The sequence below is a fragment of the Musca autumnalis genome, unplaced genomic scaffold, assembly GCF_047663935.1.
Source record: "Musca autumnalis isolate F117 unplaced genomic scaffold, ASM4766393v1 scaffold_3, whole genome shotgun sequence".
NCBI classification, from domain to species: domain Eukaryota; kingdom Metazoa; phylum Arthropoda; class Insecta; order Diptera; family Muscidae; genus Musca; species Musca autumnalis.
This window is the reverse complement of record NW_027411866.1, coordinates 74,212,247-74,284,335: the sequence shown is the minus strand read 5'-3', so window position 1 is coordinate 74,284,335 and position 72,089 is coordinate 74,212,247. Positions and strand designations below refer to the sequence as shown.

General features: G+C 37.7%; 3 protein-coding genes across 4 annotated transcripts; all 3 read right to left on the bottom strand.

Annotated features, from left to right (window-relative positions):
- Window positions 1-5,062: 5,062 nt before the first annotated feature.
- Window positions 5,063-6,600, bottom strand: scw (screw). The gene is made up of 2 exons (XM_073976426.1): window positions 6,140-6,600; window positions 5,063-6,059 (listed from the first exon to the last, which is right to left on the bottom strand). The coding sequence occupies exons 1-2, from the start codon at window positions 6,543-6,545 to the stop codon at window positions 5,128-5,130; spliced, it is 1,338 nt and encodes a 445-aa protein (XP_073832527.1). The 5' UTR covers window positions 6,546-6,600; the 3' UTR covers window positions 5,063-5,127.
- Window positions 6,601-19,362: 12,762 nt separating this feature from the next.
- CalpC (calpain C) lies at window positions 19,363-41,977 on the bottom strand. Of its 2 annotated transcripts, none has more exons than XM_073976423.1 (4): window positions 41,842-41,977; window positions 40,733-41,756; window positions 40,317-40,548; window positions 19,363-21,125 (listed from the first exon to the last, which is right to left on the bottom strand). In XM_073976423.1, exons 2-4 carry the CDS (start codon window positions 41,214-41,216, stop codon window positions 19,808-19,810), a joined length of 2,034 nt encoding a protein of 677 aa, XP_073832524.1. In that variant the 5' UTR covers window positions 41,217-41,756; window positions 41,842-41,977; the 3' UTR covers window positions 19,363-19,807. The 2 variants fall into 2 exon arrangements, with proteins under 2 accessions (XP_073832524.1, XP_073832525.1); XM_073976424.1 differs by having other exon boundaries at window positions 40,733-41,615; window positions 41,706-41,938.
- An 8,012-nt stretch (window positions 41,978-49,989) lies between these two features.
- Window positions 49,990-58,754, bottom strand: SWIP (strumpellin and WASH-interacting protein). Its single transcript, XM_073971737.1, has 7 exons — window positions 58,601-58,754; window positions 57,987-58,531; window positions 57,690-57,911; window positions 56,200-57,303; window positions 51,720-52,581; window positions 51,437-51,654; window positions 49,990-50,675 (listed from the first exon to the last, which is right to left on the bottom strand). Exons 1-7 carry the CDS (start codon window positions 58,617-58,619, stop codon window positions 50,190-50,192), a joined length of 3,456 nt encoding a protein of 1,151 aa, XP_073827838.1. The 5' UTR covers window positions 58,620-58,754; the 3' UTR covers window positions 49,990-50,189.
- Window positions 58,755-72,089: the final 13,335 nt, after the last annotated feature.

Sequence of the window (72,089 nt, the reverse complement as noted above, 5' to 3'; positions counted from 1 at the left end):
CCCGCCTTGCACGCAGAAGGTCGGGGGTTCGATTCCCCGGCCAGCCAACATCAAACATTTTTTCAACGATGGCAAAATACCCCTCAGTAATGTTGGCGACATTACCTGAGTATTTCAACCTTGAAAAACTTCTCTACAAGTGGTGTCTTAAGACACGCCGTTCGGACTCGGCGATAAACAGTAGGTCCCATATCATTGAGCTAAATATGAATCGGGGTGCACTCATTGATATGAGAGAAGTCTCCCTTGTCCCGTATGGGATGTTGTGGAACAACGTTTTTTTTTTTTGCTGAGAAATTGCTAAAAGTTGCTGAAAGAATTTTTCCCAGCAACATTTAGCAAGTTCGATCAGCTGTTTTTTAATCATCTGCTAATGGTCAGCTGCTCAATGTTTACCTTATTTTTGTGGAAAAATGCTATATATATATTACGATTCAGCTATTTTTATTGATTATTTTATTAATATATTAATATTTTTTATTTATTTTGCTCAAAATTGAAGAACTTTTTCATTGCTTTGGAATTAGTTTTTCTTTCATGCATTGGCGCCAATGTTTTTGTTTTGGTTATCAACTGTAATCTTGCTAAAGTTTACTAAATGCTGTCTTTTTACTTTTTTCTCTATTTTCGTATCAAAGAGTAAAATCTCTTTTACTCTCTGAAAAGAAGTTACTGAATAATTATTACTGAAAAAGTAAAAAGACACAACTATTATCGTGCCGGAATCAAACATGCATTTTGTTATCTTTACCCGTTACAACCTTAAGTTCGACAAGTTCTTAGTTTACTGTATTAATTCAAAAACGTATGAGTAATGTCATTCAAACTATCTGGTGATATTACGTATATGCAGTTTTTTCAGCTTAACTTACATTTGCACAACTATACATTTTACACAAAATATTTTTCAAATTTAAAGGTATCTTTACAACTTGGCCCGTACCTTGTATTATAGAACGTTTATATCGTCACCATAAATGCCGGACGACGTAACCGACATGGAAATCGAAATTTCTTTTTTTGATGGAATCTGATATATTAAGCTAAAATACATGCTATGGCAAAATTTCAAGCTTCTACGTTTAAAAATAACGATTCATTTCAAGAAATGCCAATAGACGTAACAGCATACTGTAATTTTCATAGAACACAAAAGGCGTAACCCACATTATTTCAAAACTAAACAGCAGTACAAACAATGTATTCTTTGATTTTTGCAGCAATTATATTGCCAGAGGGAGGGCTTATTGAGTTAATGTATAATTTCCACGAGGCGGATTCGGTTAACCGGTTATTTGACCCGAAAGTCCAGGTTCAAACCCGGGTTAGACCCGGTTCTACTGAACCGATTACTTATGAACGTATGAAAGCTTATGGAAATACCTATCACATGGTGTAGTTACTTTAGGGGTAGTTTACACTATATGTAAATGTCATATGACATGAAATTTTTCATCGTTAAATATTCACTAATATGTGGAATATTGGAGATTTTCCTTACGCCATTTATTCTGTGCGTCCACCCCAACAAAAATTTAATAAAATTATGCCTCCACAGTGCCTCCGTGGGTAGATCTGGAAAGTTTTTATTTCGTGTCATATGGCATTGATAGATAGTGTAAACTACCTCTTAATAGTTTTGTCTCTTACTCGGCTTATATCTCCATATGTGTAATTTGACTCTTAGGTGACGATATCTCAAGAATGGAAGCTTTTTTCAAAAATCACAAAGACCATTCTTTAAGTTAATTTTTAAAGCAATAACTTTGACTTTAGAAGGTTTTTACTGAAGATGATGACAGAAGACCTATGTCCTGATTTAAAGAACCATCTAAAACGCACATATGGAAAACAATATGTTAACCGGTATTGTTCATTTTTCCAAGAGAAAGAACGAACGGAAATATTCAAAATTTGAGGCGTTGATACGAAAACGTGTATATGCTAAAAATTCACGTCGTTCTAGTACAAAGATGTATTCTTTAAAGACCGATACGATTAGGCTGTAAGTTTGCAAAAGATGGTCTTGTCAACCAACCCATGGTTTAATAGAGATCAACTGATTGTAGTAATCAATAGGTCCAGAGAAAAACGCAAATTTTCTGTATTGGTTTACTTATACAAAAAGACAGGAGACCCTACAGTCACTGCGAGCATTGGCTTTTGATCCTAGCAGTATAATCTTTTTTAAAACTGTTATCAAAGACGACTACCAGATTCTACTCTTAGACTTAAAACGCTTAATTCCAAGTGATTGTCATTACTTTAATGACAACATTCCTTATGACAATTAAAAGTTACATTCAATTTATATGAACTATATTTTGTACATAAATTAACTTAAATACAACAATAAATATAATATTCCAGATTTAATATCGTCTAATACAATTGAAATTATAAGTAATTATAGAGATGGTTGGAATAGACAGTTCACCTAATTGTGGTCCATTGAAATATCAACGTCAAGACTGGAAATTGAATCCAACACTGTCAGATTGCTAGTTTAAAGTTCGCTTAACCGCGTAGGCCAATAAACCATTTCTAATTTGTTTATAATTTTTCATTTATACTAGTTTCTTCAAATGTACACTCAATAAATTGTGGGTTACGTCTTTTAGCATTTCAGAAAAATACAATACCAAAAGACGTAACCCACACAGCTTCTAACATTCTGGAAAAAAATAATTTTTTTCCAAAAATATATTTCTTCTCTGTCTTAAAACACGATACTAAAAAATTTCGGTATTTTATAATACCGATTTCATTTTATAACGTTTTTTGCTTCTCCTGTAAAGTTATATTTTTTGGGTTACGTCTTTCGGCATTTATGGTGACGATATATAACCGGATTTAACAAACCCACTGGGTTTCAAATGTCAATTCCTTTAAGTATACGTCAAGCCAATCCTCACTAAGAAGGTTATCCCTGCAAAAGGCCTTAGTTAAATTTAGTTTACTTTCAAGAATACAATTTCAATTTAATATTAAAAATATTACTATTTTTAAAACCGGTTAACCGACACAAAATAACCGTTTTTTCGGTTAACCGAAAATGACATTTTTGGCGAAAACTGGTTTCGGTTTTGTAACGCAAAACCGGTTAATCGGTTTCGGTTTTGGACACCCTAATGGTATGGGACAAAGTCAATTCAGATGAATATGATGATATTTATTTATCCTTCTAAAATTTGGTGGATTGCCGTAACAAATTTAACAAAAATTACAGATTTTCATATTATTGTACAATATTATGTAATTTTTAATTAAAAATATGTTCAAAAACTGCATAAAAGCATTGCCTCCATTATCCGAAAAAATCGATTATCCGTAATGCCTCCGGTCCCGACCATTACGGACAATCGAGGTGCGACTGTAATTATAGTGATGGTTGAAATAGACCGTTCACCTAAGACTGGGAATTGCACCCAACACATTCAGATAGCTAGTTTAAAGTTCGCGTAGGCCAATAAGTCAGTTCTAATTTAATTATAATTTTTCATTTATACTAGTTTCCTTAAATATATGCTCAATAAACTGTGGGTTACGTCTCTTGGCATTTCAGAAAAATACAATACCAAAAGACTTCAACCACACAGCTTCTGAAATTCTGAAAAAAACATTTTTTTTTCCAAAAATATATTTCGTCCCTGTTTTAAAACACGATACTAAAAATTTTCGATATTTTATAACACCGTTTTCATTTTATAACGTTTTTTGCTTCTCCTGTAAAGTATTATTTTTGTGGGTTACGTCTTCGGGCATTTAAGGTGACGATATACCCTCGTTAGTATAAATGCTGAGGGTATAAAAATGAGTTCCACATACACATTTTCCAATAAATATGGGAAGGGAAAAATGGCAGGAACGTCGTGCTAGCCAATTTGAAGCCCACAAACATATTGCACATGTTTGCTCACCAGAATTTGTCGTATAAAAAGTTTCTAAAGAGAATGCTATTCAGCGAATGCGGTTTTTGTGGAAGCTGTGCAATGATTAGATATGTGAAAACTGTTTTGTTCTGGAACACAACTAATAGGTCTGTTCGATAACCCTAAAGTTTGTACAAACTTTTACAAAATGCTATTCGATAACAGTCTTGTTCAGTAAAAAAGAAATGAGAAGTAGTTGCAAGTAATTGCAAATATTTTTTACTTGCGAAGTTATCGAACAGATAGGTCTGTACGATAACTTTCCCAGCAAGAATTACTCAGCAGGCTCCAGCAACTTTTCTCAGTGAAATTAACTCTCAAGCAAGAAAAAATGCAGAAATTTATCGAACAACATGTTTTAAGAACTTGCAAGAAAGTCAACTGTTTCTGAAAATGTATGAAATTTGTTTTTTTTCTTTTGATATTTTAAACCAAATGGAACAAAAACATAAATTTAAAAATTGCATTTTACTTATTTAAAGCAATAATCGTATCCACAACGCTTTAGAATCTAAAAAATTTGAAGTTGTGAAATTTTCTTGGTCAAATATGTTTAACATTTCAAGTTGTTTACATTGAACATATGATTAAAAGTCAGCTGGCCAAACTTATAAATTTTTACGGGACAAATTTTCCCAGCAAAAATTTGCAAGTTCTCAGTCTCAAAAAATCTCTCTCAACTCTCTCTCTTTTACTGGGGAATTTTGTTATCGAACAGCATTCAGTAAAAATTTGTTCCAATTTTTGGGTTATCGTACAGACCTAATGTTTAACATTTCACGTTGTTTACATTGAACAGCATATTAAAAGTCAGCTGGCCAAACTTAAACACTTTTTACATTTAACATTTTTTATACATAAACATAAGTTGCCAATTCCATACAATATCTGTCAAATAAATGACGTAAACTCCCAAAACACCTGTTTTAATTGCAAGTGTAAAATGCATTTTACAAATTTTTACGGGACAAATTTTCCTAGCAAAAATTGTGGTGAGATGCCAACAAGTCCATTTTTGTAATTGAAAAATTAGAAAAAAACATTTTAGTTGCATTAAGTATTTTTTTGTTTTATTTTGTACATCTCTAGGGTATATATAATTAAATTACATATTAACAAATTATAGTAAATTTCTTGGAAAATTAAAAAAATAATATTATTTTATACACAAAAATACATTTTTAAACTCTAACGGTCAATGACAACCACATTCTTTGGCAACACTTTGGGGATATTTACTTAAATTCACACTATCTTCATTCAAATAATGCAAAATGGAGATGGAACCCAATACGGTGGGTACACAGCAAGGCTTCGGCAAGTTTGGCTGTTTCAAATGCATCAGTGTCTGAACTATTGCATGATTTGTGGCGTTCATTTTCGAACCCAAGGGGAAATTGCATTCGCCACCACAAAAGAACGCTTCAAATTTCTTCGGCGCAATAACCCAGTCATGCATTTGTAAATCATTGAAATCCAAAGTGAAATTTAAACGTTCACAGGATGTGGGCAATTTGTAGATTTCCTGGACTGGTGGAGGTGGTGGCCTATAATAATCGGCAGCTTTGCGTTTACGTTTGATGACTTCACGTTTGAAACGTAGTTTTTGAATTTTAGTCATCAACTCGGGGCCATTGAAATAGCCAATGATAAAAGGTTGCAGATCGATCAGGTCATCACTAACATTTGGTTGCACTAAACCCAAATCACTTGGCAGTATTTCAATGGATTTTGATTCATGGGCGGGATTTTCCATTTCGAGTGTAACCCCCACCAATAGCTCATTTAGGCGTCCAACTTGTAATGACTTGTGCTGCAGCCAACGTGATAATATACGTGTCGTATTAAATTCCAACCAACCTTTGTATGTGGTTGTTGTATTTACAGAGGCCAATATTCTCAATGCCCCTGTGTATTGTTTCCTCACCATAACGCGTTGATAAATTGAAATTATTGCCCTTTGGACATCGGTGTTTTGTACAAATTTCCCTAGGCTAGGCTGTTGATACATACGCAGGGCTGAATGGGCTAATTGCAAGTCTCGTGGTACATCATTGGTGTTAAAACCAATCTGCATATCTGTGGCAATGGGTATATCGGCAATAAGATTTGAGTTTTTCCTCATTTCTGTATAGGGGAGGAGAATAAAATTGAAAGTTAATAAAAAGTTATTCCAAAGAAAATTCTTCGTTTTGTTTTGTACTTACGTTTACTGGAAAAGGTAATAATATTGTTGCACTTTTCAATTTCCATACGATCATATTTGGTTATGAAACGTTCTTCCCGCAAAGCTCTTCTTTGGCGGCCACGTGTCAAATGCTCACGAACATGATCCAATTCCTGTTCATTTTCCGTTATATCATTGTAGACTTCCAGGAGAAATTTCGATGCGGAATTTTTTAAAGACAGTTTTGGTTGGCCGTGGTTTTCAGGTCCCAAACCCAATATATCCACTATTTCAAATTCATAACCCGTCAACTCTGGCATTTCTCTTTGTAATGGTAGCCGATGTTCAATGGTTTCCATGGTGTAATCAATTTTCAGATTTTGTGCGTCTATATGACAAAATCTGGTTGTTGCTATTAAAATGGAAATAATCACTGATTTCAACATTTTTCCTTTATGTGCCTGTATCTATATGATGTTGACCGTTTGCCTAATATTTTCCAATTGTCTGACTAATTGTCGGTGTTTTTCCATTTTATACTTGGGTTTCCTTTAAATGTGTTTTACCATTAAGCTAATCGTCTACCTGGCGCCATTTAGGCAAGGTGACAATTCTTATCTGATTTACCGGTGTTCATCATAGTTTTATTATCTCATTATTACCTGCGGTGATTTGTTCTTGAAAAGGTTTTATGACACTTACAAGTAGGATTGCAAAATCATCAACGGATTTTATAGTTTACGATTGGAATTTCTTAGAATTGCCTACCCTTTTTGAATTCATCGTTAAAGAGACACGTGTTCAAAGTATGACATAACCTCTATGCATGTTATTTTAAGGACAAAGTTACCAAGAAGTATTTTTAAGGGCTTAGTCGGAAATTAGCACGTCTTGTATTCTATTTGTTCCAATCTATACATTTGTGGCGTCTTATTATTTCATATGTTTCTGGAGTGAACCATCGAGCCCTAATGATGTTCAAAATGTCTTTTGAAAACTATATTATTCAAAACGGTCCGGAATCTTCTCGGTAATGTGAAAGCAGCTGGATGAGCCATTGATATCCGCCACATATCAAATGTTCGATACCATCAACCACGCTACACGTCGACGTCGAACGGTGTCATCGATGCTTGCCTATAGGAAGTCAGACGGCTGCACCATCCTGAGCGTAGTTGAGCTAAAACTAATCTGGTTTGTCGTGGCAGCTGACGCTCTTCCCCTGCGATAGATAGGGGATGTTCTCCGAGGACTGCATTCACACGATAATTGTTCATGGCATCAGCTACTGCATCCATGTAAATGCTATTTAAACCTTCTTGATAGGCTTGTTGATCTAGAGGTTATCTCTTGTAACGTTGGACCTCTCTTTCTAGATCATGAACATCCCTCCTGACATGCCGGTGTGGGATTCCTATCCACCATATTGATGGCTCTCGCGGTAAAACCGAACAATTACTGCAGCGAAAGCTGCCATTGTGTTGCCGTACCGGATGAATTTTTGTCTCCTCATGTAGATGGTCCACTGAAGACATGAGGAGGCACCCTGTATCAGTTCTCAAGGCAGCATTCTGACATGCTTGAATATTTTTCTATCGCGTTGCACTTATATTCGTGACCATATTGGCGCCGCATATTTTACCACAGACCTATTTGGTTATATATGGTCAACAAGGTTTCTTTATCAGCACCCAAAGTGCTGCCGGCTAGGGACTTGAGGACCTTGTTCCTACAGCTTGTCGTAGATAGCTGTGACATGCGCGGACGACATAAATATTCTGTCGAATGTGACCCCTAGAATTTTGGGGTAGTTTGTGGTCGGAATTCTGCTATCATCGACCATGGCACCCAACTTCTGTTCAACTCGCTGCCGTCCATATGGTGAACGGAGTAGCCGTAGATTTAGTGGCGGATATTTGTATATTCCTCACGTGGAAAATGGTGCTAAAATCAGTCAAATAAGAGTTCATCCTTTCTCAAATGACATCAGGGAAAGTACCTGATGCCAGGATTGTACAATCATTCTTTACGATAGAGGGGCGGAATACAATAAAACTTAAACAGTTCCCGAGATATCACCCCTGGACTTTTTGTTCCTGAATACCACGTATGACTGACGTCCACACATATAATTGATTATCCAACACTTAGCCTGAGGGTTGTTTGCTCGATGCCCTCAAACAGCGCGGAGTGCTTGACAGTATCAAAGGCTTTTGGTAAGTCAAGCGCCATCATCACTGTTCTAATCAGACGGCTTGCTCTGGTTGAGTCCTCGACTAATATGTATGGAGATGACGTGCAGCGCTATTGTCGTGACGTGCTGCTTACGGAACCCATGCTGACGATAGCCAACTGGATAGCTATTTCTGATGCTGGGGAAGACCAAAAGCTTCAAGGGTCTTTGCTACGGGGTACAAAACGAAATCGGTCTCGGGAACGATGTGGGTGTCTAGCGACAGGTTAAGAACTTTAGTGAGATACTCGACTCCCGGCGGGTCCAGCAGTTTCATCGTTACCATGGAGATTTTATTAGGGCTCAGCGCTTTAGAAGATTTAGCCTTCCTGATGATATTCGCAACATCATCCATTGTAAATTGTGGTGGTTTATCCTCGGTAGAAAGAGATCTTATGCGATGTAGTACTCTTCTCTTTGCCCTGTCCATCGCGGGGTGCTCGACAAACTGCCCAGCTTGCGACATAGGCCCGCATGGAACACTGGCCTTTTCAAATGTAAATCTGTGGTTACATTCCATCGAAACAGCCACATTCCTAGAACTGGAGATAGAACGAGAGCCACATTAAGTAGAATTATAACATACAAATGTATAAAATACTGTTACAACAACAACGATGTCGTAGCTCTAGTTTGAAACTTTGGGATAGTTCCTCAATCAATCGACTGCACTTGGGGTACAGACAAAAAAACCTTGTTGACCTCATATAACCCGATCGCGTGGTCTGTTGTATGCTATATGGCGCCGATGTTACCCTTAAGCGATGGAAGAGTATTGATACCTGGAAGCGATGGAAGAGTATTCATACCTGTACGAACTGTAACGGTATGACCCCAGTGGAAAAGAAGATTTCACCAGTACGCCAGATGAATAAGCTTCGTTATAGGAACTAATTGGGCGCTAAGAATCATCCTAACTGTCTGTCATATATGCCAATATAACGCCGAGAACAGCATACCAAACTACTTGCTGTTAATCGAACGGCGACAGGTTCTGCGACACCGGATTGACCCGTAAGCACCTTCCGGTAAGCGGCTGCCATCTCAGTGTGCATATGTTTGTATTTGTATTGTTTTTCTGTGTTGAGAGCGGCATATTTCGAAATACCTGCTCTGGTGTCTTTTGGTCAGTGCCGGGACGAAAGAAAATACAGGACAAATTTGGATGTGCTTGGTTTGTCACATCCGTATCTATCACACTCAAACTTGTGTGAGATGTAATAAATTTCGCGAGTGGGAACATCTCAGGGATTGCTCTGGATGTACCAAGAACACAGCCCCATCGAGTCGTCATCAGAATACGAGATTCCCCCGCAGTTCACACAACAGCAACCGTACATGCAGCACTTAACACCACTCGTTGCTGTTCCAATTCCTAAAAATACATTCTTGCTTCAATTTAATTGCAATGGACTCCAAGGTAAGATCGAAGGAATAGTGGCATTTATGAGTCGGAAGAATATCATGGTCGCGGCGGTGCAGAAAACCAAGCTCAATAACTACACGCAGTTACAGCGTTGTGATGGTTACCTCGTACTGAGACCTGTCACGCTTGAGTTTGGCTCTAATGACCCATACATGGAATAAAAGTCAGGTGAGGAAATACAGAGGTAGAGTTGCACAACGCCGATAAATAGCCGTACTCCAGGTTATAGGCTCAATATTAGACCACTTATGTAAGCTCATAACCGTCTGGTCTTGGGGGACTTTATGAGTTGTGGCATTCGGTTATCGGAAACGACCAATGAGGTATATCGCTGGCTGAGCAGATTAATAGCTCTACATTCCGCACGACTAATGAAGACGTCTCTATCAGAAATAGCGGATAGTGCCATAGTTCGCCAGACATAACCTTCGTTGTTTGACAAATGACGTCAGCTGACAACCAGTCGTTTCTCGTAGGTCTCCTTATAATCGTCTCCATCAGTAAACCGCCTGACTTCAATCATGGGAAATCTAATTGGCCTAGTTTCAGAGAGTTCACTAATCACCGCATCATAGACCTGACCGACTCTTCTGTTGTTCGGGCGTCTGAAAGGGATTTACTGAACATTATCACAGATGCAGCCTTTCGCTATATAGCAGCAGAGGCGATGCGACAAGCATATGATCGTGATGAGCTATTTCGAGCCAATCCTAGTGACCCCAGAGTTAGGGAGTTGACACTAGATGTTAATAGGTTACTAGATCATCTGAAGGGTTGAAACATTTGAGCCGGAATTAGAGAATTGTGGGCAATGGTTAATTCACGCTCAAACTCTGGAAAGAAGGAAGGCAGGACCTCTGTCACGTTAGTGACGCTACGCTGACTGATCCGAAGTATTGCGCAAGTTGTTGATTAAAATAACAATTTGGGAGTGGCAGTACGAAGATAAGAATTCTTCGTCGCATTAGATATCTTCCAACCGAGGAGGAACCACCACAATTTACTCTAAATAATCCAAAGCGTTGGGCTGAAACAGCTGGATGAACAGGGAGTTGAGTATCTCACGTAAGTTTTCAATCAGCCGCTAGTCATCCATATCGTGGAAATGGATCAATCCTAGCAAAAATGAATCTTACAGACCGATTTCGCTTTTGTCGTCCGTAGCAAAGACTCTTGAGACTTTACTTCTCCCCAGCATCAGAAATAGCTGTCCAGTTGCCGATCAGTAGCATGGGTTCCGTAAGCAGGACAACACTACAACAGAGTTGCATGCCATCTCCACACATACTAGTCGAGGATTCGAAGAGAACAAGCTGTGCGATATGACAATGTTGGTGGCGCCCACTTATCAAAAGCCTATGGTACCAGTACGAGGGCAGTTCGGAAACTTCTTAGCCTAGCACAAAAAGCGCGGTATAAACAGAAAAAAGTTAAGTGTTTTGGAAACTTCCATCTCTGTTATGAACACATGCTAAAGTTTGTTTCGATCTGGCAACTCCTTCATATAGAAACAGGTGTTCAAATAATATAAATATTTACATAAAGAAGGTTTATCGGGACAAGATATTCATAATGATATGGTGAATGTGTTAGGTGAAAGTGCCCCTTCATATGCAACAGTAAAAAATTGAGTTGCTGAATTTAAACGTGGTCGTACAAGCATTGAAGATGAACCACGTAGTGGACGTCCAAAAACAGCAACAACAACAGAAATTGTAGTCAAAGTGCATGATATGGTATTAAATGATCGACGAATAAAAGTGCGTGAAATTGCTAATATCATGGGCATCTCAAATGATCGAGTCCATTTAATTTTGCATGAAGAACTACAGATGAAAAAGGTTTCTGCAAGATGGGTGCCGCATTTGTTAACAGTCGGTCAAAAACGCATAAGAATGAACATTTCTCAAGCTTGTTTGGATCGTTTTAAGCGAAATAAAATGGATTTTAAGCGTCGTTTCATAACTGTTGATGAGACATGAATCCACCACTATACTCCAGAGACAAAAAAACAATCTAAACAATGGACTGAAGTTGGAGGAAGTGCCCCAAAGAAGGCAAAAACAATTCAATCGGCTGGTAAGGTTATGGAAAGGGTTTTTTGGGACTTCAAAGGTATTTTATTGATTGACTATCTGCAAAAGGGTAAAACAATAAATTCAGAGTACTATTGCAACCTTTTGGATCAATTAAATGTACAAATTCGAGAAAAACGTCCTGGCTTACAACACAAAAAAATTATTTTTCATCAAGACAACGCACCAGCGCACAAGAGTGTTTTAACAATGGCTAAAATCAACGAATTAAAGTACGAGTTGCTTGACCACCCACCTTATTCTCCTGATTTAGCTCCCAGCAGAGGTGGAAGCGAGTCGATATTCGGTCGGCGGCGCGCCGCCGCTTCTCCTTTTTTGAAGGTTTTAGCCGCCGCCGATTACATCGGCTCAAATCGGCTAAAAATCGCCGCCGTCAACTCGACTGGAGATGGCTCGCGCCGATATTTTTTAAGGCTGCCATCAGACCATCTGCCTTTTCACATGTATGACATCAGCTGCTCTGTATATTAGTATACCCAAAGTGACAACATACATGTGAAAAAGCAGATGGTCTGATGGCCGCTTAATCGATTTAAAAAACTATGATTACACTGGTCAACAGGACTTTTGTTTCGACCGAAGTTGCAGTTGCTTCTAGATGAAATCGGCGAGTTATTTTCAAATCCGGTCCCGGGTTTCTCCATCAGCTCTTGTTTTTGAGATATAGCTCAAAATCGGGTTTTACGTGTTTAACCCAGACTTTCGTTATTTTCGGATACAAACAAATATTTTTTGTGGGTTTTTCGACATTAATATATTAAGGAGATGTTGTACGCTCGATACAAATCGTTTTTGAAATAGATATGGTGAGTATATATCAAAAAAATATAGAAAATATACGACGGACCTTGTAAAAACTGCATATTCTGAGTACTTTATGCTGTAATTACGTCATCGGGGGAAGTCATAGGATCTTCATATAGCAATGCGGAAGCAATTAAAAGAAGCAATTTTTACAAGGTCCGTCGTATATTTTCTATATTTTTTGATATATACTCACCATAACTATTTCAAAAACGATTTGTATCGAGCGTACAACATCTCCTTAATATATTAATGTCGAACAAGTAAGAACGGCGTTAAGTTCGGCCGGGCCGAACTTGTTATACCCTCCACCACAAGTTGTATTGAAGTAAAATGGAATAATTAGTTTCCTTTCGTGTATGAAGAAGGCTTAATACTAAATTTCAGCAATTTCGGTAAAACAATGTGAGGCACCATTCTATGGGGGCTATTTCAAAACGTCGATCTATTCCGACAAATTTCTGACGGAAAGTATTTAGGCTCAAAGAACACTAAATACCAAATTTCCTATATTTCGGTAAGAGAGTCAAGAAGTACGCTTCTTTGGGGATATAGGAAGACGTGGACCTATACTGATAATACTCTTCTGGAATATTTTATAACTCTTGGAAGACGAAATAACGAATTTCAGCCATTTCGGTTGGATATTGACGTCACACTCTTCAGTATTACGAAAATCGGGATGTACCGTTATATGGGGGCTATATCGAAACGTGGACCTATACCGACGAATTGTAGTCAGAAATGGGGCAATATGAAAGCGTGGACCTGTGCAGACATATTTCTGGTGAACAGTTTTATATCACATTGAAGACTAAATACCAAATTTCAGCCATTTTATGTGGAATATTAAAGACACAACCTTCAAAATACGAAAAATCGGGAGATACCTTTCCATGGGGGCTATATATAGGAGTGGACCGATACCGACAAATGTAAAGGGGAAGTTTGAGTACCCCCAACGAAGTCTAAATACCAAGTTTCAGACATTTCGGTGGAATATTCAGGTCACAACGTTCAAAATACCGAAAATCGGGAGGTACCGTTCTATGGGGGCTATATGAAGGCATGGACCGATACCGACAAAATTCTAAGGGAAAGTTTTATACCCCTAAAGAAGACTACGTACCAAATTTCAGCCATTTTGGTAGGACAATGAAGCTAAAACCTTAAAAATACCGAAAATCGGGAGGTACCGTTCTATGGGGGCTATATGAAGGTGTGGACCGATACCGACAAAATTCTGGGGGAAAGTTTTGTACCCCTAAAGAAGACTACGTACCAAAATTCAGCCATTTTGGTAGGATAATGAAGCTAAAACCTTAAAAATACCGAAAATCGGGAGGTACCGTTCTATGGGGGCTATATCAAAACGTGGACCGATATATCCCATTTTCAATACCAACCATCCTGCAAGTAATAAAAACTTCTGTACCAAATTTTGACTCTCTATCTTTTAAATTGCGAGCTGTATCTTGATTTCAACAGACAGACGGACGGACGGACGGACGGACGGACGGACAGACGGACATGGTCAAATCGACATAGAATTTTATGCTGATCAATAATATATATATACTTTATAGGGTCTCCGACGAATATTTCGATGTGTTACAAACGGAATGACAAATTTAATTATACCCTCCATATGGTGGAGGGTATAAAAACCCACAAAAAAATATTTGTTAGTATCCGAAAATAACGAAAGCTTGGGTTAAAATCGTAAAAACAGATTTTGAGCTATATCTCAAAAACAAGAGCTGATGGAGAAAAACCGGGACCGGCTTTGAAAATAACTCGCCGATTTCATCTAGAAACAACTGCAACTTCGTCTGAAACATTCAACTTTTCCAATTTTGTTGAGCAGTGTTATCATTCTAGTTGTCAAAATGCATTATTGTAAATAAAATCACATACAAAACGTAAACGAGAAATTCACAGTAATGCCTTATTTTTAACAAATTTTGACTTTTAGACTGGTTTTGAGCAACTGATGTAACACCTTCTTACTCCGGCATGATTTACACGTACCGGCACAACCCAAATGAATGCTGAACAATACAACTAATCTGATATAACTTTATATATCGTAAAATTTCTTGCAAACATACCACAAGTTCCAAGAGTTCGCAAGGTACCTCATTCATAAAAGTTCAACATTTTTGCTTAAGTACATTTTAAGGGCTGAGTACATAAGCTGCCTTGCCTGCTTACATTGCTTACTTCTGATAAAAGAATAAAAAAGAAAAGGGTAACCCAGTTCGAAATTTCCTCGGCCTTCTTTATTCTTTTATTTTTATTATGTCAAAAATGAAGCAGGAAAGCAAGGCAATCAGGCAAGGCAGCTTCTGTACTCAGGCCTTTAGAGACATGTCTAGGATCGCATTAAATATTTACAACGGGGCCGTTCGGCTCATATTACGACAGTATAAGCTGTGTTTCTTTACTTACCTGAGGTTACCATTTTTCCCATTTGTTACCATTTTTAACCTGCAAAGCGTTCCTTAACCCCGAAAAGTGGCAAAACTGGAAGCAATTTTTAAGAGCGTGAGAGTGGAGAGAGAGAGAGAGAGCGAAAATGGCTTTCTCTTCTACCACAGGCTACCAGCAAAATTTCTGCAGGTAAAAAATGGCAGAACTGATTTTTCGACTTTTGTTTGACGATCACAATGAAAAAAAAAAAAATTGGACGATAAACAGAAGAAAAAGTCGAACGCTGATAAAACTAAATTAAAAACTGTGAAATAAAAGACGAAAATTGATTTTTTTATGTTTCTTTTTGACATTGCTGCCAGACCTACCATTTTTCCGTTCCTTTACCTTTCTGGTAAAAATGTTCATGAGAGAGCAATTTTGAGCAACTTTGACACTTTTTTCTTTTACCACCCTTACCATTAAAAAAGTAACGGAACAAAGCTATAATTTTTATCGCTTTTAAGTCCATACTGACTGAGATAATTGCCCTGTATAAATCCAACTGCCACCATTTGTTCCTTTAAAATTTTAAAAGCAATAAAATGTTTAGATTCTTGGATAGTACAACAACATCAAGAATATTTCCACCCCAGTTTCTCTCTAAACCACACTTTTCTGTTCGGCAAATTGTGTACTACAAAATATGCCAAAATTAGCCGCCAGTCGGTAAATAAGTCGGCGCGCCGCCGCCGATTGGCTACCATATGAACTGAGCGAGCGAGTCGAAAAACGGGGTCGGCTTCGTTGTCTGGCTCCCAGCGACTTTTACTTGTTCCCAAATCTAAAAAAAAATCCTTGCTGGCAAGCGTTTTACCTCAAATGAAGGTGCAATTACAGTTGTAAACCACTATTTTGAAGACCTTGAGGAAAACTATTTTAATCAAGGGATATAATTGCTAGAAAAGCGTTGGACTAAGTGTATTGAAGTTTCAGGAGATTATATTTTTGAAAAACTAACTATTCTCTTTCATTGATAAGCTAAGAAGTTTCCGAATCGCCCTCGTAGTGCGATTCTCTAACTCATTTTTTGAGTTACCGACAATTGTTAATCGCTAAAATTTAATGCTTATCAAAGCTCCGAAATACTCACTCGAATTCTACTCGCGAGTGAAATTCGAACGAGTTCGAGCGGGAGTACTCGCGCGAGTAGAAAAAATAAAACGAGTATACTCTATTTTTACTCGTCACTCGCGAAGCATATTTCAGACTTGCTCGTTTTTACCCGCGAGTGAAAAGTGTTTGCGAGTACGAGTACTTTAAGAGTAGGAGTTTTAAAAGGAGTTTACTTTACTTTTTAAAAATAAGAGTGGGAGTGAAAATGCTCGAAATAGAGTACGTGTTTTCTCGAAGAGTAAAATCGAGTAAAAATAAATTGATACATTTTTGGAAACATTTTTGTATAGTTTTAGTGGGAAGTTTATGGGGGTAAGTTGAGGGGAGGCAAGAAGTCCAAATCTCATAGGTTCCCCGAGGTGGGGTTATAACTCCGTAAGCGTTTAAATTCTACCTTATCTGTGTTCCACTCCCTTCAGACTCAAATAAATAGTTATGTACGTGAATGATTCCACGATCTTGGCATCGGGTACTTCCCTGATGCCATTTGAGCAAGGCTGAACTCATATTTGCTCAATCTTACCACCTTTTTCCGCGCGAGTAATATGCAAAAGTCTACGGCCACTCGGTTCACCACAGAGACTGCAGAGATGAGAACACAGAGTTGAATGTCCTGATCGATGGTAGCGGAATTCCGACCACTAACTAACCTAAGATTTTAGGGGAAATTTCGAAAGCATGTTCATGTCGTCCGCGTATTCCACACCTATCTGTGACAAGCTGAGATGTAGGAACAAGGTCATCAAGTCCCTAGCCGGTAGCACATAAGGTGCAGGCAAAGAAACCTTGTTGACCACATATAATGAGATAGGTGGGTCTGTGATAAACTCCGGTGAGGTCCTTAACATAAGTGCAACGCAATAAAACAGTATTCAAACCTGTCGGAATGCCGCCCATAGAACTTTTCATGCCATCAGTGGATCATCTGCATGAAGAGTCGAAGATTTTTCCAGTACGACAACACAATGGAATGCTCTCGTTGCAGTACTTGCTCGGGTGTTACCGTGAGATTTATCCTAATCATCGTATGCTAGATAGAACTCCTCACCCAGGCATGTTACTGGGGATCTAGAGAGAGAGGTCTTACGCTATAAGAGAGAACGCATAGATCAGCTAGGCTATCAAGCAGGTTTGTATAGTATTCACACAGATGCCCTCTCTGAAGTCATAAACAACTATCGTGTGAATGTGGGCCACGGAGTACATTCCCATCTTTTGCAGCCGAGGAGCAATTAAAGAGTTTTGGTTCAACTGCGTTTAGATTGGTGCAGCCGTCATAATTCATATAGAGCAAGGATTGATGACACTTTGCAAAACACATACCCAGCATACGGCACTGGTCCACATGATACACTGCACATTTTTCTTCTGTCGGGCTGATATTAAGCAGAAGCTGATCAAAGCAGACACTTTCCCAGACCTGTGAATGCGGTTCTCGGAAAACACCACCCATCTAGAGCAGCTGAAGAACGTCAGTCAGAGTAGCCGTACAGCCGTCTAAATTCCTATAGGCCAAGAAGTAATGACTCCGTGCAAAACATCTGCCCAGCACGCGGCACATGCCCTCACGACACCCTAGACCTTTTGAACTGTAGTTTGGTGCAGCCGTCATAATTCATATAGGGCAAGGATTGATGACACATTGTAAAACATATACCCAGCATGCGACACAGGCCCGCATGATACACTGCACATTTTCTACTGTCGGGCTGATATCTCCTTATAAAACAATATAATGTACGGTGCGCCTTAACTAACTTTGAATAAAAACCGCTTATACCACGGAAGTTTTTACGGATTCTAAAACAGCAATATTCATAGATGGGGAAAAACCAAAAACAAGAAAAAATCGCTGGATGGATTTTTAAATAAATCGCGCTCAAAGTTCATGTTCAATATTTTCATTCACGGGCAAATACTCAATCGAATCGAATGTCGTAATTAGGCCCCAGAAGTATTATTTGTTTACTTCTTTACTTTAGGCCCGTGACTGAGGGTATATCTATGTCGGCACAGTGGACAGACACTTTCTTACTTTTTTTGGCAAGTCCACACTTCCTGAGATTAAGCCCCAATAGCCCTACACCCAGAGAAAAAGTGACACCATACATGGTGAAACTGACAACATGCGTTATAGATAGTGTATCAACACCGTTTGAGGCGGATTCGGTTTCGAGAATTGACAACGTAACGTGGTCAAAGTAAGCACGTTTGTGGTCAAAATATTAAAAATTAGTGGTCAAATTCACAAAAATGACAAAAGTCGTTGTCAAAAAAAAAAAAAAAAAAAAAAAAAAAAAACGAACACGAACACGCCTGTGCTCATGTTGAGAGCATACGGTGCTGATTGTGAATCGACTTTTTTCCCTCTGTGTACCGACACCAACTATACTGTGATTGACACGATAATTTCCGAGCAAATACTCAATCAGAAGCTTTGCACATCCTAAAAATTTCTTCCAAATGTACATCAAGTCCAAAGAAGGTTTTTATCGGATAAAACCTTCGGGTTCCTTCATTACAAAAATTCTAAATTTTCAATTATGTAGTTTAGTTCGATGACGTTTTGAAATTGTTACCGAAGGTAGTCCTTGTGGTACTGTTTATGACAAAATGTTTTTCTTGGATAAGACCATTATTGGACACATAAGCTTTAAAAATTCCTACGGTGGCCAACTAAAATGGCTGGTGAGCACGATAACTATCGAAAGGAGTTACTAACATCGGTTTAACCTTTGAACATGGTATTATTTCTGTCAAAACGGACAAATCCCTTACCGAAGTTCAAAACTATAGCAAAAGTGCTGTATAAGGACTTTTCAAGGATTGTTTTGAAATTTTCATCGAAGGTAGTCCTTGTTATTCTCATTACAAATATATAATTTTTCTCGGAATCAATTCCATGTCGACAAGTTCCTAATTCTATAATCCATATTTACATTAGGCAATTTTCCTTTCGGCAATTGACAGTTTGTGGGTGAGAGAGGGTGTTGAGAGGCAAAGGGTTACCATATGCTTCACCTCTCTCACCTACAAACTGACAATTGCCGCAAGGAAAATTGCCTAATATAAATATGGACATAGTTTCATTATCATCTAACATTAAAAAAAAAACATTTTTATTAATAATTTTTAATTTTATGTTTTTATTTCATAAAAAAGTTGGGACAACATTGGGGACTTAGCACTGGCTTTTGTATATATATATATTTGTCAAGTCATGATTTTTTAAAACTAAATTAAACTAATTTCTAAATATAGCACACAAGGTAATGAAATGAAGAAGACGAAGAAAAATAAACATTAAATAGACAAACATTAATGAAATAGATTTTTTAAGACTTAAAACTATATAAGAAATACATAAAACTAATATAAATTAGACTATAACAGGATTTGTTAATGTTTTATTCTCTTTTATTCTCTTTCAATTGCAATGATCATTCAATTTAACTAATCTCTACTCTCGCTCTTTCTCCAATTGCAATGTGATGAAGAATACAGTTGCTGGTGGTTGTGGTAATCCGGTGATCCACATTCTTTCTCCTCCTCCTCCCACCGTTAACATCGTAAAACACATTTTATCCAATCCGACATTTCAATTTCAATGACATTATCCTGATTGTGATCTTTACGCTGGAAATAGTCAAAAGCTGCTGTCAAGTGCAGCACTGCCGAGGCAAAATCACTTAAACGTAGAGTACCGTCTTTGCGTATGAAACGTTGCATAATACAATTCATAATATCCGTACTAAGTTGAAAACCCACATCATAGAGAGCATCCCGCAGACGTTCGGCACGCAATATGCCAGCCTTTTCTTTGGTGTACATTTTAAAAACGCCTTGCCATGTCTTTAGATTGACCATAAATGTTTTGAATTGCAAAAAATTGATGCGCCCTGTTCCCGTTTTATCTTGCAGGGCAATAACCTGCCTACAAATATCCACATTGGCACAACCTTTTATATAGTCGTTGGGCAGACAGGCGTCTAACAGTTCGTGCAGTTCAAAACAATTGATGGTTTTATTTTCATCGGCCAGTTGCATGAACACCGGCTCATATTGACAAACATTTTTGATTTTCAACGAATCGGCTTCATTTTTTAGCACCGGAAATGGATCCAACAACATAAGGGTTTGTGTTTCCAGCAGTGACAGGCGCAATGGTAATGTACCCAAAATACGCACCGTAAAACTCGACTCTTCTCCCGGTTCATAGGTTGTTGGCATCAGCACATATTGACCCACCTCCAATTGGCATTTACACGTAACATGTCTTGTATTGCCATAATCGGAATTCAAAAAACTTACATGGGTTTTGAAAAAATCTTTGGGTAAACTTTCGGTGATTTTCTGATTAACTTTCGAGCCGGCAATTCCGCTCATTTTGTACATTGTAAAACCTATGACTTTTGGTTCTACGGCAGTGTGTTGATTTAGGGCCACAACAATTTCCTGTTTCTCCGGTATATTTAACAATAGCTGGGGATTAATGTGAAAAGATTCGTGATTACGACAACCACCAGCTGTGACGCCACGTTTCCACTGGCCTTGGAACATTTTCATTTGCCATCGTTTTGGTCGATCCTGCAACGATAATTCATCTTTCGCCGTATCGGCATCCAAGTAGATGACTTCTAAACTAGAAAATGTTTGTGTAAAATCCAAAAAGGACATCCAAAATTCTCCAACATCAAGTTGGCCAAAGAGACGATCACGTTCTTGCACCGAAACACGTTCCCACGTCGCTGACATGGGTGACCAATCACCTTCATAGTCGTTGCTGTTTGCAAAGGCATTACAAGTCAGGGGATCTTTGATACGCACCAGTTGAACAGCATCACCGAGTAAAGTCTCCACTTTATCCAAGGAGCAAAGTCTGAAAGAAAGAAAACAACAATTGGTATTTAAAAATTATTTAAATTATTATTTAAAAATATCCAATAGGAGGAATAGTAGGGAAAGGGAGGTTTGATTGGTATTGTATTGTATGGATTTAGATGCGAAAATACAGGGTCGTGCCGCTCGGAAGACAAGAGGGATTTCTCATAAAAGATCTTCGTATTACTTCAAAAAATTACTCGGTAGTAGGTCTCCAACTATCAATATAAAGAAAGATCATTCGGAAATTTGAAGAAAAGAAAGATCTTCGGAAATTTGGAGATCTTGGATAAACACTGAACGATCAATGGCAAGCCGTCAGAAGCTGATAAGTCTAAGGAGACTAACGGCAACACTTGGTGCTGTTAGAACGAATATGTAACAGTGACAACTACACCACATTTTCCTCGACAGAGTCAAATGTTGCTCAGGACATAACGCAATAGTCTGATCCAGACACCAAGAATAAGATAATAAACAATACCCTTTCGCAATTAAACAATGAGTAAAGTTGTTAAAAAGTTACAGAATAGGACCCAGCTTTGAACCTCGGTAGGTAAAATATTGTTGAGAATCCTGTCTCAAATACCAAGTTCTTCGAGCCAATATTTCGGTATTATGTTTCAATTAGTTACACGTGTACGCTTGGTGGCGCTTGACTTATCAAAATCATTTGATAATTAAGTATATGTTGGATAATTAATGATATGTGTGGACGTGGAATTCATGAACAAGAAATCCAAGCCCCGTGGAGTTAAACAGAGTGTTCCCCAAGGTGTATTCCGATCTTGCGTCAGATACCTTCGCAGATATCATTTGTGAAAGACTGAACTCATATTTGACTGATCATACCACCTTCCTTCACGTGAGGAATATGCAAGTATCCGACACTAAATCTACGGGTACTCTGTTCACCACATGGACGGCCTAGCTGAGAACTGAGTTAAATGACATGGTCGATGGTAGCAGAATTCCGAACACAAACTACCCAACAATTCTACGGGTCACATTCGACAGCATGTTCTTGTCATCCACGCATGCAACAGCTATCTGCAGCAAGCTGAGATGTAGGAACAAGGTCCTCAATTCCCTAACCGGCAGCATTTGGGGTGCAAAGAAACCTTGTTGACCAAATATAACGCGATAGGTGGGTCTATGGTAAGCTAGGCGGCGCCAGTATGGTCCGCGAGTATTATGGCAACGCGATGGAAAAATATTCAAAGCTATTTGAATGTCACCTTGAGAACTGAAACAGCGAAAATCTACTGAGGGGCCTAAGAAAATATCGCATATTAAACTTGAACGCTATACGATAAAAATTGACCGACCGGGGAAAGATATATATTGGGGCAATATTCAAATCTGAACCGATATATCTCAGAAAGTTGCAGGGATGGCCAGGATGTTTTTACACATTTCGATTCGGAAGAGATGTCCAATTAACGGAAATCAAGAGCCAAGGTGGCAATAGGTGGCAATCAAAAGATATACTCTACGAAATATTAGGAATTTATATATTTTTTATCAAATTTAAATTTTTAATTCTTGATAACGGGACTTTGCCCATGTCCAGTTGATATCAACTTATTGTACTAACATTTTATATTTACAGCCCACACATCAAATCCCCATCTAAAACTTTTAATACTATCAACTAAATTTTCAGAAATAATTATTTTAGTGGTCGTCTAATTTTCATATGATTATCGCTTTAGATTACCTGAAAAAAAAAACTACAAAATCCATAAAATTAATGGGTTATTTGAAAAATCTAGAGCTCGGAGGTAATTTCGTTGGAAATGAGGTTGTGGCATATACATACATATGTATGTATACTTTTAAACCGTTAGTAAAAACATCTCCGAAAGATCAACTTCCGATTTATGTCGTATAAAATTTGAGCAGTATTGATACTGTCTAGGTACTGTCATGTTAATAATGATATCCCCGCTGAAAAGTAGTATGAATTCACTCAGTTTAGTTCCAGCAGAGCTGAAACGCAATTGGAAATGGTCAAATACATACATATATATGTATATCGAAAAAGTATGATATTCAAAATTGAAAGGAAACAAGTAAGAAAGTATAAGTGAGATGTACCCTTAGCTTTTGACCAAAAACAAAAAAGAACCAACACAAGTTTAAACAGCGAGTTTAAACCAAGTTTGGAAATAATGTATGAAAAATTTGAAAGTTACCCTTCATACTAGCAGTTTAAGTATATGCCGGCAGGGTGTCAAGGACGAGACGAGTCCTCAAAGTCCACTTTTCCCAAATATTGTGTGGGAGGTACCCGAAGGACTGGACCGACTAGACTGGATGAAATAATACGATGTGCACAGTTTGGACCAATCAGAAACTCCCTGCGAGAATTATCTTCAGTATTTGGCATTTAAAAGGTGCTGTCAAGGTTTCTTGGAGTTTTTAGCCATTATCTTAGGAAGTATGGACTTGCCACCGAAAAAATTGTACCTTGGTAAAGGGGCCGCAAGGACAATCAGCTGAAAAAAATTTCAAAACCATCCTAAAGTAGCCCTATACTTAATTTATTCCGAATTTTGTGTGGTAGGTACACGAAGGAGTAAATTGATATGATCCATATTCAAACCCGATCTATATTCGGAGAAGTAATACGATTTGCAAAGTTTGGACCAAATCGATTGCGCCTTTCGGTAGTTTTCGTTCACACCATTTTACAGAAAAATTTCGAACATTTGTGGGGGAGGTACCCGAAGGAGTGGACCGATATGGGTCAACTTCGAACTTAAACTAAGTTTGGGCAAGATATTACGAAGTTCAAAATTTGGTTCGGTTGATCCGTTCGACAGTTATGGTGCACGCCAGCCAGACGGACGGACAGGACTAAATCGACTCCAAATTGTCTGAAAGAACTTCGTCCTAACGCTCTTGGGGTTCAAAAACTATTATTTCGATGATGTACATTTAGCCTTAATTTTTCAATAAAAAGCAAGAAATAGGAGGTACTGAAGATTTTTGATCGAATTATGGACAAAAATTTCGGTATCGGGCGACATATTAATTTGTGGTATTGATGCAATTACCGCAGTTGTCCGTGTTACCAGAGCCATTGCATTTAATTCAGAGATGAACAATTTAAATTAGGATTCGTGTTCACCTATGATTTTATTCCGATCTTTCGAATTCGGGAGATCACTTTAAACAGAGAAGTCAGAAAGAAAAGCAGACGAAGATGATTGCTTTTATCATGTAACGGAGCAATCTGATCCCTCTGTTCGAAATAGGTTAATTAATTAATACGCAAATTTAAATTAGCTCTAATAAACAAAAAAATATCAAAAACACTTGCCCTCAGTACCCTCTTTCTACGATAAACTGACAATTATGGAAAGTACAACTAACTAATGTGCATCTGCGTCAAAGATCGTCCTAAATAGTTCAAAACAAAGAAACATTTGCAATTTAACTCGACAGCGAGATAGCAATAATAGTATAATTGGTTTGAACCAAAGCCATCGACTTCAGTATCTAACAGTCTGCGAGACGAAGTTCGCCGGGTCCCCTAGTTCTTCATATTTAAAGAGTTATAACTTCGATATGGATGCACATATCGACAAAATTCTTTCAGATTCGTCGTATCTGATGTCTTTACTGTATGAAAGAAACGTAAACATACATATCGTCACCTGAAATGCCCAAAGACGTAACCCTCAACGTAACCCTTTGAGGGTTACGTCTTTGGGCATTTTAGGTGACACTGTGTGTCGTATTAACCACGATCTGTATGGACTATACAACGACAACAGTACAGTAGTTAAACGTATCGATATATAACGATTGCCTTGGCTAGGCCATGTCATGATGATGATGAACCAGCCGCATGGCATTACATGCAGAACTGGAAGGCCAAGGCTTCGATGCAGTATACAGACGCGATCGAAAAGCGCGGTATTCCAAATTGAAGAAATAAAGCAACAAATAGAGAGGAATGGAAATATTTTCTTAGTACGACTTATAGGACAAATGTTCTGTAGAGGGCTAACTAAGTAAGTAAATATCCTCAGATTTAAAATTTAAATAAAAAAAATTGAAATTCCAAATCCACATTAAGTATTTTCGATTTGCATTTCATTCCCTTTCCGCGTACTTGTAGAGGGAGCTTTGCCAGTGCATATTAAAATAACTGTTTATGAAAAAAGTCAACATTTCTTTTTGACTGTCAAATACATTAATAATTAGATTCAGCACTTCAATAACTGCATACAAAAAGAGTAAAGTACATTCAACAGTATTTTATAGAGGAAAGTATTACCTTCTATGTCTTCTGACCCACTTGGACTAATGATTGTCGCTGGCAATTTTCATAAATAAAAACAGTTAAATTTTTTCATAAATTAATTCATGTCACATAGCTTTGCAATAAAGTATGTAGTGGTAGAATGACGGTCGGTCTTTTGAGCGGATGAATACCGTTTAAACAAAATTAAGCTGGTGGTTTGTGTTTTTGTATACATATGTTTGGCCAACCAAACACAAAAAACTAGCGTCCATAAAAAATAGTCACCTGTATGGCCAAAAAAAAAAAAAAAAAAAAAAAACAAAATAGATTGAAAACCAAACAAACGAACGCTCATGCATTGCAACAATAAGATATTAACGAAAAATAATTAAAATTCATAAACGTTTAGCTAGCCAACAACTAGTCAATCAAATGATATGGGAAAAGAATTGAGAAAGAGAATATGTATTTGGAACGCAAACGTTCCACATACACTGCTTCCTGGCTGAAACATCGATGTTTGGTGTTAATGGCCATAAATTGTTATTTTAATTATTCATCCTCCTCCATATTAGTTATTGGGGGGAAACAGTCAAGCTTAGAGAATTCCTACTAAAGTCAAACATCTTTTGAATTTGGGTGACAATGGATATTTATTGATTGGTATTTTTAGTTTTGTTATGCTAAAACACATTGAATTGAATAAATCCATACATATAAAACTCAAATAAGCCGTGTTTGTATCATAAAATTTATAGGTCCATGAAAATATGACTTAAACAAATAATGTAGCCAGTTTTAGTATTTGCCAAATTTGTAATTTGAAGAGAAATCACAAAATAAAAATTAAAGCAACTATAGAAGGAGACAAAGTCAATATTTCAATATTTTTTAATTTTATTAAATTAACAACGCTGTTAGCATCGTTCGTTAGTTACTTTTTCTTCTCATTTTATATAATTTTTAATTTCGTTTTCTTCGCAGATTTTTTTCTCACAAAAAATATTTTTAGTTACTCATATTGACATTTGTTAGGAACAATTTAAGAACATTGTCTAAAGATAATTATCATTAATTTTCAATCCAGTTTTGCAAAGCTGTGAAATATGACTTAAAGCTAAAACAGATAACAGAATTAGTCGATAATGTTTTTTCTTAGTTTTAGTTGTCGAGCATTGTTGTTTTGTTTATTGTCTAACTAAGTGACAACAAATTTTAGATCATCATTCAGAATACATAACTTATTTTTCGATTGTTCTCCTTTGTTTCTTGTATTTCTTTAAATAAAGCCATTATATAACATTATGTATGTAGAGATTTTTAAATGTTCTTTGTCACTTTCAAAAATATGCCTCATCGAAATAATAGTTTTAGACCACAACTACGTTTGGCTAAATTCGTATCTGGCTGATTCGCACAATAACTCTAGAGCGGATCAACCGATTTGGTCTAAACTTTTCACCTTTTAATAGGTTTATACGATAACTTTCCCAACAATAATTACTCAGTAACTTCCAGCAACCTCTCTCAGTGAATTTTACTCTCTCAAGCAAGAAAAATTGCAGAAAGTTATCGAACAACATTTTGCAAAAACTTGCAACAAAGTCAGCTGTTTCTAAAAATAGGTCTGTACGATAGCTTTGCAAGTAAAAAGTACTTGCAAGTTCTCAGTAACCTCTCTCCACTAATTTTACTCTCTCGAAGCTAAAAATTTGCAGGATGTTATCGAACAACAATTTGCAAACACTTGCAAGAAGTCAACTGATTTAACAAACAAGAAGTTTGGCGGATAAGATTTAGTTTAAAAATCCATGGTTGTTTACGAAAATTATTTGATTTCCCATTGCTACAAAAATAATTCTCTTTCCATATCATAAATTAACGGCTGGCCGTCCACATGCTGATCCTTCTTTTCCGTGAATGCGCCGCTTTTTGCTGGGATTTGATACCTTAGAAATAAAACAATCACCACAAACTACAAAATAAGTTATTTTACAAAATAAGTCGATTTCCATAATTTATTTCGTTTTTTCCTCTTTTTTCTATCTTGTAATTGTTTTAATTACCAAATGTTTATTTATGTTTCTGCTAAGATTTACAAAGTCCGCCACAAAAAATTCGAATTTAAATCAGCTGTCAAACTTGCAAATTCTTACAAGAAAAATTTTCCTTGCAAAAACTTGTAAGTTCTCAGTCACAAAACTCTCCAAAATTCTCTCACAATTGTCTCCCAATTCGCTCTCTTTTACTTTGCAAGTTTGTTATCGAACAGCATTTTGTAAAAGTTTTTACAAATTTGCACAAACTTTTGGGTTATCGTACAGAGCTAATGTATGAAAAATTTCTTTGTTGCTTTTGATATTTTAAAAACATGGCACAAAAACAAATAAATTTTAAAATTAAATTTTAGTTATTTAAAGCGATAATCAATGCTTTATATTCTAAAATATTTTATATTGTGAAATTTTCTTGGTCAAGAACAAGGCAATTTAAGGTGATCTAAAAAGCGAATTCAAGCCGAAGTCTTCATTTGCTGTCAAAAGTTTTTGCGCGAATAACACTGTGATACAAAAGTGGACAAAATTTTTTTGCAGGATTTCTGATGCACAAATTCGGTTTTGTGCGAGTCCATAGAAGTCGAAAATACCTTTGGTTTCTTTGGGTCACTTCAGGTTTTGACTTTATAACGGTAAATGTAGTGAAAAATGGGCTTTCTTGGATTTTCAAATTTTAACGGACATTACTTCCTTTTTCCACAACCGATTAGCACACATTGTTTTTCTTTTTAAAGGGGAGAGTAATGCCTTTCGAACAAGCCATAGATTTTTAAAATCGGTTAACAAATGGCTAAGTAATAGTGGTTTAAGTGCGACAAAAACGCATTAAAAACAGTAAAATGTTTTCCCTTGTGCTCTAGGATGCTTAAACGACACCTAACAGTACAATTATTTACTTTTAGCGACTAGGAAATTTAGTTGGCTTTCCAAAATGGGAAAAACCAACAAAATCGGTTGAAAAATGAATGCGTTATGGCATTTTTTGTGTTACAACTTTTTTTGTTTTTTTCATATTTCCTTTATAAAAGATGGGTATCTTAGCATGTGTGATTCTAATTGTGATTATCCTGCTTAACAATTACGCACAAGGTATCAATGTTTTATAAAGGAAAATATGAAAAAAACCAAAAAGTTGAAACACATAAAATGTCATAACGCATTCATTTTTCAACGGATTTTGTTGGTTTTTCCCATTTTGGAAAGCCAACTAAATTTCCTACTTGTTAACAGTAAATAATTGAACAGTTAGGTGTCGTTTACGCAGCCTAGAGCACAAGGAAAAACATTTCACTGTTTTTAATGCGTTTTTGTCGCACTTAAACCACTATTACTTAGCCACTTGTTAACCAATTTTAAAAATCTATGGCTTTTTCGAAAGGCATTACTCTCCCCTTTATAATGAACAACAGTGTGTGCAAATCGGTTGTGGGGAAAGGAAGTAACGTCCGGTTAAAATTGAAAATCCAAGAAAACCCATTTTTCACTACATTTACCGTTATAAAATGAAAAACCGAAGTGACCCAAAGAAACCAAAGGTATTTCCGTCTTCTGTGGACTCCCATAAAACCGAATTTATGCATTAGAACCCCTGCAAATTTTCACTGTAGCACAGTGTAATTTACAAAAGAGACAAGAAAACGGTAAAATATTCTTCGCGAAGATTCAATAAATATGTTGTACACATATATCCTTGACAGAAGCAAAATATTTGTTATATATTTTTGATTAAAAATATGTATTAAAAAAATACATATGTATTATTGTATCACCTTCTTTCTTGGACCATGGTCAAAAACGTAAACATTTTAGTTTGTTTACATCGAACAGCTGATTAAAAGTCAGCTGGCCGCACTTGCAAATTTTTACTGGAAAAATTTTCCCAGCACAAATTTGTATGTTCTCAGTCACTGTACTCTCCAAAAATCTCTCCCAACTCGCTCTCTTTTACTGAGCATTCGGTAAAAATTTGTGCGAATTTGTAAAAATTTTTGGTTTATCGTACAGACCTAATATTTGTATTCGAGTACCTTCCCCACAAAATGCTATATTTTTGCTTTCCTTTTGCACCAGTCTGTTTAACTCAGACCTATCTCACTTGAAGCTGGCTCCAATGACCCGTACATGGAATGTATGGGGGTAGCAGTAAGGTGTGAAAATGCCAAGGTAGAATTGCTAAACGTAACCATCCCGCCGATAAAGAGCTCGCTTTTGTAAGGTCACAACCGTCTGGTCTTGGGGGACTTTAATGAATATCATGAGTTGTGGCATTCGGTCCTCGGAAACGACAATAAGGTGCTGGCTGAGCAGATAGTTCTACATTTTGCAATGAGGACGCTCCTATCATAATAAGCGGAGAATGTCACAGTTCGTCAGACATAACCATCGTGTAATCTGGTGACAACTGACGCCACCTGGCAACCGTCGTTTCTCTTAGGTCAGACCACCTCCCCATAATTGTCTCCATCAGCAAACCACCCGATTTCATCACCTCTGAACGTCACACTTTCATCAATCATGGGGAAGCTAATTGGACTAGTTTCAGAGAGTTAACTTATTACCAGAGATCTGCCCAAACCTTCTAACGTTCGGGTAACAGAAAGGATGTTCGTGAACATAAGCAGAACAAGTGGTTAAATCATGTGAAGAGTTGCAACATTGGAGCCGGAATAAGTGAATTGTGGGCAACGGTTAAGTCACGTTCGAACTCTGGAAAGAAGGAAGATAGGTCCCTTAGTCACGTTTGGCGACGTTACGCTGACTGATCCGAATAGATGCGCAAGTTATTTAAAACGACAGTTTGTCGAGTACCCCGGGAGTGACGGGGCGAAGAGAAAAGTACTACGTCGCACCGGATCCCATCCTGCCGAAGATGAACCAGCACAATTTTCAATAGATAATGTTGCGAATGTTATTTGGTACGCTAAATCACACAAACCGTTGGAACATCCAAGGTAATACTGGGACATCTGGATGGTGGCGCTTGAGTTATCAAAAGCCTTTGAAGCTGTCGGCACTCCACGCTGTTTGAGGACATTGAGCAGACAACCCTCCGACCCAGTTTGAAACGTTGCACGATGGGGCCAATAGCAGGTTTTCGAGGCAAAAAGTCAATTTTTGAAGTGAACAATTTGAAATAAATAATAACGGATTTCGATTGCCAACACTCTGAATCACTAAAAATAAAAAAATAAATCAATCTGGTAACATCACATAGCGATATACTGATCTGGCAATGGTGACATATTTTCTTATGCATAATTTTCCGACATTCATTATAAATAAGTAGTGAAAGCATTTTAGGCGCCAAAAAGAACATTTCAACATTTTTATATTTCTTAAACATGGAAAGCTCTTCAATGGGTATGTAAAATAAGATAATGTTAACAAATAATAAAAATGTTATGTGTGGTAAATGTATTTTTGAGTTAAGATGTTATGTCTTTTTTGGAGTATTTTGCATTGTTATCCATATGTTCTCTGGAGTATAACTTTTGAGATCTAGGTAGATCTAGGATATTATATATATGTGGTGAAAGGTATTAATGTGTACTATCATTTTGTGAAAAAATTAGCTGCGCCTATCTGCGCCTTTTCATAAAAATCTGATTTCAGATGTCGTAATATTTAAAAATATGGACATTTTTATGTTTTGGTTGGCGAATAATCGGAAACCCATTAATGTTACCAATTGGATTTCGGAAAAATTTAATAGACGTATATAATAATAATATATAATTTCAAAGATATCGCAAACTTTGGCTTTTGTGGCGGAATCTTAGCCGATTTTTACTAAATTTGGAACCTTTTTTTATTAACTTATAACAAAGCACAGACAAAACCATGAAATTTGAACATATGTATATAGGGGAGCTATTTCTATATCTGAACCGATTTCAATATAACTTGACAAACTTATTTGTAGTCCGAATTCCCTAACATTTTCCAAATGTTATTGTAATTTGATGGAATTTGCATGCTTGGTCAATCATTTTCCTGAAATCGGGCGAACATATATATGGGAGCTATATCCAATTCTGAACCGATTTCAATATGATTTGCCAAAAATGTTTCTAGACCAAAATCCGTCACACATTTCAAATTTCATCAATATTGGACATATATAGCGGGATTGGTGCACCAAATACCTAAAATAGGGCGAAAATATATATGGGAGCAATATCAAAATCTGAACCGATTTCAATATAACTTGGCAAACTTATTTGTAGTCCTAATTCCGTGGTATTTTCCAAATCGCATAAAAATTGGGCAGAATTTGCGTGTTTGGTCCATCAATTGCTTGAAATCGGGCGAACATATATACGGCAGCTATATGTATATATGAACCGATATGAACCAACTTTGGCATATAAGTTTCTAAGCCCATTATAAACATCTGTACAAAATTTGGAAGGTCTAGCTTGCCCGAGTGATTTGTTGCCTCGCAAACATGTCATTGGCCCCATCGTGCGTTGGATAGTCAATTATATGTGTGGACACTACTCATACATGGAATTTAGTAACAATAAATCCAAACCCCATAGTGTGAAACAGGGAGTTCCACAAGGTTGGGTGATATCTTCGGAACTGATTAACCTCTACCTCTCCTGTATTCCGCCCCCTCCATACAGCATTGCGTTCGCAACGTATGCGAACGATTGTACGATTTTGGCGTCAGGTACCTTCCATGCCTTTTCGAATTGCGACCACAAACCCACAAAATTCTAGGCGTCACATTCGACAGCATGTTCATGTCGTCCGCGCATATCTCAGCTACCTTCGACAAGCTGAGATGTCTATAGACGGCAGCACTTGGGGTGCAAATAAAGAAACCATGTTGATCACATATAACGCGATAGGTCGGTCTGTGATAAGCTATGCGACGCCAGGTTGGTCCGCGAATATAAGTGCAACGCGACGGAAAAATATTAAATTCTGTCAGAATGCCGCCCTGATAACTGCAACAGGGTGCCTCCTCATGTCTTCACCCCAGCACGTACTGCAACGAATAGTCCACCGTTGCAGTACTTGCTGGGGTGTTACAGTGAGAGTCATCTTAATCACCATATGGTGGATAGCAGCCCCACCGAGGCATGTCAGGAGGGATTGTTACGATCTAGAAAGAGAGGTCCAACGATACAAGAGAGAACTCCTATCAAACAAATTTAAATAGCATTCACACGGATGCAGTCGCAGATGCCATAAACAACTATCGTGTGAATGCGATCCTCGGAGACCAGAACAGAACATCCCCCGTCTATCGCAGCGGGGGAGCATCAGCTGCCACGACAAACCAGAGTAGTTTTATTTTTATACCCTCAACATTTATGCTAACGAGGGTATATGACCAATATTTTTGAAAATTTAACATTGTTGAAGGTTAAAGGTTTACTTTATAACTCGTTATGGTTGTACAGTCTGTCGCAAAAGTTAGTATACACCGTTGAAACCAAAATGTATTAGGGCTAAAAAGCACAATAACTTATTGAAAACAACAAACAATTAGTTTTATTTGAAAGACACGAAGGTCGTCTTCGGTAATAAAAATTAAAAGTGCGCAATATTTGCATACATTAGGAAATGTACGGTTCGAATCCAAAAAAGACCAAAATTTATATCGCAAAAGTTAGTATACAACGGAGAATCCCCGTGGAACAGTTGAAAAAATTCTTCATATTTTTGAACAAAATGAAACTAAATCTGTACTTAAGATCATAAAGAGTATATTAATTGATTTTAATGGCAGTTATAGTACTTATAGTGACAAGTCCAACGCACACTGGATCGTAAAATCCACAAAAATTGGTCATCTACAAATACAACAACTGTAGCGACAAAATTCCGGGTGTTATGTCCTGTTTATGAATTTTAGAGCCATAAAATGCTCAGAAAAGTTCTAAAGTTTCAATATGGGGTGATCTTGATCGAGTTTCGACTTGTCTTTTTTGAAGAAACGGGAATTTCTTGAAGGAAACCCATACTTTTGAGGCCGTTGCCCTTTTAAAATATGTAATAATCCTTAATCCTTACACATAAGGACTTTCCTTTTCAGTTAATTTTCTCACAAATTATGTCCCTTATCACATTCCTACCAAAAATATATAGTAGGAGAACCTCAAGTTCTGATGTAAGCCCTACAGTGACACTCCACCACCACAGAAGGATATGATAGCTAATTTAAAATTTTAATACAGAGCTTTCTCTGCTGTTTTAACGCATGAATTGTGCAAAAACGTTCTGAAAAGCTGTGTTCGCTTCACTAAGGACCAAAATACAACTAAATGGATTAGTTAGAAGTTGTTCATTAGACATTAGTAGTACATTAGACACTAGGGACACGAGAAGAATGTCCGATACTGCTAAAAGGCCGGTAGGACAGTATAACTGTAGGGCTTACATCGGACCTTGAGGTTCTCCTACTATTTACTTTTGGTGGGAATATGAAAAGGGGCAACATTTGTGAGATAATAAACTTAAATGGAATGTCCTTATGTGTAAGGATTAAGGATTATTACATGTTTCAGAAGGACAATGGCCTCAAAAGTATGGGTTTCCTTCAAGAAATTCCCGTTTTTTCAAAGAGGACAAGTCGAAACTCGATCAAGATCACCCCAAATTGAAACTTAAGAGCTTTTCTGGGCATTTCATGGCTGTAGAATTCATAAACTGGACATAAAACTCGGATTTTTGTCGCTACAGTTGTTGTATTTGTAGATGACCAATTTTTGTGGATTTTAGGATCCAGTGTACGTTGCACTTGTCACTATAAGTACTATAACTGATATTAAAACCAATTAATATACTCTTTATGATCTTAAGTACAGATTTAGTTTAATTTTGTTCAAAAATATCAAGAATTTTTTACACAGTTCCACGAGGATTCTCCGTTGTATACTAACTTTTGCGACATAAATTTTGGTCTTTTGGGGATTCGAACCGTGCATTTGCTAATGTATGCAAATATTGCGCACTGTTAATTGTTATTACGGAAGACAACCTTCTTGTCTATAAAATAAAACTAATTGTTTGTTGTTTTCAATAAGTTATAGTGATATTTATCCCTAATACATTTTGGTTTCAAGGATGTATACTAACTTTTGCGACAGACTGTATATTAGACAAATAAAATGCTTTTGGATAAAATTAAATGGATTAAAAGCGTTGCAAAAAATATTAGCATTAAAAGTTAATTTGCGTGGAAGCTGTGGTTACATTTATGTTAAAAAATGGGTTGAAGCCAACGTGTTTTTTGTTTTCTCTCGATTTGTGATTAAACCACACTTTTCATGTTTCTCCTGTCAAAGTAAAAATAGAACCCAAGTAAATAAGGATCATCTCACCAGTGTATAACTTTTCAAAATTTGATCTGCGTCTACCATTAAATGATGCTGACATTTTGAAGCCAGATTTTAAGTTTTTTTTTGAAATTTTCTTTTAATTTCGTTCCGCAAACATGTTTTCAATAAACCATGTATAGGATTGTAGAACTCGCGATTCTGAGTTATTTGATATATGTACATACATATGTATTGAGAATGTAGTTTACACAGCTTTACAGAAATCTGTATCCAAATACGTAAATTTTGTGCCAACATTTTTCTGAAAATCATATTTTTCGGGACTAAATTGTCATTCGATTTCCTCGTACTTAATTGCAAATTTTAGATTTTTATGTTGCAGATCCGATAAATAATTACTCGTGAAAATCCATCTATTAAAACGCGAGAAACGAGAAATTTCAAGGTAGGAAAATCAACCGATGCTACATCTTAGCGTGTAAATTATATTTCGAAAAATATATACTCATTAAAAGATATGGTCTTGCTGTACATGAAAATCACATGCGGACAAAATGATTTTGACAATTACGTGATTTATACGTATTTTAAAAATGCATATAAATTAAAACGGTATATTTGAACTCTATTTCCGTTTAAGAAAAGATTTATCTCAACAACCCGATAATTTTCCTCAATGTGAAGCCTTCTATGTAAATGTATGTAAATCAAAATCCGCACATTCTTGGGATTTCAAGAAAAATTAAAGAAATACTCTTATAGATTTTTTCCAACATTTTCAACTCTAGTACAGGCAGTACAATATTCATTTTTTGTTATCCAAATATGTGCTTATTTTGCCTATAACATCCAAAATATTATCCCGATCATTATAATTTTGGCCTTATTTGATTCCCCGTGAAGTTTTTATTTAGAACTAATTTTTTTTGTATTTTTTGACGGTTAAGTGGACCTATGTTTTAAAAAAAGTCGGATTACATTTAAATTTTTGTCAATTTTTTGTAAAAATCCGCGAATACTGAATAACATTTTACAAATATTATGCAATCTACTCACTGACGTCCCTTCGTGATAACTTTTTAGTGAAAATTGTGTTCGGATTTGTACTGGGGAATTTTTTTCTTAACCTATGTACCTAAACTTGTTGATGTGACGCGCAAAGAAAAATTCAATATTTTTTGGAAATGGAATATGAAAGAATTGGCAATATTTCCCATTTACACTTTCACACGGTCAAAATGTGACTCATAGAAATAATGGTTTTAGACTCCAGGTATATTTGGACAAAATCCGTCTCAGACAATCTGGAGTCGATTTAGCAATGTCCGTCCGTCTGGCTGGCACGATAACTCTCGATTATATCCAAACTTAGTTTAAGTTCGAAGATGAGCCATATCGGTCCATTCCTTTAGGTACCTCTCTCACAAAAGTTCGAAAATGTTCGGAAAAATTTTGAAGGGAGTAACCAATTTGGTCCATACTTTGCACATAGTGAAATTTCTACCAGTCATAGATGAGGTTCCAATATGGACTCTTTCGGTCCACTCCTTCGGGTACCTCCCACACAACATTTGGGAAAAGTTCAGCTTAGGACCTGCTCTTCGATCGCTTTGATTTTTGCTGAAGCAACTTGTATTCTCTGCCTCCATTACGAATGTACAAATTCGGAGGCTAGTCAACACTACCAGAGAAAATAGCACGAAAGGTGCAAAAATCCCCTATGGCACAATGTGTAGTGGTCGGAGAGCACGATAACTCTCGAACGGATCTGACGATTCGGTCTAAAATTTGGCCATGGTAATATTTTGTCAGAACTTAGTATAAGTCCGAGGGAGAACCATATCGGTCCATTCCTTAGGTACCCCTCTAACAAAAGTTCGAAAATAATCGTAAAATTTGTGCCCACGATAACTCCTAAAGGCAGTAACGGATTTGGTCCATACTTTGCACATCATTATATTTCTACGAGACATAGATCAGGTTCGAATATGTCAACTCCTTCAAGTAGCTCCGGCACAAAGGTACAAGTTTTTTCAGGCGCAATACTTCCAGAGAAAAAACAAGAAAGCTGTAAAAATCCCTATGGCACTAAGCGTGCGACAACTCTCGAACATATCAGCCGATTCAGTCTAAAATTTGTCCTTCATAATATTTAGTCCAAACTAAGTTTAAGTTTGAAGATTGGTACTAACAGTGCGTACTTTTCGGTACTTCCCTCCACCCCCAAAAGGTAAAAAAGTTTTACTTCAGAAATAGGATCTGTTGGAAGAACCTTTGGAAAATTATACCGATGTCTGTATGGTCCTGTTGAAGCGATATTATGTTTTTCGTGGGCAAGTCCATGTTTCCTGACATCGTGGCTCAAAACCTCTAAATTATACGGTAACCAACTGAAATGGCGGTGACCAACTGATTGGTACTATCGGTGCGTACTTTCCGGTACTTCCCTCCATCCCCAAAAGGTAAAAAAGTTTTACTTCAGAAATAGGATCTGTTGGAAGAACCTTTGGAAAATTATACCGATGTCTGTATGGTCATGTTGAAGCGATATTATGTTTTTCGTGGGCAAGCCCATGTTTCCTGACATCGTGGCTCAAAACCTCTAAATTATACGCTGACAAACTGAAATGGCGGCACCGGCCCGCGCGACACCCTGCACCTTTTCAACGGCCCTGCCAAACCTACTCAATTAACTCCAAACATATCAAATACTGTTACAACAACAACAAAGAGAGAACTTCAAGAAAATGAACAGAAACCCTTATCGAGATCCTAAGGAGATGACGAAAAGGATACTCTCTCGTCAAAAAAGGCTATGAAGAAGTCAAAAGAAACAAAGAGGGTATCCAGAGAAACCCTCAGACTAAAGTGCAAACGCGAGCAGACGGAGCAATAATGGACCTGTGGCAGCGGCAACTACATCAAAGGTCGACGATCCTCAGTCGACCAATCACAAGAAGAAGTTAACACTGTCACAGCCGTTCCATTCGCCTGTATCGTATGCTTCACTGGCGAGAAAGGTTAGTGAAAAGATCTCCACTGGAGACAATCAGTGCATCTTTTTCACAAAATTGCGAAGGCGAGCAAGGACAATGTGAATCCCAGCTCGTCTAATCCGAAGCATTTTGACGAATTTTCCCAGATGATCTCTGGCTAGAAAGGCTGGGAGTGGGAGTGGTAAGCTTCGGACTAGAAAGGTTATGCTTCCGATGATGTGGTAGTGCTGATGAGTGACAATTTTTTTACCAACCCTGAGTACACAGTCAGATCAGTATAGCCCCCATATAACGAAAACTTTCCCCCAGAAATTTGTCAGTATGGACCTATACTGTTGATATAACCCCCATTACTCCCGATTTCCGGTGTTTTGAAGATTTTAGCCACGTTATTGATATAGCTAAAATTGGTATTCTCTCTTCTTCGGGGCTCTAAAACTTTCCCCCAGACATTACTCAGTATATGTCCACGTTTTGATATAGCGCACATAGATCGGTACCACCCGATTTTTGTTATTTTGAAGGTTTCAGCCACATTATCTTACCGACATTTGGTATTTAGTCTTTTTTGGTGCTACAAAACTTTCCCCAGACATTTCTCAGTATATGCCCACATGATGATGTAGCCCCCATAGAACGGTACCTTCCGATTTTCGGTATTTTGAAGATTTTAGCCAAATTACGTTACCAAAACGGCTGAAAATTGGCATTTAGTCTTCTTTTGGGCTAATAAAAAATAAAACATTTTCCCAGAAATTTGTCAGTATAGGTCCACGTGTTGATATAACACCCATAGAACGGTATCTGCCGATTTTCGGTATTATGAAGGTTTCATCCAAATTATCTTAACAAAATGTATGAAATTTGGTATTTAGTCTTCTTTGGGGCTACAAAACTTTCCCCCATAGATTTGTCAGTATAAGGCCACGTGTTGATGTAGCCCCCATAGAAGGGTACCTTCCGATTTTCGGCATTTTGAAGATTTTAGCCAAATTATATTACCAAAATGGCTGAAATTTGGTATTAAGGCATCACTGGGTCTACACAACCAGAAAATTGTCAGTATAGGTCCACGTGTTGATGTAACCCCTATAGAAAGGTTCCTTCCGATTTTCGGTATTTTGACGATTTTATTTCACCGAAATAGCTGAAATTCTTTAGTCTACTTTGTGGCCACAAAACTTTCCCTCAGAAATTTGTTAGTATAGGTCCACGTATTCATGTAGTCCCAATAGAATGGTACCTCCTGATTCTCGGTATTTTGAAAGTTTTAGCCACACTATTTTACCAAAATGGCTAAAATTTGGTGTTTAGTGTTCTTTTGGCCGCGAAAACTTTCCGCCAGAAATTTGTCAGTATAGGTCAACGTGTTGATATAGCCCCCATAGAAAAATATCTACCGATTTCCGATATTTTGAAGATTTTATCCACATTATCTTATCGATGTGGCTAACTTTTGGTGTTCGGTCTTCTTTGGGGCTAGAAAACTTTCGACCAGAAATTTGTCAGCATAGGTCCACGTGTTCATGTAGCCCCCATAGAACCCAAAACTAAAATGTAGGCCAACCGAAATGGCTAAAGTTTGGTATTTATTGGGGCTACAGAACTTTCCACCAGAAATTTGTCAGTAAATTTCCACGTTTTGATATAGTCCCCATAGAAAGATATCTCCCTATTTTCGGAATTTTGAAGTTTTTGGCCACATTATCTTACCTAAATGTCTGAAAATTGGTATTTAGTCCTTTTTGGTGCTACAAAACTTGCGCCCATAAATTTGGCAGTATATGTCCACGTTTTAATATAGCCATCATAGAAAGATACCTACCGATTTTCGGTATTTTGAAGGTTTTAGACACATTATCTGGCCGAAATGGCTAAAATTTGGATTTTAGTTCTTTCTGAGGCTACAAAACTTGCCCCTAGAAATTTATCAGTATAGGTCCACGTGTTGATATAGCACCCATAGAACGGTACCTCCCGATTTTCGGTATTTTGATGGTTATAGCCACATTATCTTACGGAAATGTCTGGAATTTGGTCTTAGTCAAAATGTTTTCCCAAAAATTTGACAGTATATGTCCCCTCTAAAACGCAAAGTTCCCTATAACTCAAATCTTCATTAAAATACCTTCCATACCATGGTGAAGCTTACAATAATAACAACAATTTTCTTATATAGCAACCCACCATACAAATTTAGGTTTGAAAACAAATGTATGCAAGTCAATGTCGTGCTTTGATATTGTTAAAGTTACGAAGTTTTTCGGCAATTCACACGCACACGACCCGAACTCAACGAAAGAGCACACAAATGTTTTGATTTGTTTTTGTTTTGCAGCATGCGTGAATACAAAGTTACTAACACACTGTCAAAAGTTGCAAATATTGAGAATTTTGTGTGCCCTCTTCTTGGTCGGCTGTGATGCAAGTCTGTATGTTCCCTGCTAATTGACAGCAACAACCAACTTGTTCACCTACACTCGCAATTGTATTAAATCTATAACACAAACACAATCACACCTACATACATACCACACACACGCACATATATCTACAATGCAAAATTGCGCTTGCCATACTCACCTATAGTTAACATTCAACGTTATACCATTTGGCAAACGTTCCGGAGTATTTTTATGTTGGGTTACTGCACTTGTTGCTGCTATACATGTTATAATGCAGGTTGTATCCAATAACGATTTGAGTTGTTGCGGGCGTATTAGCTCTGTGGTACTGTTCGCTTTAATCGGTATACATTCTACAATGCCACCCAATAGATCACTTAGGCCATCGGAACGTGTGCCATATTTCAAGGCTGCATAAGAAAAAATATAAAATCTCTTAATTAAATACATATATAATTATTTAATAAACAAAAATGTATAGTATTTGTAACCTTATATAAATAAAAAATACCAATTAACATTGATAAAGATACTAATAATGTATAAAATAATAAATAAACTCCAGCTTGTAAACGTTCTGGTTGGTAACCTCACCTTCATAAGAACCATGCAGCTTGGCTATGGCCTTTTCCAATAGTGAGGCCCAATAACAATTCGATGTTTGTGGTTGTAGAAATGCCAGACGACCATTTATGGTGGGCAAACGATCGTCCACCAATACCTCCACCCATTCACCGCACCACCACAGTCGAAAACGGAAAACACCGTTGGCCTTGTCTAAAGATTGATCTGCTGGTACCACACGATAGAATAGATTGCGCAGCGAATGTAAAACACTTAAACAGGAAACAAGCCAGCGATCACCCATTTTTCCGGGTATAACATCGAAATTTTCCGATTCATTGACAAAGCAGGCATTCTTAATGTCCGCAATTTCGGAGATACGACGCCACTGGAAGGTAAACGGTGGAGTTTGGTAGTAGAATACGGATGTTTGGACTGCGGGGAAATCGGGATCTTCCCACAGTGTGTTACGGGCACGACATTCGTTTTTAATGCGTTCATATTTTGACGTCATATTTCGTCTGCTGATTCTTCGCGTTTATGATTTTCCGTTCCAAAGACACAACATCAACGACAACAGCGACAAGCACCAAAGATTTGCAAATAAAGTTCGGTTGTTTTGGTTGGAATAATAGCTGAGGGCGTGATTTGACGCGTGTACGCAAAATCTATTGTTTTTTAAAACTCCATCGATAAATGGAAGTATCTGATATATTTTTTTCTAACTCTTCACACTTTGGACACTTTATCCAGACTACGCAATATCCACTTAATTGTACACCACCATTATCTTCATTCTCTGTTTTTTTCTATTCCACACAAGTTGTATTCTTTTTCCGTATATTCCAATTTGGTTGAATTCGTATTCTGATTAGATTTTCCGATCACGTATTTTGTCCACAGATAGGTAGCTCTTTTGTTTTAGATATTTTTTATTTTATATTTTGAATGACCTTGTTTTGGGAAAATTTCGAGAAAACAACAAACCAACAAAATTTCCCACAACCAATAAACACTCGGATCTTCAGCAGTAGCACCACCAGTTTCAGTTGCTCTGGCAATACAACAAAGTGAAAGTTATAAGAAAATAAAAAAATGAATGAAAAATAATAGCGCAGCACACACGCAAATAATAGTACAACGAGAAGAAGAAGGCGACGACATAGCACGATAACTAGCAACGACCACGACAACGTAAGAAACTAAAGCAAGTTAGGTTGCAAACGATGGATGGTAGCCACCTGAATGGAATCACCAACCAACATCAACCAGAAATGTGGAATGTTTTAATTGTCAATTGGTGTGTGAAGTTTTGAAAACAGGTCCCAAACCGCATGCGCAACTGTTGAGTGCGCCCACCATACAGTGTTGCCAGTTTTCATTTGTTTTTTGGTGAATTTTGTGAATATGGCAGCATTACTTGTGTGAAGAAATATACATTTGAATGCAACTCTGTTTTAAAAGAATAATCTTTTCGAACGGATGTGTTGTCATTGATCATTACAAAAGGGAGGTTATGTTCTGTTGGTCACCGTTATGTACTGTTATTTGGATACCTTAACAAATTTTAATTTTTTCGTGAAATCCAGATGAGATTTCATTTGACGTTTGAGCTATGGAATTGACAGTTGAAATCGAGTGGTTTTCGTAAATGTAAACTTAGCATTACCTTTTTACACAATACCAAAATGGTTTTGTTACCAACATGTCACCCAACTTTTCGTACACATAGGTAAACGTTTGAAAAATTACTTTCTTATATTCAACATATATCCCAACCCCAATCCACTTTTCCAGCTTTATCTGTTCCCCTGAAACCAATTATAGTAGTATTTAGTACTTTTTGTATAAATAGGTACGAATTTTCAAAACCTCCTCCCTACCTCCACTTATAGTTCGAATTTCCAAAAACCTTTCCTTGTTACTCTCCATCAGTGACCCTCATTCCAAATTTCAGGATTCCAACTCTATCCGTTCACCCAAATCCAAATTGTACTAAATTTAATACCTTTTAGTACTTTTCGTACCCTTATAGTTCGAATTTACAAAAACCTTTCATTGTTACTCTCCATCAGTGACCCTCATTGCAAATTTCAGGATTCCAGCTCAATCCGTTAACCCAAATCCAAATTGTACTAAATTTAGTACCATTTAGTACTTTTCGTGCCCTTATAGTCCGGAGTTTCAAAAACCTTTCTTTGTTACTCCATCAGTGACCATCATTCCAAATTTCAGGATTCCAGCTCTATCCGTTCATCCAAATCCAAATCATACTAAACACTCTACCATTTAGCACTTTTCGACCTTTTGTACATCTTTCTTACTCTTCGTCAGTGACCCCCATTCCAAATTTCAGGATTCCGGCCCTATTCGTTAACCCATATCCAAATTGTACTATATTTAGTACCATTTAGTACTTTTCGTACACTTTTAGTTCGAATTTCCATAAACCTTTGTTTGGTAATCTTCCCCAGTGACCCTCATTCCAAATTCCAGCTCTATCCGTTCACCCAAATCCAAATTGTACCAAATTTAGTACCATTTAGTACTTTTCGTACACTTATTGTTCGAATTTAAAAAAAAAATTCTTTGTTACTCTCCATCATTGACCCTCATTCCAAATTTCAGGATTCCAGCTCTATTCGTTCACCCAAACCCAAATTGTACTAAACTTAGTACCACTTATTACTTTTCGTACACTTATGGTTCGAAATCCAAAAACCTTTCATTGTTACTCTCCATCAGTGACCCTCATTCCAAATTTCAGGATTCCAGCTCTATCCGTTCACCTAAATCCATTGTTACTCTCCATCAGTGACCTTCATTCCAAATTTCTGTATTCCAGCTCTATCCGTTCACCCAGATCCAAATTGTACTAAATTTAGTACCATTTAGTACTTTTCGTCCACTTATAGTTCAAATTTCCAAAAACCTTTCTTTGTTACTCTCCATCAGTGACCATCATTCCAAATTTCAGGATTCCAGCTCTATCCGTTTACTCAAATCCAAATTGTACTAAATTTAGTACCATTTAGTACTTTTCGTACCCTTATAGTTCAAATTTCCAGAAACCTTTCCTTGTTACTCTTCATTAGTGACCCTCATTTCAAATTTCAGGATTCCATTCATTGTTACTCTTCATCAGTGACCCTCATTCCAAATTTCAGGATTCCAGCTCTATCCGTTCACCCAAATCCAAATTGTACTAAATTTGGTACCATTTAGTACTTTTCGTACCCTTGTAGTTCGAATTTCCAAAAACCCTTTGCTACACCCTTTGGTAAAAATTCTAGCTCTTCCCGTTGCCCAATACAAAGGGTACTTTATTTAGTATCTTTTAGTACTTTTAGCACCCTTATAGTTCGAATTTCCAAAAACCCTTATCTCACCCCTACACACCAACAACCACCTACACTCAAAATTTCAAGAGAAAAAACTTATTGTTAAAAAATATATTTTTTGGTTCGATTATAAAAATTAGAAAAAATATTTGGGAGCCCTCCAACTATTTCGCTAAAATACCATAAAATAATTAATGTATACTGCTAAAACTTCATCAAGAAATAGGGTTTACCATCGCGAGAGCTTAACTGCTTACTGTAAGTTATCACAGTTAAGAAAAGGAAATTAAGAGTAATATTAAAATTACAATCATTCAAAAAATATGAAAATTAAAAAGCTTGTTTTTCGCGAATTCGTTAAAGTCGGTTGATGCGCATCCGATTTTGGATACAGCGAATCAATCTCTTTCAATATATATGTATAGGCATATTTCGATGTGACGCCAGCTGCATCTAACAATGCCAAAAACCTTAAAGTGGTTAGAAGTCGCGCAATGTGCATACGATTTTGATGCGCATCCGGTTTCATTAGCGCCTATCAAATATACGACAATATACATCTATTTCAAGTAGATTCTTCAAGAACCGCGGATATGCCTCCACATTCTATTTTGCGTAGGATACCCATATTACTCGCGTATCTCTGCAAATATTGTATTCACGTATAAAGGATTCCATTTACGTAAAAAATTTTACGCGGATTTGTGAAAATATATTTTTGCTGATTTTCCTATTTCCAAGGTATCTGTACTCGTGGTTGTGGTGGATGGATTTGATGGCGGAAGGGCTCATTAGATCCGTCTCGTAAAAAAACTAAATTCACGCGGGGTACAAAGGAAATGCAAAAAATAGGGTTTTTAAGAAAATCCACGCATCAAATTATGGCCTTTAGACTCCAATTACTAGGGAGCTGTACAGAGCACACTCATGAGATATACATTAAACGACGTAAAATCACGAGTTCTATAAACATAGTATGAGTTTGGAATATTATCTCATTGCGCGTCCGGATTATTAAAAAAAAAATTCAAAAAACCCCGAAATTCCGGCTTCAAAATATCAGCATCAATTTTATGTGGATACTGTGGATATATCGAAAAATCATACACTAGTATCATGTTGCTCATGGAGTATTCTGTCATTCTTTCTTTGAGCATAGGTCTATAAAGTATATGGTTAGGCCAGAAATCGGAAGGGAACGTAAAAAACTGATTGGCTTCAACCCATTTTTACCCATTTTTATTCTACATTGATTCCAATACAGCTTCCACAAAAATTAATTTTAATGGTCGACATTATGGGATCCCTTTTAAAACACTTCATTTTAAAGAATTTCAGTCATACTATATAGAATATGTTAACAGTTCCCGAATTCTGAAAGGGTGAAACTCGGATTCATCGATTGTAAAACATTTTTGGTTTTTACCATATACACTTTCGTACGGGCAAAATGTTCCTCATCGAAATAATGGTTTTAGACCCCAAGTATGTTTGGACGAAATCCGTCTGGCTGGCTGAAGCGCACGATAACTCTCGAACAGATCAACCGATTCGGTCCAAAATTTGGCTTTTGTAATATTTTGTCCAAACTTAGTTTAAGTACGAAGATAGGTTATATCGGTCCACTCCTTCCGGTATCTCCCCCACAAAAGTTCGAAAATGTTCGGAAAATTTATGCGCACGATAACTCTTGAACGGAGTAACCGATTTGGTCCATACTTTGCACATCGTGAAATTTATACCAGACTTAGGTTACAATATGGACTCAATCGCTTCGCTCCTTCAGGCACCTCCCACACAAAATTTCGGAAAAGTTCAGATTAGGACCTGCTTTCAAATCGCTTTTATTTTTGTTGTAACAACTTGTCCATGCCCTCTATACGACGGTACAAGTTTTATTAGGGGCAATTCCATACTTCCTGAGAAAATAGCCTGAAAGGCGAAAAAAACCTATGACACCGTGTGTAGTGGTTGGAGCACAAGATAACTCTCGAACGGATCCGTCGATTCGGTCCAAAATGTGGCCTTCGTAATATGTTGTCCATACTTAGTTTAAGCTCGAAGATAAGCCATATCGGTCCACTCCATCAGGTACCTCCCCCACAAAAGTTAAAAATGTTCATGAAGGGAGTTAGCGATTTGGTCCATACTTTACACATCCTAATATATCTACCAGTTATAGATGATGTTCGAATATGGACTATATTTGTCTACTACTTCAGGTACCTCCCTCTATACGACGGTACAAGTTTTATTAGGGGCAAGTCCATAGTTCCTGAGAAAACAGCCCAAAACGTGTAAAAATCCCTATGGCACCATATGTAGTAGCTGGAGAGCACGATAACTCTCGAAGTTATTAACCGATTTGGTCCAAAATTTGTCCTTCGTCATATTTTGTTCAAACTTAGTTATACCCTCAGCATTTATGCTAACGAGGCTATATACACTTTCATACGGGCAAAATATGCCTCATTGAAATAATGGTTTTAGACCCCAAGTATGTTCAGACGAAATGTGTTTCAGACAATTTGGAGTTGATTTAGCCATGTCCGTCCGCCTGTCTGGCTGGCCGGAGAGCACGATAACTCTCGAACGGATCAACCGATTAGGTCAAAAATTTGACTGTCGTAATATTTTGTCCAAACTTAGTTTATGTTCGAAGATGGGTTATATCGGTCCACTCCTTCCGGTATCTCCCCTACAAAAGTTCGAAAATGTTCGGAAAATGTATGCGTACGATAACTCTAGAACGTCCATACTTTGCACATCGTGAAATTTCTACCAGACTTAGAAGAGGTTACAATATGGACCTAATCGGTCCACACATCCTAATATATCTACCAGTTATAGATGATGTTCGAATATGGACTATATTTGTCTACTACTTCAGGTACCTCCCCTATACGACGGTACAAGTTTTATTAGGGGCAAGTCCATACTTCCTGAGAAAAAAGCCCAAAACGTGTAAAAATTCCTATGGCACCATATGTAGTAGCTGGAGAGCACGATAACTCTCGAACTTATCAACCGATTTGGTCCAAAATTTGTCCTTCGTCATATTTTGTTCAAACTTAGTTATACCCTCAGCATTTATGCTAACGAGGCTATATACACTTTCATACGGGCAAAATATGCCTCATTGAAATAATGGTTTTAGACCCCAAGTATGTTCAGACGAAATGTGTTTCAGACAATTCGGAGTTGATTTAGCCATGTCCGTCCGCCTGTCTGGCTGGCCGGAGAGCACGATAACTCTCGAACGGATCAACCGATTAGGTCAAAAATTTGACTTTCGTAACATTTTGTCCAAACTTAGTTTATGTTCGAAGATGGGTTATATCGGTCCACTCCTTCCGGTATCTCCCCTACAAAAGTTCGAAAATGTTCGGAACATGTATGCGTACGATAACTCTAGAACGTCCATACTTTGCACATCGTGAAATTTCTACCAGACTTAGAAGAGGTTACAATATGGACCTAATCGATCCACTCCTTCGGGTACCTCCCACACAAATTTTCGGAAAAGTTCAAATTAGGACGTGCTCTCAAATCGCTTTGATTTTTGTTGTAACAACTTGTCCATGCCCTCTATACGACGGTACAAGTTTTATTAGGGGCAATTCCATACTTCCTGAGAAAATAGCCTGAAAGGCGAAAAAAACCTATGACACCGTGTGTAGTGTTTGGAGCACAAGCTAACTCTCGAACGGAACTGTCGATTCACTCCATGATTTGGCCTTCGTAATATTTTGCCCAAATTTAGATTAAGTTCGAATATAAGTCATATCGGTTCACTCCTTCAGGTACCTCCCCCATAAAAGTTCAAATATGTTCAATTCACTTCGATTTTTTGCATTCACTGCCTCAGTTACGACGGTACAAGTTTTTTCAAGGGCAAATCCATACTTCTTGAGAAAACAGAACGAAATTTGGCCTTCGTCATATTTTGTTCAAACTTAGTTTCAGTTCGAAGATGTGAAATATCGATCCACAACTTCCGGTACTTCTCCCAATATTTATGTCACTAACATGGTATGCACGATATCTCTTGAACGGGGAAACCAATTTGGTCCAAACTTTGGATCTCCTAATATTTTGTCTAAATTTAGTTTAACTTCTAAAATGGCCCATATTGGCCCACAAAAGTTCAACATTTGTGTCTAAGTGCAGTTTAGGGTCTGTTCGAACATCCTTTGGAAATGTATAGCGATGCTGTTCGTTGTGGTCCGGTTTACAGCGATATTATGTTATCCGTGGACAAGTCCATTCTTCTTGGCGTACTGTTCCAAAAGTTATAAGATGATTCACTGAAATGACTAGTGGGCGCGATATCTATTGAAAAGATATGACTCCAAAAATAAGATACACTACCATAATGGACTATTTCGATAAATTTCTAAGTATCTCCTCCGCAGCATTTTTCCAATTTAATCCTAATCCAAATTTTTGTCGCAAGTTCCAATGTCCAAAACTTCTGAAAATACCCTAAATACATTCGTTCTGAGGCTGAGGGTATATCTCTGTTGGCAAAGCCGAGTGATCCTTTTTTACATGTCTATTTTGTCTTCGAAATTTTGATTTTAACTTCGAATTATACCGCGAGTTTTTAATATTTTTGAAAACAAATATCATGACATGTTCTTTCTTCGGATCAAATTAGAAAACACGCGTTACTAAAAGTACAAAAATCGACTTTTGCCTAAAAACCTGTCTAAATTACCTATAGTGCAAAGGTTGAAATTTGATATTTTTATTTTTTTATTTTATTTATTTATTTCTTATTTTATTTTTTTTTTATTTTATTTTTTTTTTATATTTTTTTAAGGGTTTAGCAAAGTGGCTGAAATTTGATATTTAGTCTCCTTGTGGCTTTTAAGTTTTCCCACAGAAAATTGTCAGTATAGGTCCACGTTGTCAGTATAGGTAGTACGGCATTCACACTGTATCTCTGTACTGCCTGCGCAACCATATCTGTGTGAATGCTATCCAAGCCTGCCTGATAGGCTCTTGGTCTAGAGCAGCCATGTACGCGTCTTTACGAAAAAGTTAACTACAACTCTCTTTCCCATACATAAACCCAAAATAGCATTCTCTTCTTGTGCACCATTGATCTAGAGGTTATCTTTTATACGTTTGGACCTCTCTCTCTAGATCATGAAGATCTCCCCTGACGTACCTGGGCGAAGGAAGCCTGGCCATTTAATAGTGACAGGGATGCTCACTGCGATATCACCCAAGCAGGTACTGCAGACCACGCTGGCGCCGCATCGCTTACCACAGACCGGCATATTGCATTGTAAGTGGTCAACAAGGTTTCTTTGTCAGCTCCCCAAGTGCTGCCGGCCAGCGACTTCAGCAACTTGTTCTTACTTCTGATCTTATCGCAAATAGCTGTGGTTTGTGCGGACGACTTAAAAGCACCCAGTATTTTGGGGTAGTTAGTGGTCGGATTCAGTGGACCATCGACCAATATGTTCAGTGTTCGTGTATTATTTGACTGTATTTACTGTAACATTGTATTTCAGATTCACAATGGGTAGAAAAGCTCCACGAAGAAAATGATTAACATAGATTCATATTTTGGTATATTCCCAATATGAAGGTACCTCCAGATTTTACGTACTTTGAAGGTTGTACATTGATGACTCATTGGTATTAAGCCTTGTTTGAAAGAATGCCATATTCTTCAGTTAGCGTGGCGGATGAGGAAACTAATTGTTCCATTTTTATTCAATACAAATCGTTGTTCATATTGTTGTTGTAACGCGCCACTCAACGGAACCGTTATGCCGAGGCCTTTAGGCCTCGTTTGATTTCAAACTATTTAACGTTTTTCAACATAAAAAAATACTGAAGTAGTTAAAATATAAATGTGCATTTTAAAAGGTTTGTCCTTGTACTTACTAAATGATCTTGCAAAGTTCAGTATTGATGAGGCTATGTATGTATATTCAAAAGCTTTGCTTTATTACCGTTTTATTATAGTATACTTTAATACGTCTTATAAAATGCTTTATTTTATAATATATATTTACACATGTTTTGTATTGTATGTCTACAAACATTTCTAATTGTGACCAACATGCTATGGTCAAAGGTTAGGTTAGGTTATCTTTCTTAATATATAATAAAATATATAAAACCTCTTATTGAAAAAATATCTTAGCACTGCATAAATTATAATATAATAAATTATATTCCATTTGATGAGCATTAATACGTCGTTCCGTTAATACTAAAGTCTGTTGCAGTTTTTCATTTTCATTCTTTTGTGAGGCCGCTGCATTGGTATTTGATTTTGATGTTGTTGTATTACTTTTTTGATTAATTTCTAAGAGCATTTCTTTAATTTTTCTTCGCTCCGCCTCAAAACGCTCCCGAACGGTTGTAAACCATTGTAACGAATTAAAATCCCCAACTTGATTTAGTAATTTTAAAATGTAAGCTAAGCCAACAGCAAATCCATCATCAAAGAGTACAGCTTCTTCGCGATCTTTTTTGTTAATTTTCGATTTAACAGCTAGCATATATTCAACATAGTTCATTATCAAGGGCGGTACAATTAGAAAGAAGTTACGTAAATGCAGATTGTGGGGATTGCGGAAGAACGGTTGAAAGGCATCAACAAGTAACTGAAATATAAAAAAATAATAATAAAATAGAAATAAATGGGGTTGAGAGGATTATAAGTGGGGTTAAGGATTTGAGTAGATTTAATTCTATTTAAATTACATTTTATTTAATTTTATTATCATTATTTTCACACAATCTTATGTAATCTTTAATTTTTTAATTTTATTTGTTTAAAAACCACCTGTTGACACGACCTATTTCTGCTTGATCTTGCGAGTTGTTTTTAAGTCGGAAGATAGAGTTTTTTGTTTAGTATTGTCTATGTAACTGCTATTTTCACTAGTTGCAGAATTCTTTATTAGTGAAATAAAGAAATGTTATTAACCTTGACCTATATTTTTTGTTCGTGGTTAATAAATTATTACATTATGGTAAAATATTATATGATATGTTTTATGTTAAAATAATATTGTAGATTGTAATTTCTTATACATATGTGGTCTTCGGACTTGAAATTACCAAGACTAAATAAGTAAATGTATACAGAATCACACATTTTAGCAGCTACTTTCATATCATAAAGCAGTCCAATTCAATGTATAGTGTTGTTTCGGGCCGTATTAAGTTCAATACTTCAGATTTACTTATTGTATTTATCTTATACCCCGGTTACACTAAACCGGATTAACCCAGTGGGTTTGGATTTCAAACGTCAATTCCATAGCGCAAACGGCAAAAAACTCTAGTGTAACCGTACTATTAGCTCTTCCAATCTCATCTTTATTGATCTACATTTCAACATGATGTTAGTTAAACTTACCTTAAAATAATCAGTACTATCAGCAAAACTGTTTGCCAAATTTTGAATATTTGTCTCAACATTCTCAGCTGCATTTTGAAGAACTTCCGTTAATTGCTGATCCCTACATTTCTCAACAAATTGTAGATTTTCATCAAATTTGGGTAAATATAAACTGGCACTGTAGTTGGCATGAATGCTGCCGGAACGTATCAAACGTATGTAACCCATTGCATTACCTAGAAGAAGATCATCCATTTAAAAGGGTAATGAAAATAAAAAAGAAAAAAATATATTATCTTACCAACATGTGTTATAACTTTACGAAATAGATCCATATAGGTCTGACCATCCTTGGCCAAGCCCAATTTACGTATATCCTTATTGAAGGCATCGGCTCGTTCATACGAATACAAAGGATACTTATCCTGCTGTTTACATTCGGCAAACGAACGCAATTCCTTCATAAGTCTCGATTTTATTTGTTCATCGTAAAGGAATTGTGAGAATGTATAGAATTTTTGTCTTAAAAATTGATATGTGAAATTAACCGTGGTATTTATGACACCAGTGCCATGTGTACGCAAAGAATTTGCTACATGACGTATACCAATGGTATCCAAATGTTTGTTATTACTATGCTGTTCAACAAATATTTGCGAATTCATATTGTAAACGTAGACGCTAACAAAGACATGAATTTTACGCATTATCTCCAAAATATCAATACCCTGTTCGAGCGTCTGGTTGGGTAAATAATCTTCAACAGGATTCAGATGCAGACGATTATTGGCTAAATGTCTCATTTGTTCATAGGTTTTCCAGTCATGCAGTGAAATTGTGGTGAGATTATAAAACATTGCACTTAAATAGTTTTCAATGTGATCTTTCAGTATCAAATAGTTGCCATTAACTTCGACGGGACAAATGTTTATCAACTCTTTGTAATCGTTAATACCCTGGTCGAAGGGATTCATCTTTTCCACTTGCAAATTAACATGCACTTCCAAACGTAGAAATATTTCAATTTGAGCACATAGTTTGCTTATTATTTCCGAACGTAAACTTTCAAATTGTGATTTTTGTAATTCTTTTGAGAGCTGCGAATTGTGAAATTGTAGCAGATTCAGGCGATCATTACATTCACTTGAAGCCTGAACAAGGTACTGCAAAGTAAAGAAGGAAAATAAAAAACTATTATTTTTAGAAAGAACGAAATTCAAGGCATATTCACCAGCATAAATAAAGCCTAGTTCATGGAAACAATAGACAGAAAACTAAATTACAGTTCCAATTTTTTATTCCCTTAAACTTGGTTATTCACTTACACCCAATCGTACGGCGCCCGGTTCCATGAACCGGATTGAATCGGAGGAATCTTAGACCAGGGACCCTCACCTCAACAATTATATGTTTGAGTTCATGTATTTTTTTCAACATGGGAGCGGCAATTTATCCTGGAATGCCTGCTCCGAGCTCTTTCGATTCGTGGCGGGATAGAGCTGAACCCCAGGCTAATATGAATCTGTTCCATTTTCCAGATCCGCATCCACCATTTGTCAACAATGGTGAGATATAATATATGTAGGGAATGGGTGCACTTCCGGGGGTGCTCTGACCTTAGTCGCACACAGGATTACTGCTATTGGTATGTTGTTGCTTGCTGCGACAGAACATCTCTCAGTGTGTCTTCAACTTCGTCGTCATCGGAAGACAAGACGCCCTCGCAGTCTCCCCAACAACAGCAAACGCAGCATTTTACACCATACGTTGTTGTTCAGCGCCCCGGAAACGCATATTTCCTGCAATTCAATTCAACGGTCTCCGCAATGAGATAAGCAAAATTGTGGATTTTAACAGTCGGAAAAATATCACAGTCGTCGCGGTCCAGGAAACAAATCTCACCGTCACCTATAGCTTGCATCGTTGCCTGTCCAGTACAGACCTATCTCGCTTGAGCTTGATTCTAGTGACTAATACATGGAATGTATGAGGGTAGCAGTAAAGTGTGCGACTGCCGAGATAAGAGTTACTTAATGCGTACATACCACCGATGAATAGCAGTGCCCACCCTCTGGTGCTAGGGGACTTCAATGTTCATCATGAGCTTTGGCATTCCATTCCACGCAATGATCAGAGGGGTACAGCGCTGGCCTAGCAAATTGATAGCTCGACATTTCATCGGTGTCATGCTTAAGTGTTCCATACGCCATTTTTGACTTTTTGAGATATACATGGTTTCGAGGGTTTTCCGGTATGCTCTTTCTGAATTTCTAGTCGGCTTTCTCCTATCTGCTCTAGTTTACGAGATATCCACACCTCGACGGGAAAGCATAAACTTTTTTCTGTTATGAAATTAATATTTTATAAATTTACAAGTTTAAAAACACATTTCAAAAATCAGAATTTTTATTTTCGAATTAGGAGTATTTAAGCTATTGAGGCAAAGATGGAATTTTTTTTTGTCACTTTGTTCCATGTTATTTACAATATTTCACATTTGTGTCATAAGTGCGGATATGGAACAAACCGACAAAAATTTTTAAAAATCTCTAACTTTTATATTCCGATACATATTGCTCTAAATTTTTGCAATTATGTTCTATATACTATTATTAATATTTCAAGTCAAAAATATAAATATTTGCTTTAGCCAGCTCCACGCAGTTGTGACGCAAAACATTAAAATGCGATTATCTCAAAACAGGCAAATGACGTATTGAACACTTAAGCATGACACCAACGATTTTGCACGGTGAGGATAAGAGAAGATTGCCACAGCTTGTCAGACATCACCATTGGAGTACACCCCCATCTAACGCAGCTGAGGAGGGTCAGCTGCCACGACAAACCAGAGTACTTTTGGCTCAACTACGCTCGGAATATTGCTGCCGCCTAAATTGTTACAGGGCAAAGATCGCTCGCACCGTGCAAAACATATGCCCAGCATGCGACACTGCACCTTTTCAACTGCCCTACCAAACCTACTCATCAACTGCAGTAGATCGGTGGTTACATCCCATCGAAGCAATCACATTCCTGGAACTGGCGATAGACCCAGAGCCAGATTGAGCAGAAGAACGAATACACCAACATACAACAGTTACAACAACATTGTGGCTCTGACCATCCCACTTCAAAACCTCTGACCATCGAGCTTTTCTGAACCAAGTAAAAACTGATTGGCAAGGGTTCAGAAAATTTACCATTCACCGCTCCAGAGAGCTGCCCAATACCTCAGATCCTCGGGTAGCTGAGAGAAATTTTCGGGACATCATCACAGCTTTTGCCGTAACCCAAGAGTTAGAGAACTTACTGTTGAAGTCAACATGTTATTAGGCGAGCATAAGAGGAAAAAGTGGCTAGACTACCTGAAGCAATGCATCATTGGTACAGGACTGTGTAAATTGTGGGCAACTGTTAAATCACTCTCATATCCGAGAAAGAAGGATGTTACTTTCAACGGAGTGGCAGTGGCAGATCCGAAGAGTTGCGAGTGTTATTTTAATCGACAGATTATAGAGCATCCTGAGAGTGACAGGATGAAGAGGAGTGAGCTACGCCGTATTAGAGCCCTCCCAATTTAAGGTGAGCGATGTTGCAGACATCATCCGAAACACAGAATCATCCAAAGCGTTCGGTCCACCCGAAATTTCTATGGTAATACTTTAGCAACCTGATGAACCCGAGGTTAAGTATTTGACAAGTGTCCTCAAAGTTGGTCCCGCTACTGACGCTTGGCAATGATGCCAGCAGAGTTGAATTGTACAGTCAATCTCCCTCTTGTCCCCAAAGATTCTAGAGTCACAACTTCTCCCCATGATGAGAAACAGTTTCCCAGTTGTCCAACATCAGCATGGATTCCGGAAAATGCACAGCACTACAGCGGCATTACACGCCATATCGACACATATCAATCGAGGACTGAATCAGAGCAGGCCGTGCGATCGAACAGTTATGGTGGCTCTTGACCTATCGAAGGCTTTTGATACCGTAAACTTTGTCAAGCTGTACGAGGTTATCCAGGCGTGCTTGAAACTTGGATAGTTTGTAGAATTCAGAAATAAGAAGTCCAAGACGTATAGAAAAAATAAAAATAACAGTAAGTTCCCCAAGGCGGGGCGATATCTCCGGAACTATTTAACCTCTACCTTTCTGAAATCCTACACCAACCAGACGGCACAGATATGCGGATGATTGACAATCTTGCCGTCGGGTCCTATCGTCGATGACATATGTTATAGGTTATATGTCTACATTGCAGTTCTTCCATCTGAGGAATATCAAAATATCCGCCGCTACACTGTTCACCAACTGGACGGCTGTAATGAGACTCCCACTGAACATATAGGTCGATGGTGATTCTGACCACTAACTATCCAAAGATATTTGGTGTAACATTCAACAGCATGTTTAATTTGTCTGCGAAAACCACAGCTAGGTTATGTTATAGGATACGTTAATCGCTGACAGCCACTGCCCTCGGAGACCATTGTCCATTGGTTTCATCCTGATATTAGATAAGAAAGGAGGGAAGGCGGTTAAAGGAAGGCAGAAAGACTGGAAAAAGGTAGAAAGAGAATAGAAATAACAGAGAAATGGGGAAGAAATAGTTAGTCGAACTTTCATAGTCTATGATAAACCACCCAATAACCTGCCAGAATAATAATTGATAATTCCACAAGAGAATCTTCTACTCGTATTGTGGTAAAACGCATCCCTCTCAACGCGCAAAGAAAAATTCTTTAATATAAGTATTGTGTCAGCAAGATAAAAAAACTTACCTGAAATGAATGAAAATCAAGTTTTTTGTCCACAATTTGTTTAAGATAGGCCCGAAAAATCGATTGATGCCAATACAGAAATGATGTTTCACAAATTTCTTTGATATGCTGTTGGAAATCCGATATAATTTCGATGCGTTGTATAAGAAGGCGGAAACGTTCAAATTGTTCCATATTGAGAAATTTACTGCTACCATTGCATGCAACATCAAAGGACAATTTTGCCACCAATATACGAATTTTACTTGGTGGCCCAAGTAAACAACGTTCAGCTATTTTTATTGCTGACAATGCATCAACGCCCTTTTCTTTCAATTTCGAAGAGGTCAACTTCTTTTTACAGGCATTGAGTAAATGTAGCAGTTTATATTGGAAATATTGTGAAATACAATGAATAATTTTACTAATATTTGTTGCATTATTGTTAAATGTTAACTGCAACATTTTTAGCATTTCCAATAGTTTACAAACTACCATTAGAGTTTGTTTGGTCATAGGTTTTTGTAGGTTTTCATGACAACTCACGATGCCCTTTATCATATAGCTGAGATGGCCTGCTGTGCGAATACCTTCCATTAGCATTTGAGATAGTTCTTTAAATTGTTCTATACGCAACTCAAATGGTCCCATACTAAGAGCTTTATTTATTTTCAATGTCCACAGGGTAATGTCACCACAATAGATACGACAATCTTTGGTTAACTTTGGAGCGTGTAATTGTAAAAACACCTGCTGTTGTTTCTTTAGATCCGTTAGATTTTTACCATGAGTCTTAACCAGAGAGCTGGCATTTCTTGTTAGGAAACCTGTTGAAGACCATGCTATGTTACCAATTAACATGAGGGCGTGATATTTTGCATTAACTTCAATTAAATGTTTTATCGATTTAACATCAACTTGACCACAGAAATCATGAAATACCACACAAAATGCATTAATTCGAATGATGGATTGGGTATCGGAGAAAGTATTCAATTCATTGGGATTGGCTTTATCAATCTCATTTAGCTGATGTTTTAAATACTCATTGAATTGTTTATTCAGCTGACCCATACCGCGGGAACCTATTTTCTCTTTTATACTGAATGTTGTGTCAAGAAAGTGCTGCAAGGAAAATATGTAAATATTTGTTAGTCTTAAGAAGTTAAGGAGCAGGTTGAATGTTAGGACTGGATTCGGATCGATCAGATCACGCCAATATTTATATAATGGGCAGGAAGTCCATACTTCTCGAGGTATAGGCTCAGAAAGTTCAAGAAATCGCTTGGTTTTGACATGAGTTTAATTTGAACAGAAATTTTTTGATAAATAGCCGGCCTTTGGCCGGGTATTTCAGACTTTCCTATATGGACAGGAACAAATCTCGGGTACAGCGAACAAAATTTTCGCTAAAATCGAAAAATTGTTTATGATTGATCCGAATACAATCCGAACATTCAATTTCTGCCAAAATTAATGTATTGGAATTAAATAGATTTCGTTCTACTAACACGAAATATGTGACCACTAAATATAAAGTCAAGTTCATGCAAACAAGTCTGTAGGCCATTCAGCTCAGCACTACTGCAATTTTCCCATTGTGTTTGGCTATTCGATAGTGTATCGATGGTTTTCTTATACACAGGCCAATAGCGGGTGAAATTTGAACGAAGTAAAATCTCATCAAATACCAGAATGGTGTGAAATAATGACGATAAATATTCACAAATATGCTAAAAATAATAAAATCAATATTAACGAATATATTTAGGTACATTTGTTGTAAAATATTTAAAAAGTATACCTACCGTTAATTTAATATTTACACTGGTAACTTTATTATCACTATCCAAAATTGCCCCACATTGATGTAGCAAATTATTCGCCAATAGGATGCAACGTTGCAATAGAAAATTTACTTTACAAAGAAATTCCATTGATTCACTCATTTCCAAGAGAACATTGCTGTGCGTCAAGCTGTTGTTTTGTTTGGTCATATCGATGCTGTATTCTTCGCCAGTGACAGTGGAATTTTCTATTGTCAACAATAATTCTTCCTCCTTATAAAGTAATTTCATCTGCATTCCCTGTGCTTCTTTGTTGATGAAATCGATTTCCGAACACAAGTGACCCACGGTCAGGAGGATTTTGTTTAACAACCTTTCCGATTCTAGCAATTTTAGCAGAGATAATTCTTCGTTATTTGAAGCATAATTAATTTGAACTACTGGCTGTTTTAGTAGTGGTTTTTCTTTGTCATTATGTTTGTTTTTCTTGATAAGGTTTTTAATTTTCTTATCATGTTCTTCCAAGAAGGCTCCATAACTCTTCAACTGTTCCTCGGCCGAGGTTACTGCAAATTGCAAAAAAATATATATTTTATTTCTTGAAATTGGGAATACTAAAACCTGCTATTACATACTTATTGTACTTTGATCCATAATTTCGTATCCCTTTTTCCTATTTTTATTATAAAAGTTTGAGCAGATGCTCCGTGGTAAATCAGAAAAATTTCATTTATAACTGAACGGAGTTGCCACACCCATAGCCAATGAAATCAAAACAAACAAAAACATCTGTTGATTGTTTACAAAGCAAATTCTTCTTCTTTTTAATTGGTGGTTTTCACGTGGAATTAATAACATAAAGAGATACAATGGCTTTCTCTCTTTTATGGGTGCAAAGAATTGTAAATTGATAGTAAAATTATTTCTCTCATGGGAGAAAAATACTTTTATTTATTTATGGCCTGTTCCCGTACTTTATAAAGTGGATAAAGTGGTAAAAGTTGTAAAAGTCGTAAACGATTTTCATATAAATTTTGTGTACGGGAACGCAAAATGTGTAAAAGTGGAAAAATTGTAAAAACTTTTTAGTTCTGGAACAGAGCTATTTATTGAAACATTTTGTAAAGTAAGCTTGAAGGCCAATTAGTTTTACAATATTCATAAGAAGAGTACTTGCCATGCTAATTTTACAAAATACAGTCGCGGGCAATAATTAACGTTGATTTTGGGTTCTCTGATCGAAAATGGTATAATTTCTGGTCTACGTTGTTTTTTTGGGTCTATATCTCATGAACACCTGAAAATAACCTTATCGTAGCAACCGGGTTATGTATCCGGATTTTCGGGTCAAATAACAAGAAAATTATACATTTCCGTGATCAGCACAACATTATCTCCCTCAGGATTAAAAATAAAATCGTAGAGTTTTTATAAAACCAGAGCTGTGCCGTTTTTATACCCTCCAATGTGGAGGGTATAATTAAATGTGTCATTCCCTTTGTAACTTATCGAAATATTCAACGGAGACTCTATAAAGTACATCTATTCTTGATCAGGGTAAAATTCTAAGTCGATATACCCGTGTCCGTCTGTTGAAATCAAGATGCAGCTCGCAATTTTTAAGATAGAGCTTTGTAATTTTGTATATAAGTTTCTACCACTCGTAGGATGTTTGTTATTGGAAATGGGCTATGTCGATCCACGTTTTGATATCGCCCCATAGAACGGTACCATCCGAAGTGGCTAAAATTTGGTATTTAGTCGTCGTTGAGGGTATTAAACTTTCCATATGAAATTTGTCGGTATAGGTCCACGCCTACATATAGCCCCCATAGAACGGTACCTCCAGATTTTCGGTATTTTAAAGGTTGTGGCCTCAATATTCCTCCGAAATTTTGAAGTATAATATTCCATTAAAATGGCTGAAATTTGATATTTAGCCTTCATTTAGGTCATACAACTTTTTATATAAAATTTGTCGGTATAGCTCCACGCCTTCATATTGGTATTTTGATGGTTGTGGCTTCAATATTCCACCTAAATGGAGAGAGGTGAGGCATATGGTAACTCCTTGTCTCTCAGCACCCTCTCTCACCGACAAACTGACAATTGCCGCAAGGAAAATTGCCTAATGTTACAATTTTCGAAATCTTGATATATGTATAGTCGTCTACTGAGAATATCATGGACCGATTTCATCCCAAATGCCGAAATCCTAAGAAAAATGCACTGCGAGAGGGAGTTGATCGATTTGATAAAGAGAAGGAAGACAGCATACCTAGGACATATTATGAGAAACCTCAAATACAAATTGCTACAAAATATACTGTTACGGAATTAGATTTAACTAATCTCCGTGTAGACGTTGTTTTATTCCCCGATACGTTTTGTACCAAATAAAACAGGGTTCGTTTGGATTACGTTTCTACAATGCTTTATTTACTTTATTACACTTATTCAGAACCGACTTTAATTACAAAGCACACAGCAAGTCTCTAGTTAGCACGCAGCTCTTATTTAACCGATCTGTTCAGTTCGACGCTCAAAACACAACTCATCTCGTCATTGCCAGTTCCCCTATATTTATATCCCAAAGTCTCCCTGTTCTAGAGTCCTCCAGAACACATATGGCAACATCTCGAATCTGTGCAGCGAACACACAGACGCATATTCGCACTAAGCGAACAACCATACTCACATACATACATGGGGGAATACAATTGGACAGTAATGACGTAACAACAACAAACAAGTGCAAAGAAGTAACAAACTAAACAATAATTACATGATTATGGCAAAACAAAATAAAAGCACATTAATGAAAGGTAAAGTAACATCTAGAATAATGAAGAGAGTTCTACATGGTAGTTGTTGTTGCTTAAATAAAGTAACTGCGTAATAAAAACTTTACGTTACAATTCAAATTTTTAAATTAACGGAAATTAAACTAAACTAACTTAAACCTATCAGTTACATTCGTAACATTCCCTCCCGCTTAAGCCTGTTCGTCCCGAATAGGCACAGTTCCCTCCCTGTGGTATGGGCATTGGTAACACTGCCTCCCGCTTAAGCCTGTTCCTCTTGACTAGACGCAGTTCTCGATCCGTAGTGGTGGCAACCAATTTAGACGTACCCTCTACGCCGTCAGCTTTGGATGTTTGCTCTTCTGGACGACGTTGCTTTCTCTCCAGGAATCTTGACGTTATACCTTCTTTCTTTGTGGTCACCTTCCTAAGTGTCACCTGGTCTTCATCGAACTTGTCCCTCCTTGTTGTACGGCCGCTTTTCGATGGACGTTTCCTCGACGTACATCTTCGCTTTTTCCTCCTCGTTGCGAGATTTTTCCGCTTTCGTACTGGCCATTTTTCGGCGGCTTCCACCTTCAGCGTACGGACATCTACAGCGATTTCGTCAGATTCTGCGCTAGGGCGACACATGCTTTTCTTCTCTTTGTAGCCCACATTAATCGGTATTTCCACATTGGACCAAGTCATCACACGGTGCTTTATGTCCAGGTTTATATCGAAGGCAATCATGAAGTCTACACCAAGTATAACTTCGTCCATAATATCGGCCACTACAAAATCGAAATTTACAGATTTTCTACCCATGCTCAGCCTTTGGTAGGCCTTTCCATGCACCGTTGTAGTCTCGCCTGTGGCCGTCCGCAATTTGACTCCATTTAACGGCAATACCTTCCCTTTTACCAAATCCGGTCTAATCATGGACTTTGTTGCACCGGTGTCCAATGTCAAGGTACGCAATACACCATTGACGAAGCCTTTCACAGTTAAGTTGTGGTTCTTCTGCTGGACTATGGCTATAGAAATTGTGGGACCATCGTTTTCATCCTCTGCCAGCGGCGTCTCGTGATCGACGGAATTCATTTTATTTCATTCACCTGATATCTCTCTTTCCAGATTCTTGGCCACCGGTTGGTCGTCGCTTTTTGAAGGCGGTGAGGTGGATCTGGGCCTTGGTCGTTCCCATATGCATTCTCGTGCAATGTGTCCAGCTTTACGACAGTGGTAACAAGTCTTTTTCGTTCTAGCAGCCCCTCGTTTCACACGCATCAGTGCATCTTTCAGCAGGTCGACAACGGTCTGGGAATTGTTGTCCTCAACTTGCAGCCTCCGCACGTTGTAAGCTTTAGGCTTCACCAGCATCTTCGCGGTTTCTTGGCCCAGGGCAAATGACACGGTTTCTGCAAATGTTCCTATCGGTGCCGCATACGTCGCAAATTTTATCTCTGGATCACGAATACCACTTGCAAATGTCTCAATCTTTATGCGGTCCACCAATGGATGTGTCTCTCCTGGATATGCCAACTGCGCCAACCGCTCAATATCAGCCGCAAAGAATTGTAAAGTCTCATTTGGCTTCTGGACTCTTCCCCTCAGTTCCATTCGGTAGATCTCTTGCTTGTGTTCACTACCGTACCTACGTTCAAGAGCAGCCATTATATCTCCATAGTTGTTCCTAGAAGCGGCGGGAATACTCTGTAATACGTCAGCAGCATCACCCTTCAATGCCATCAGGAGTGATACCGCCTTGTCGTTGTCGTTCCAAGAATCTCTAGCAGCCACTGTCTCGAACTGTAATTTGAACACATTGAAAGGGGTAGAGCCGTCGAACACTGGAGGCTTAATTTTTAACGTGTTATGACTGGACCGCCTTTGATTTCCAGTTCCGACATTTTCTTCTCCAGGTTCACAAATTTCTCGTCATGGGCCAGAAATTTCTCGTCAACAGACAGAATCTTTTTATCCAACTCTTTAATTTGCACCTCCATGTTTTCTACTCTCTTTTCAATCACTGTCGTGATGTTCTCGAGTTTCTCGTTAATTTTTCTAGAATTTGCCTCTAATTTCTCTTCCATGCCCTTAGCGATTTTTCTAGAGTTCTCTTCTAACTTTTCCTCCAATTTTCTGGAATTTTCTTCGCTCATTCGACAATTTTCTGCTTTCATTTCCATCACAAGTCTGGAAGTTTCTTCGCTCTTTCTGGAATTTTCTTCCATTTTAGCATCTAATTTCTCCATCATTTTACAGTTGTCAGATTTCATTTCCAGCATCATCATAGCCAGCATTGATTTCAAATCGTCACCTCTGCAGCTACCGACGAAACTTCCTCAACGCTGGATTCGCCCTTTGCCGATAACTCGACTTCCTCCTTCTCGAACTCATATTCATCGATGTTCATTCCACTGCGCTCGAACTCTTCCAACAAGCGTTTTTGTAGTTCGGCCTTGTTGCCAGTAGAACACAACTCCAACTTACTTAGCTCCTTCTTCAAGTCTTCCACTCGTAGATCCTTAAACTTCATTGTAGGATGATCGTAATCTCACTGCTGACACCAATTGTTACGGAATTAGATTTAACTAATCTCCGTGTAGACGTTGTTTTATTCCCCGATACGTTTTGTACCAAATAAAACAGGGTTCGTTTGGATTACGTTTCTACAATGCTTTATTTACTTTATTACACTTATTCAGAACCGACTTTAATTACAAAGCACACAGCAAGTCTCTAGTTAGCACGCAGCTCTTATTTAACCGATCTGTTCAGTTCGACGCTCAAAACACAACTCATCTCGTCATTGCCAGTTCCCCTATATTTATATCCCAAAGTCTCCCTGTTCTAGAGTCCTCCAGAACACATATGGCAACATCTCGAATCTGTGCAGCGAACACACAGACGCATATTCGCACTAAGCGAACAACCATACTCACATACATACATGGGGGAATACAATTGGACAGTAATGACGTAACAACAACAAACAAGTGCAAAGAAGTAACAAACTAAACAATAATTACATGATTATGGCAAAACAAAATAAAAGCACATTAATGAAAGGTAAAGTAACATCTAGAATAATGAAGAGAGTTCTACATGGTAGTTGTTGTTGCTTAAATAAAGTAACTGCGTAATAAAAACTTTACGTTACAATTCAAATTTTTAAATTAACGGAAATTAAACTAAACTAACTTAAACCTATCAGTTACATTCGTAACAATACTACGGATAATATGTTATATGTTTTTATGGATGTTTTGCAGTCTTCTATTGATTTTAATATTAATATGTTAGTCACGTGGTTGTCCAACAATGGGCTCTAAATAAATACTAGTAAGACTAAGGCTATGTTTTTTGGCAACTTCCAAGAGAGTTCTATAAATGTTTCCATCTATAGGGAGTCTATAGATGTTGTAAGCTCGATGAAGTGTCTTGGTTTGTTGCTTGATAGTGGTTTGAGTTTGATCTGCATGTTAATTGTTTAGTTTCCAAGGTAAACTTTATTTTAAGAAAGTTGTACTGTTTGGATATTGTCCTACCTAAGAAAATTAGGATACAGGTAGTACATGCATTGATAATGCCGCATTTTTTGTATTGTATTGAGGTTGTTGGTGGAAGTTGTGGCTACGTTTTGCGTAAGCTTAAGCTATTGTTTAATAGGGTGTAACGCTCAAAAGTCGTGGGTACTCGTTTTTGATTACATTAAATAGTGATGCTATATTAAACTGTAATTATTTCAAATGTTAAATTCAAATTTAACGGGCGAAATGCCCTCTAGCGGTGACGAAGAGCATTAACCTGATGAATGAGTCCTCCTAGCGGCAATGCGGACGAACATAAACAATCTGTCAACAAGCAGTCAGCTGGCATCATCAGCAGGTATAAAAGGAGGTGCTTCAGAGACAATCGGGGCAGTCGTCTGTTGGCGGTTGTTGAGTCAAGTGGTGTGAAAACAAAACCTTGGCTTTTGTGGGAGTAGAGTAGATGGTAGTTTCTGCGTAGTCAAGTGGTGTTGCAAAACAAAACCTTGACTCTGTGGAAAAATAGAGTAGATGTAGTTTCTACGTAGTCGAGTGGTGTGCAAACGAACCTCGACGCGCAGAAGAATTAGTGCTTGTCCCGTCGAGTGGGGTTGTAAAACGAACCTCGACACACCGTAGAAATAGTGTCTGTCTCGTCGAGTGGGGTGCAAACGAACCTCGACGCGCAGAAGAATCAGTGTTTGTCTCGTCGAGTGGGGTTGTAAAACGAACCTCGACGCACCGTAGAAATAGTGTCTGTCTCGTCGAGTGGGGTGCAAACGAACCTCGACGCTCAGAAGAATTAGTGTTTGTCCCGTCGAGTGGGGTTGTAAAACGAACCTCGACGCACCGTAGAAATAGTGTCTGTCTCGTCGAGTGGGGTGCAAACAAACCTCGACGCTCAGAAGAATTAGTGTTTGTCCCGTCGAGTGGGGTTGTAAAACGAACCTCGACGCACCGTAGAAATAGTGTCTGTCTCGTCGAGTGGGGTGCAAACGAACCTCGACAACACCTCAACGCGTACCCGACCGCCACAGCTACATCCGGACGCCATTGTTGTGCTTACGTCGCTGCCAATCGCCGTGCCTCCAACATTTTTCGGGCCACGGTTGTGCCAAAACATATGCAATTGCACCGTCGCCTTTCAACGAGTCGCTGCCATCCGTTCTGACGACAGATTCATCGAGCCGCTGCTGCGCTAAAGCCTGTGCCTACCGCTTTGTCCCAAATTTGCTGTGTCCCACTGCCGCCGTGTAAAAGCCTCCTCAAACCTGACTCGTCCAGCATATCATCTCGTGCCAAAATTTCTTCGTATAAACTTGCCCGACCATCTATGTACCAGTATATTTAGTGTTAAATAGGTGTAGTGTTAGTGCGATAAAAATTAGTTAATAAAGTGTGTTGATAACGTATTATGAAAAAAAGGAAATCAACTGATGTGTTTCTCTCTCTAATGTCTCTAAATCAAAAATAAATTTTTGTGACGACCCTGGCCCCGCTGAACCTACCCCAGCTTCAAGGTAGAAAATACGTCGTCACAATGGCGCCCGAGCAGGGACATTAAAAAAGAGAGAGCGCATCAAATAACAAAAAAAAAAAACAAATAAAAAAAACTTAAAGTCTATCGTGTGAAAGCTATACTAGGATAAACGGAATAAAGATGGAAATTATGAATATCAAATTAAGTGATCGTTAAACAACCCAAAAACAAAAAATATCTTATCACAGCCAGGGGAAAAACAACAAATATATTTAAAGACGTTATTTAACAATATTTGTGAAATAAAATAAAAAGTCGAAATACGACAAAATGTTGCGAGTTTCCTGGGGATATAGCCTAAAACAAGAAGATCTAATTGCGTATCTAATGGAATTTCAACTGGATGCCTCTGGAAAAGTGGACGACCTACGCAAGCGGTGGGCGAAGTTCTTAAGTTTAGACCACGAAGGAGAAGAACTATCCCGATTATTAGAGCTACAGGCTAAGCATGACAGTTTGAATGCACCCACAACGTTAAATGCACGATCTCCAGCTAAGAAGACAGAACCCACTAAAGTTCAACCGTTACAAGAAATTCGAGATCAAATCCATAAATGGAATATTAAGTTCGATAAGGGTAAGGATCCTCTAGAGTTCGTCGAACGAGTGGAAGAACTCGCCTTAATGTACAGCGTTGACTTACATCAATTAATTACATTCATGCCCGAATTACTGGAAGACAAATCTCTAATATGGCTCAGAAATAATAATGGTCATTGGACAACATGGGGTACCTTCAAAAGAGATTTTCTAAACTTCTTCCTGCCTCCGAGATATTTTGAGAAATTGGATGACGAAATTCTGAAAAGGATCCAGAGGCCCAGAGAAGCATTCAAAGAATATTTACTAGCCATTCAAAATCTCATGAAACACTCAGAAATGACAGAAGAGGAAAAATTAGAACGCATATTCAGAAATTCACACCCGGAGTACCAATGGTATATTAGACGCAGAGATTTCAAATCACTTGCGGAATTGGTTAAACTAGCTGAGGATATGGAAAGTATTCCGCATCCAGGACGTTACGAACCATCGCGATACCAGCCTTATACTGCTCGAAATACCGACCATTCAAAACAAAATTTTTTTCGAACGAAAATACAAAATGAGCGTATGCAGGATAGTCATAGAACCGATGATTCACAAGAACACGTTCCCCCTGCCAAAAGACATGGAGGAAACGGTACCTCGTTTAAATGGGAGGAACATCGACTTACGGCAAAAGTACTCATAGAAGGACTGGTCACCGCCACTGTGGATACTGGGGCCACCAGTTGTTTCATTAAAAAGGAATTTGTCGATCGCCTGAAGAAGAAACCAATCTGCAAGAGACAAATAGCTAATGTTGTTCTGGCAGATGGCACCATAGTAAATGTAACTAAATGCACGGAGCTTTTCATTACTTTTGGAAACAAAAGTGCTTCCGTTCCATTTCTCATTATGCCCCACATGAAGGAAGACATAATACTGGGTTTGGAATTTTTGAAACGATTTCCCACAACAATTCAGTGCTCAGGACTCAGCGTGAAGTTATGTAAATCAACCAAACAAGCTGAACATTGCACTATTGCTACTGAAGAAACCGGTGTTCAAACTGACGTAAACGAATCAATTCAATACGAACCAACTGGGCTACATAATCGTAAAGTGGGTAATAAAAAGTTAACTCGCAAAGGACGAAATATTTTTAAAGATGTTCGTGGTAAGGAACTGTTGGGAAAACTGCAACCTACTCAAGGTCTATCCAACATCCCGGAACATAAAATTGTAATGACAGATGGTTGTGCAATCAAAGTAAGATACGTCCATCGGAATCCGTCGATAAAAGCCACAGTCGATGAGAAAGTCAGGCAGCTGAACGATCGCGGATGGGAGAAACCATCAAAGGGTCCATTTGGATTTCCTACTACTCGTGTTCAAAATAAGAATGGAGAAGGGTACCACGGCAGAAAATATCTGCAATTAGAAAAAGTACCTAAACAGGATGTTTATCCATTGCAACCAGCCGACAAAAGGCTAAATCGTTTAAGAAATGAGAATTTAGTTTGTAGTCCTAAAAGCACAGATGCACACAGTTTCAAAGTACCACGGAATTTGAGTAAAAGGAACAGAAATCCTAAAACCGCGGGCGAAGTCATTGTGTCATTATCTCGTGCATCGTCGGATTCCTCTTCCGTATGTTCATCTAACACAGCAGTAAATAGCTGCTCACACAGATCTTCCAGCACAAGGCTCTCCACCTGTAGGCCACCCTCAAACAAATCTGTAATTACTCCAAAATATATGGTATCCACCGCCGCAAAGGTTCATACATCAAATCCATCTCCCTACATCCAAGTCAAACACATAGTAATGCAATCTTCATGCCGGCCAAAGCAGCTCAACATGAAGAATCGACGTCAACTATGTTTACAATTGTATTACCAGCAGAACAACATCAAAAACATAAGTGGCATCGCGTGGAGGAACAAAATTTCCCAACAGCCCTAACCACTTTTGTGAACCGATTATTAAACATAAGAAAAGAATGTCATCGGTACCGCAAACTGATTAAAGTACAAGGAAAACAGTACCGCATTAACATAGCCAACGATGGAGAAGTGAAGGTCCATTTTCGACCCTCTGCTGAGGCCTCCTATCTTCGATCCGGTTCGCCTTAGGCGAAAGATAGTTGAATGGTAAGAGGCGAATATCACCGATGATTTTCCCCTATGCTTCCTACCGTTGAACATTAACAGTCTAGAGAATGCTCTCCCTGGAAACAAGAAAAATCAGAGGGAAGAAGAGGGGCTATGTAACGCTCAAAAGTCGTGGGTACTCGTTTTTGATTACATTAAATAGTGATGCTATATTAAACTGTAATTATTTCAAATGTTAAATTCAAATTTAACGGGCGAAATGCCCTCTAGCGGTGACGAAGAGCATTAACCTGATGAATGAGTCCTCCTAGCGGCAATGCGGACGAACATAAACAATCTGTCAACAAGCAGTCAGCTGGCATCATCAGCAGGTATAAAAGGAGGTGCTTCAGAGACAATCGGGCAGTCGTCTGTTGGCGGTTGTTGAGTCAAGTGGTGTGAAAACAAAACCTTGGCTTTTGTGGGAGTAGAGTAGATGGTAGTTTCTGCGTAGTCAAGTGGTGTTGCAAAACAAAACCTTGACTCTGTGGAAAAATAGAGTAGATGTAGTTTCTACGTAGTCGAGTGGTGTGCAAACGAACCTCGACGCGCAGAAGAATTAGTGCTTGTCCCGTCGAGTGGGGTTGTAAAACGAACCTCGACACACCGTAGAAATAGTGTCTGTCTCGTCGAGTGGGGTGCAAACGAACCTCGACGCGCAGAAGAATCAGTGTTTGTCTCGTCGAGTGGGGTTGTAAAACGAACCTCGACGCACCGTAGAAATAGTGTCTGTCTCGTCGAGTGGGGTGCAAACGAACCTCGACGCTCAGAAGAATTAGTGTTTGTCCCGTCGAGTGGGGTTGTAAAACGAACCTCGACGCACCGTAGAAATAGTGTCTGTCTCGTCGAGTGGGGTGCAAACAAACCTCGACGCTCAGAAGAATTAGTGTTTGTCCCGTCGAGTGGGGTTGTAAAACGAACCTCGACGCACCGTAGAAATAGTGTCTGTCTCGTCGAGTGGGGTGCAAACGAACCTCGACAACACCTCAACGCGTACCCGACCGCCACAGCTACATCCGGACGCCATTGTTGTGCTTACGTCGCTGCCAATCGCCGTGCCTCCAACATTTTTCGGGCCACGGTTGTGCCAAAACATATGCAATTGCACCGTCGCCTTTCAACGAGTCGCTGCCATCCGTTCTGACGACAGATTCATCGAGCCGCTGCTGCGCTAAAGCCTGTGCCTACCGCTTTGTCCCAAATTTGCTGTGTCCCACTGCCGCCGTGTAAAAGCCTCCTCAAACCTGACTCGTCCAGCATATCATCTCGTGCCAAAATTTCTTCGTATAAACTTGCCCGACCATCTATGTACCAGTATATTTAGTGTTAAATAGGTGTAGTGTTAGTGCGATAAAAATTAGTTAATAAAGTGTGTTGATAACGTATTATGAAAAAAAGGAAATCAACTGATGTGTTTCTCTCTCTAATGTCTCTAAATCAAAAATAAATTTTTGTGACGACCCTGGCCCCGCTGAACCTACCCCAGCTTCAAGGTAGAAAATACGTCGTCACAAGGGTCATGCGCTATGTTTTCGTGCTTAAACGTCGTGATCATATTTCTTCGTATGTAGAAGAATTTCTTGGTAGTTCGTTTGATGCTTTTCTGAATATTAGGTGCATGTTGTTTTTCTTTAAGGTGATACAAATCAAAGCCCCTTCCTCTGTTTTAGAGTTATTTGTTTTTAGTAGATCGGAGAGGAATAAACAAATTCATATACCGCGTTTGACCCCTTTTTTGGAAAAATCCTTTTTGGTACGGGTTGCCCGTAGTTCAATGGTTTACCGCAAGATCTTAAGACATTCAGTGGCTCCTTAATCTGTTATAAAAGAAAGTTATTTGAATATTTCAATCGGAGTGATTTTGAAGATTAATAATTTTTCGGCTAGTACAAATTTTTGTTATGATTGTTTATGTTCCTTATTTTTAATATTGCTTAGCTGATTTACTAAACAGATCTTCATATTTTCTTTAATTACATCCTGTTAATGAATTTTAAGACTATTAAATTTAATGTATTGTTAGTTTTAAGCTTTTGGAGTAGTGTATGTTTTGTAGCTTTTGGAACCGCTCTTGGCCCTATGGGCTAGGTTCCCATTTATGAAAATAAATTGAATTGAAAATTGAAATTGGATAACTCTTACTGGCAGACCGGAAAGAGGAAGAAAAGAAACTGTATGGCTAGACAATATCCAAGTATGGACGGGAACTCGGGATTCTGCAAGACTTCTAAGGGATGCTAAAGACAGGGATGCCTTTGCAGAGATCCTGAAAAACATATGAAATTATAATATGTTAAGCATATAATTAATTTTTGTAATATTGTTTTGGTCGCCTATATATAATTTATTTGGTCGAATTGGCAAATAAAGAAGAAGATTTGGTAAAAGACAAAGCCTTCTTCGAAGACTTATAGATATGATCCTGTGTGTGGTACTTCTAGACTATTAGTACAGCGCATTCATAGCAGAAAGCCCACATCTGCAGTCAGGAAAACTCCAATTTGGAAAGTTCTTGCAGAGTCCTGAATTTCCGTAATCCAATTTTCACAATCCAGACCGCCTCCGCCTGTAATCTTATGTATCCCCGCCAAGGCCTTAGCAGCCGACGACTTGTGGCAGAAGTCCATGCTGCGTACGTGCCTCCGCTCCGTCTAGTAATAGACTCAAATAAGTAAAGGCCAAAACTCAACATTTGTTCTTGCTTGCTTCGCTTTCTTGAATCTATCGATAGTCTAACTATCGTTTTGATTGCTGTCGAAAAGCAAAGTTTACGTCGGCCAAAACATATTTTTTAGTTATTTGTCGCAAATTATTAAAAAAATATTCGTTTGGAATTCTGTACATGTGCCATGATCCGGTATAAACAAAGATTTAGGGCAAGGATCAAACGATAGTCAGACTATCGATAGTTTACCAGCTTTAGTTTCTTGGTTTGTTATTTCTGGTAAATGAATAAAGAACGGCAGAGCCGAATTTAAACGAGGTTACCCTTTGACTTTCGTTCTATAAAGCCATGGTACAATAATGTAAAAGGTGGTAGTCCAAAGCAGGGTTGACATTTTTTACTGTTGTTGACATTATGCAATTATAAAGGTAGATGCATCGGTGAATTGTTCCAACAAAAAACTTCTTTAACACAATATATTAAAATTGAAAACAAGGGCAAACAATTTTATTCGCGCGGCTAAATTAAATTGTTGATTTTTTAATATGTAGTAATACTTGAAAATGAACGATTTGTCAAGTATTGATATTTATTGAAATTTGTTCTAAAAGTACGGGAACGAAAAAATTACAAATATTGTAAAATTTCTAGCTGAAGAAATGTCGCTGTATCCGCAAATGGGATGCCAGCAATCACGATGTTAGATCAGCGAAACTTTTCAACTAAAAGATAAGAGAATGACATTTTTGTTTTCACTGTCTTATATTTTGGGTACAACTTTTGCTATTTTTGGAACACTTAGACCATATTATAGCCTTTGAAGGGTAAATCTTCTTAATGAGGATTTATTTGACGTATACGCAAACGAATTGACATTTGAAACCCAGTGGGTTTGTTAAATCCGGTTATATATAAACGTACT

What these genes read in the sequence shown, in the direction of transcription:
- scw (XM_073976426.1), bottom strand. Translation starts at nt 6,545, where the DNA reads ATGTTGAAATCAGTGATTATTTCCATTTTAATAGCAACAACCAGATTT. An exon ending in TATTACCTTTTCCAGTAAAC is followed by an intron (nt 6,060 to 6,139) that starts GTAAGTACAAAA and finishes TCCCCTATACAG; the next exon opens with AAATGAGGAAAAACTCAAAT.
- CalpC (XM_073976423.1), bottom strand. Translation starts at nt 41,216, where the DNA reads ATGACGTCAAAATATGAACGCATTAAAAACGAATGTCGTGCCCGTAAC. An exon ending in GCTGCATGGTTCTTATGAAG is followed by an intron (nt 40,549 to 40,732) that starts GTGAGGTTACCA and finishes TTTCTTATGCAG; the next exon opens with CCTTGAAATATGGCACACGT. An exon ending in ACGTTGAATGTTAACTATAG is followed by an intron (nt 21,126 to 40,316) that starts GTGAGTATGGCA and finishes TCTTTCTTTCAG; the next exon opens with ACTTTGCTCCTTGGATAAAG.
- SWIP (XM_073971737.1), bottom strand. An exon ending in GTGTAAATATTAAATTAACG is followed by an intron (nt 57,912 to 57,986) that starts GTAGGTATACTT and finishes TATTATTTTTAG; the next exon opens with CATATTTGTGAATATTTATC. An exon ending in TAAAGTTATAACACATGTTG is followed by an intron (nt 51,655 to 51,719) that starts GTAAGATAATAT and finishes ATCTTCTTCTAG; the next exon opens with GTAATGCAATGGGTTACATA.